The sequence below is a fragment of the Watersipora subatra genome, chromosome 3 (assembly GCF_963576615.1).
Source record: "Watersipora subatra chromosome 3, tzWatSuba1.1, whole genome shotgun sequence".
In the NCBI taxonomy this organism is placed as follows: Eukaryota; Metazoa; Bryozoa; class Gymnolaemata; order Cheilostomatida; family Watersiporidae; genus Watersipora; species Watersipora subatra.
Window position 1 is genome coordinate 51,368,143 of NC_088710.1, and position 59,534 is coordinate 51,427,676.

The window sequence follows — 59,534 nt, forward strand, 5'->3', positions numbered from 1 at the left end:
GTAGCTTTAGGGTAGTAAAGTTATACATTTAGCGTTGTGTGAGGACATGATAATCCTGTCAGTTAACTGGCTGGTTTTGTCAGACGAGCGAGCGCATCCTTTGTCCATCCAATATCATGCATTCTATTCTTTTGAAACAAAACACTTCAAAAATTTTCTCCAAAATGACTCCTCAAAGTCTTTGTAATGAGTAAGAGTTAAGTGCCTGAAGCAGAGCCGTAATCTGATAGGTTGGCTCGCAGTGACATAGACATGAGACGATTCATGCTATGCGGTCCTGAGTATAGTCTATGCTAAGGGGCCTAGGCTGTAGGAAAACCTCTCAACAGGCTGTGAAATGGAACTCTGGCTATAGTCAATGCTAAGAAATTCTAGCCACAGTCTGAGCTAAGGAAGCTGGACGATAAGAAAACCTGTCAACAGGCTGTGAAATGAAATTCTGGCTATAGTCTGCACTTATAAATCCTAGCTATAGGCCATGCTAAAGAAAGCTGGATACTAAATAGCTGGTGCTAAAATACCCTGCCTATAGTTTGTGCCAAGGAACCCTGGCTATAGTCGTGTTAAGGAATGCTGGCTATAGTCTGTGCCAAGATACCCTGCTTATAGTTCGTGCCAAGGAACCCTGGCTATAGACCTGTTAGGAAATGCTGGCTATTAATAGTCTATGGCTAGGCAATTCTGGGTAGCTGTCAGTTTACTCAACTGAGCATTCTCATGTCAGTCTGATATCTTGAAGGGAGTCTCAGCCTTAACCAACCTTCTATGTATCAATTTATGCTTGTTTAGTGAAAGCGGATAACTGCTCAGGCCGTTTGGGCCGCTGATGACTAATTGTGTGAAATTACATGGAATTGTGGGCAATGCGCACATTCTTGGCCAGATATCAATTTCCTCATGCACTACACAAACAACAAATAAACCTGACTCCTCGTGCGGCGTTCCCAGCTCAGGTGTGATGCATTATTCAAAAGGAAAGCCTTGCATATAGCACTTTGCATGGCTAGATGGCAAAATCACTTAGCAACATGCCACGTACATCGAGGCATCCCCGCAATGGGAGTCTCGTGTGCAAAGGTTCTGACCAGACAGGTTTCAGAATATAGCAGGTGTGATATGCTGTCTACCATATGCATAGTCAGTGTATATGTATTTATGCGCTGTAAACTACACAGGCCGTGGCTAAACCGCATCACAAAACTTAATTCAGCAAACTATGCTTTGGAACTGTTTCAAGCATAACTTGGCAGAAGTTTATCATTTATTTCCATATTATTATTTTCTGTTTGCATCTGTCAAGCAGCTGAATATACGTTTAGGTCTATGACCCTGCATCATATATTGTTAAATACTTAAAAATACAGGTCCGTGTCATACATTTGTAAATATTTCTATGTCTATGTCATACATTTTAAAATACAATAGACATTGAGTTTTATGTCACACCTTTCTAAATATTTTGGACATTCCGGTCTATATCATACATTTCTAGATATTTGGAAAATGAGGTCTACATGTATACCATACATTTCTAGATATTTGGACAATGAGGTCTACATGTATACCATACATTTCTAGATATTTGGATAATGAGGTCTACATGTATACCATACATTTCTAGATATTTGGACAATGAAGTCTATACTGTACATTTCTAGATATTTGGGCAATGAGGTCTATACCATACATTTCTAAATACTTAAACATTGAGGTCTATGTTGTATGGTTTTAAAATTTTGAGAGCACTGCATGTGGAATCGAAGGCTAAACATACACTAGAAGCAACGCTTCATTATAGCATGTAATTACTCTATTGATTTCCGGGCAGTCACTGTATTCCCTTAAAGAGCCTCTGATCACTACGTAGCTCTCTGATATCTAGTTACCGGTTTGCTTCTCAACTTTAAACTCATATCATCTCGACAGCTTATTTCCTAACCAATACGCAATTTTAGCCAAAAATATAATCAATATCTTTCACAATGGTTGGCATATATTTGTGATGAGTAGGTTGTTTGTATCCATCTGTCAAATCCTTTATCTGTCTCTATTCATCTAATAATTACTGATGACTTTTTAAGGAGAACATTTGCTAGCTGCTAGGGGTGGTGACAAGCGTGTACCAAACTCGGAACAAGCTGGCATACGGTTTCCCTGGCTAGATGTAAACTGATAATGACTTTTACATTGTTCGCTGCAGCTTCTGGCGCCAGTTAAGTCAAAACCTCCTTAAGATCTCAGGTTAGAATTTATTTACTAGAATGCGCTCGCTGCAGGTGGATGCCTAAAGATGGATCAGCCTTTGAAACTGGTAGTTGCTTTGTGGATGCTCCAATGTGTTTGCGGAACTCTTCCTTTGGATGATGCCAAGGCAACTGTTAATCAGCTGTTCACATACAGTCTGAATCAGAATGACTTTGCTGGTCAAGAACTCACGGTGAGTTGAGCAATAAGAATCATTTTACTAATAAATAGTGATAATAACTTACTATCGTTTTGTACAGCAATTTTGGTTTGTATATAATTTACAAATGATACCACCTTGTTTCGTACCATCTACGTTTATATTTAGAACAGTAGATGCTCTCTTACTGCCAGACATGTTAACTTAACCTACTAACATTTAGATATGTTAACTTAACTTACTAACATTTAGATATGTTACCTCAACTTACTAACATTTAGATATGTTAACTTAACTTACTAACATTTAGATATGTTAACTTAACTTACTAACATTTAGATATGTTAACTTAGCTTACTAACATTGCTGGATTCATAATACTGAATGGTTTAACTTCTTCATACATCACAGATATGCTTTAACTCTCAACTATCAAAGATCTATTATCCGATATATCCAAAACGTGATGATTTTATTTTGCACTTACCAAAAGATGTACTCAAAAGTTGTAGTGCTAATTATTTTAATCTTTTGTCAAAAGAGATACAATATATACTCGCTATGCGTAGAACTTTCAGGATTTTTTTGTATAAATTTTGTTCTTGCGTTTCTGACAGGCATGGCAATAACTATCTATTAATTTTTTTAAAGGCTCCATATGTTTTAATTTTAAACATTGCATTAAAAAGTGCTCACCAAGTTAATAGAGATTGTAAAAAAGTATAATAAAAAGTTTAAATATCTACTTATCTTTTGTTTCTTGTCAGTTTCATGCGTTTGCATTCCTCAGGCTGTTTTACCATAGTCTGGAACATCCTGAGAACTGCAAGCGCATAAAACTGACAGAATCTAGAAACAAAGATATTCTAAGCAGACATTTAAACTTTATTATACCTTCATATATACAGTATATATTAGACAGTTCACATTAAATGGCAACTCTCAAATGCTATGTTAGGTAGGCAACTGTACTTGACGAAGCCCGATAGGAGTGGTAGCATTAATAGCTGGCTGCATAGAAGATGATTTCAGATAACTACATCAATTGTTAACTAATTGAGCGCGGTATGCTAGGCTTACATTGTCATATTATTGACACCTTTGCAGTAAATTATTTCTCTGTTGAGTGCAGCATTGTGTGACAGCTTGCGATCGGAATTAGGTCTCCGACACTTTTCTTAAGTTCATAAAACAAGAAAACTAATATATATAGGCTAATATGAGTGCCTTGATTGCACTGTATATCCATTTCAACCATAAAAAGCCATCATAATATACCTATGCGCAGGTAAACGAGGTGGGAAAATCGGGACTACCGTCGTGGCTGGTGTTTGATAGACACAAAAGCCGACTGCTTGGCGTACCTGGCTCTCAAGACAAGGGCACCTACATCCTGTCGGTTAACAATGAGATGTTTGCTGTCACTGTCACGGAACCAACGAAATATGAACTCGCTCAGCCAGTCAATATAGATGAGCCAACCGTATGCAAGTCCCATGACTCCATCACCGTCGTCTACGTGCGACTAAATGCTGATACTGATTCTATGATGCCTGCTGAAAAGGTGAGATTAATAGAAGACCTGACAGCACATCTCTCCCTCAAAGCAGACCATATCTCTGTGTCAAAGCCATCGGATTTGTTGGACCCTACTCACGCTCTTGTTTCCGGTAACGGAGACATTTCTTCCTCTGGTGATAGCTTAAGTGCCGTTAGTTGGCTGGTAGGATGCGGGGCGGTGAAGACTCATCACATGGATATCCTCGAGAAGCTAGAAAGTACAGCTAAAGATGGCAGCATGGGAAAGGTACTGAAGACTGGAGTGAGTGGATGGCAGGTACAAAGCAACCAGCCAAAGGTTCTCCCGAAAAGACGACTGAAGAGGCAGGTTCTGGTAACAGCAACTCCTACACCATTTATTGGTAAGTCTCTATAATTGGTAAAGCAATGATCACAAGCTAAGCCCACACAGGCGTTAAATGCTGCCTAATGAGTTGTGAGCAAAGAAGGAAGGCAGCTGGACCGAGCTACATGACAATTACGTTACGTTATTTAACAATTTCGCTACACCCAGTTCAAGTTGTTAACATGCCTAATTGTGGATGAGTAATTCATTGAGCACTCGTTTCGACGCAGTCTTGTCTAGCACACTCAGGCCTGACATGTGTCCAACACTTGAAAATGTAACAATACAATAGCAGAACAAAAGTCAATAGCACCATTAATACTTTCTTTCATTTTATGCTTGCGGCAACCATTATACGAACATTGTTATGGCGAGTTGGATAAAAAACTTCTGCTTTATTCAATTGAACTTCAACAAAAGAGATAATAATTATGTCTGCAGAAATACATTCTTTAAAGCTTTCAATCGCCAGACCTTCTCCGAGTTTGACCGAGAAGCATCGTTATTGTTGTTATCGTATGACTTTGTAATTCGATACACTAACGAGGGGGACAAAGCCCTTGCAAGTGTTCATAATCAAACCAAGCTATCTTGTTATTATCCTTAAATCCATCATATATACATGTACATTCATTGTCTTTGTTCCTTAAAATCAAAATATTCCGTAATTCTTTTCAATGATAAAGTTAAAGCTGCGATTATTGCGTGACATTCCTATGCATTGTTTGATAAGTTTGGCTTAGTGCACCGGTCAGCTTTGATTTGCTCACGCTTTCTATACTATCTTGAGAAAAGAATAGAGGTTCCTCACATGTGCACCACCCCTGTTTTAATTTGGGTTGAATTAATTGAAATCAACTCCAAGCTTTGGTAATACGTTTGATTTTGTTGTAGGCCATAAACATGCGAGTGCTTGTATGCCAGCCCTTCTTATGCCATCTCACACATCAGACATCTTTTTGTGTTTGTAGAAGACAGCACAACTACCACAAGGACGACGGCTGAGATGACCACAAAGACAACAACAACAACATCAACACCGTAAGTATAAACGTGTGTGTATAGATGCAACAGTTACACTTAGCATTTGTGTAGAGCATTTTATAGGCATTGGCAATCATCTACACACTAATGTTTTCTGTTACATGTCAAAACATAAATGAGAAGCCAAAAATCCGGAACAATAGAGTGGGTTGAACCAAAGTGTTTTAAAAGTTAGTAATCTAGTAGTATAGCAAAGGAGTCGGCATAGTGAACTGATGTAGTAACAGAAAGTTGATGAATGGAAATATATAATAGTGAATGTAGTATGTTGGTGTCTCGGAATGGAAAATGATGCTTGTCATATCTGTGGGAAGATAAATACCCTTATTCTGGACATAGTTATAATAATGTGCTCGTAATCAAGTATGGATATAAATACAGTAGTTACTACAGACTATTACAGTTCTTAGTTATCCTAAGACTGGTAGCGGCTGCCAGATTACTAGTAATCATTTGCTGTCAACTCTTTTTACTTATAAATGTATATTCATGGGATATGTACACCTGAAAAAACTGACTATGGTTGTGCTCAATGGAAATTGTACCAACAAGAGGTATTGCTGTTTCTTTAGAGGCTACAACCAAATGGTATTTCTCCTGTATTTATTACACGGATGTTTCAACCTTTTGTTAGGTATTTTCAACTTGCGAAAACCTTCGGTCGAGATATATAGCCCGAGTTAATATATAGCCTAAGGAATTACAACAGCAACATTTTAAACCTTTCATAAACCTGTAGAACTCTTCCAGACGGGAGCAAACATGATTCAGGGCCATTTAGTACACATAAACTCAGTCACAATTCTATAAACATGCCAGCAATAAATTCTATTGATCGTTAATAATAACATAGTTGCATATCATGAAACACAGGCTATGCATTTATTAATGAATACAGTAGCTGCTGTATTCTAACCAGTATATTATTAGACAAGGTTTATGTCCAATAATTGTTTAACAAGCTGAAAAGGCCCAAGCGTTATTGTTATTATTTCCACAATGCACTTGTCTGATGACAGGCAAAAGGCCTTGTGATACAAGCTATAATCATACTGCAGTTGCCAATAAAGTCTGCTCCCAGAGGCTCGATAGGCCCTTTCAATGAGAGTCGATAACAGAAATAATATTTGGGCTCGTTCAGGAAATATGGCAAACTAATAGCATCTAACACGCTCCCTGCGGTTCCAACAGTCATAGAAAAGTCACAAAAGTAAAACACTCACATGTGCCATGTGCGACCATGCGCACATACAATACCGGTCTTTTCTTTGTGAATCAATTTTTGTAATGCAATTACAGATGTCTTTGCCTTAATCAACTCAACATGGGCAGAAATTTCACAGTAGAAAATTGAAGATCAGATAGGCTTTGAGGTTCGTTATTGGTGAAATAATTGAATTGGATATTTGAAGTCTTTAGCAGGTCGAGATTCTCCTTCGTGTCGACTCTAATCAGACAGTATTGAATCATCTGTAAACCAGTTTACTGTCTGTAACACGAAAATTTGCGTTCTCCATCATCAGTTTTTAATTACATATCCAATATCTAGGCCATTGATCGTGAAGGGCGTACATGTTAGTTACATTTGATTCAGATGGTGAGCGCTATTCAACGCTGCTTTCTCTAATCTTAACTGATGGTAAACCTTGATCTGTATCGTCAACTGCTCAGCTCAATCTGCATTCCTTCTACCTAATTAAATGTACAATCTGAAAAGATCTCGTTTCTTTTTGAAGGTTTTTTCTCACTCACGGTTTTTACGAACTCACTATGTCTTAAAAGGTCTCTTGTATTTTTGTAGGAGTCCAACTGCTCTACCAAGCCCGGCGACGGTAAGTTGAGTTGGTTAATCTAGATTCTTGAACTCCCCTTTAAATGATGACTCGCAATGTACCTGTAGCCTTTCTATTGGCTCTATTATTTCTGTAGATTCACGAGTATACCTACTAGAATTGTACAGGCAAAGGGTCTTTTGTTGTTGCGAACAAACAACGTCGAGTGGGTAGTATTTGAAATATTGGCTACTTTTGGTGATAAGACACAATAAACTGTGGTGCAGTCAAGAGAAGCTCTCTAGCAATCCTAGATTGTTTGCTATAGTTTTAGAGGTCAATTTGGGTCAAATAATGATGGAGATTACCAACTGCAACTTGAATCTTTACCGTTTTTTGATAGTACTCGAAGTGGCTTGGGAGATGAGCCCGCTAGTGAAAGCCTTTTCTCTCTAACATAATGCAGTTTATTGTAAGCTCACACAAACATTCTGCTCAAATAAACTGTCTTTCAAATCTCACACAAATCTCAGGTAACACAGTCCTTAACTCGTAACGTTTTATAGCGACAATCCATTAGCATACCTCGATGAATAAAGCTGTCACTTTTATAGACTTGTTAAAAGTAAGCATAATATGCATGACTTTTCTGTTTTACAGACAATGACGAAGCCTGAAAATTTACCGCCAGTGTTGAATGAAGAAATCCTGGTCTCAGAGCTGTCAGCGAATGTGGGAGAGCTTGTAAGGTGGCAGCTGCCAGATGGTCTCTTTACTGATCCGGTAAGTAAAACGCTAGGGACAACCCTGTTGAGGTCCTCAGAGTTTAATCCCATTGGTGGTGTCATGAAGAGCAGTTATTCTGTCCCTCACGGTTTGGATATTATTGGAGTTTCTATCAATGTATGAAATTGAGATATCACAACTAAGACAACAGCCAACTAGTTGTTAATTACATCTTCATGAGTTTCAGAAATATTTTCCTTATCTTGTCTTTTTCCTTGACCCATTTAATTCATAAAAACCGAATAACGCCTAAAAAACTAAATAACATCTCATAATAGTATGGTCCTTGATTCGTTACAGGCGGTATCTTTGCTCTTTATTTATTAATTCACTATCCTAACTCCTCTGCAAAACTATTAGATTACCAACTTTCAAAACACATTTGTTCAACTCACTTAATACTTCTTGATATCTGTTCATTTTTTTTTCTTTTTGGCATGTAATCAACAACATTTTTTATGATTACAAATGCCAATAAAATTTATACACTGTACATATATAAATACAAAAGCTTTTGAGTTTTTATGTTAGTGAAATATTGGTCATGTACACTACTGCCAAGATCATGAATTATTTATAACAGAACATAATTCACAATGCATATTTACAAGTTTGGCTCACCTGTTTTAAAAAAATACTTTACTGCAGTATCATTGTCACCGATGCCAAGGAATTTTACAAAATACCTGCAATCTATTCTGATGCAAGTATCTGTGAATATTGAACAGAACGATCACTACTATCTCGCGCCTCACATCTGCCCGCATCTCTTACTGTATGCTAATAACTGTGTTGAGGAGTTGTTCCTACCCGTAGAGTGGTTTCCCATTCGTTATTAACTGTATTATCTGTTAACGAGTCTCAGTGGTAAACAGAATTAGCTGAAAAGACTGCCAAGCAAACAATAGCGATGGGGTTGTCAATAGAATCGCGTGATACTCCTGACAGTTTACACAGCATCATGTACTACTGGTACTACTAGTATAAAAGGCAGCCATCCCTCTCTGGCAACACTCTAATAGAGCTTATAAATTTCAATCTCTAATCGCTTGGCTTATTCTCATTGACACGCTCACCTAAAGTTCCTTCCCATGTTGATCTAAGTGCAATGCATTCTTGTAACATGCACAGCATAGGTCGTCGCCAAATTCTCACGCAAAACTTGGATTCGCGTCCAACTTTGTAAATGCAATGGTAATTGCATACTCTGATTATCTGAGTTTATCAGTTCATCTCTTTGCTTAGTCATAATTCTGGTAAAAATCACCATTATAGTGGGTCACATAATAGAAACAAAATTTCCGAAAGGATCTTGTAGCTTTTGAGCTAGTACCTCCACGACCTTAGATATGTCACCATCAACAAGACACATACAAAGGATTGATACTCAATGGCCTTAATGATACTTAATTCTATGCACTGCTATTATGTAACTAATTTCAAGAAAATAGTCTATTTTCCTTCCTGAAATTAACAAAAAGGAGCCCAAGATTTTTGCTTTCAAATAAGGGCTTGATTTTATACTTACCTCCATTTGAGCATGTGAACATTCTCTTCATATATTGTATAAGACAAAGCCAGGTCGACCTTTATATGAATTTAAATCTAGTTTTTTTCCTTCCATTCACTTGCAGGAAGGAGAACAGCTGACTTACACTGTAGAAAGTAGTGCGGGCGATGGTCAAGAGCGCTGGACATTGATCTACTTATCAAATGAAGAAAGGAGGGAGCTAGTGGGCATTGGTAATGAAGCTCTAGAGAGTACAGGAGAAACATTGCGCCTGACGGCTACTGACCCCTTTGATGCCAGTAACACGGCCACCATCCAAGTTACTTATATGCCATCCAAAAAGAGCCAGCTTACTACGGTAATAATCCTTGTTCCAATGTATTTTGGTGGGCTGGAACTCAGTGAGATCCACCTAAATCTTTTACAATGTTGTTGTACAAAAAACAAAAAAATTATTTCAAACTCTGGGAAATGTATGAATTACAGCTGTGCCAAAATGAGACATGTCTATTTTGAAATTCATGTCTGCTAAGCAGTTTGAGTTACAAGCCATCTCATCTTGTTCCTAGGTTCTGTTCCTAACTTGCCACAATATTATTTGTCATATCTTTGAGTCATATACTCCTATGTCATATTCTGGTGCAACTGGTACTCGGGGTTGTGCGAGCAACTCATAAGGTCATAGACAATTGAAATATTTTACAGCTATGGATCATTTTTAGAAATACACACTGAGCATTAAAGAAGACACAGTGTTGAGCCAACCTGCAGGCCCGATTTATATAGCTCTAACGTTGCAAGAGCAAGGGTCCTTCAAGAGCATCCTAACAGAGGACGTTGACCGCAGTATACGGGGTACAACGAAACTTGTTGTGGGTGACAACATGGGTCGTAAAAACACATGTCCTCTGAGAAAAAATAGGTAAAACTATTAAAACAATGCTAATTTTTCCACCTTATAAGGCTATGTCACAAGGTCGCACAGAGGGTCGAATTTAATCAATACAGTGAACACTCATTTCTAGGCAAACTCTAGAGATGTTGGAAGAAATGAAAGGACAAAATGTGCCTCTTTATGGCAGCGATAGCGGAGCATTGCACATCTCATCGATTGACTTCGTCGAAAGTTTACCTCCCTGCGATGATGCTAAACCAACAGTGAACGAATATAAAATATCTGCTTACAATCCACTACGGGTACAGCTTGGAGAACTTTATAAGTCCACTGTACCTATTGATTTATTCATGGACCAGGTAGGTGGCTTTATCTCTATATAGATAAATTTTTTCTTAAGGGATACAGCTACTGTATAGGAAGCGACAGGTCATATATCACCAGTCGAATAGTTGATCAACTATGGCTGATACAGTATGCCAAGCCATCAGCTCTATTCAAGTGCTGTCACCGTAGCTGAAGCCATGTGCCTCAATTAATTCCCAAAGTTCCGTTTGTAAAAGGCAGGTGAAAATTGGTTTGCAAAGATTTAATCACCATTGTTATCGGGAGATGAGTTCATCACGCATGGCTCTCGAAGACAGACTTTCATTTTCTACATTGATGGGAGGCCGTGCACTCTTTCGCATGTAATTAATTGTTTTTTGCAGCTAATCAGCTATGCTAATCGGTGTTAACTGTTAATTAAATCTTTTGGGGTCTTTACAGCGTCAACCATGTCTATTCAAATTAATAACAAAACACCTAGTCTGTTGCTTGTCATGAATAATATTGTATGTTTGTAGGAAGATGGAGATTTGTCTAAGCTTCAGATGAACCTGTTCGTTGATGGAAAAGCAGGGTCCGCCAATTGGATCTCGTATGATACATCTAGTAGACAACTAAATATCTTGCGGTGGAGTCCATTTGACTACAAACCACAATTAGAGTTTGTCGTTGAGGACTCTGCAGATCACAAAATAACAGCGGAAATTGAGATACAGTTAGAAGACAACGCCAAAGACTCTACCAATCTTATCACTCTCAATATTCAAACTAACTATCAGCAATTTGCCTCAAATCTGGATTCCCAGGTTGAGCTCTATAAGAAGATAGACGACGCATTTCCGAATTCAGTTGTGAGCTTCAGAGGGGCAAAGTCAGGTTCAGTGATCTTAGAGTTCTCTCTCAGAGAATCAAGAAGTGATGGGTCACTCGAATGTGACACAGAAGCGCTACAAACATACATTGATGTATTGTTCAATGACAACCGTATCAGTGATTCATTTGTGGATCTATTGAGTCCTTACCAAATAAAGGAGATTGATTTTCTACCAATGGGATCTTGTCAATCAGCTATTTCACCAAAATCAGCTAAAACGTTGGAAGAAGTAGTAACACAACCAAGCAAGCAAGACAACACAGTGACCATAATTGTTATCGTTGTGTTAGTGATTGTCCTCATAGTAATTATTGTCGTCATTATCATATGTGTGAGAAAAAAACAAGCTCAAAAAACTCCTGGAACTGCGAGACAAAGTAGTAGTGACATTGAGAAGCGAGTGCCTGTAGTGTTAGATGAAGAAATGAGATCTCTTAGCAGGTCAGACAATGAGCCGCTTATGACTGGTGCAGATGAGAACTATAAACCAACTGCGACGCCTCCAGCATACCCTGGCGAAGACGGTTATCAACCCGATACACCACCTGTTAGCGAGCCTGACGATGAACAGAGAATTCTTGATAGATCACCGTAACAATATAATATATATTAGAAAATACAGCTTTTATAGAGATTAACATGACCAGTATTTGACGGTTGATTAAGCCATTCATATAGGCCTACGGAAAGCTTGCTCATCCAAAATCGATAGGCAGAATTTTGACTTTGGTAACAGTTGGCAATGCTGCACAGAGATGAGAGACAAAAGAGGCACCAGAGAATTTTTAGATAGAATGAAAGCAATGATATTCAAGAATTTGTTTGATGAAGCTCTTGTATGTGAATATATTTGTAACGATGATCTTGACTATACCTCTGGCACAAGAAGTCCGAGTTTGCCAAAATATCTCTTTGTCGAGTTTAGTGAGACATGGAATGTACCGTGGATTATCTGTGGTTACTTGAAAAGACAAATCAAAGGCGTTGTTGTTGTAAATTTATGTGATACCTGAGATCTATTAAGTGTTATTATCTATCGTATTACCCAATTTGTACAGCTTTTATTAGTACTCATTGCCAAGGATTTGTCTGACCAGTTTTGTGTCACTCGCTGTTTAAAATATTAGTTTATTTTTTAATAAAACAATATAACAATAAATCTATGGCTATAATGGTTTTCATTTTTATGTTGTTCTTTAGAGCAGTCTCAAAATGTGATAATATATTTGCTACTTACACGCTTGATCGTATGAAATAGGAAGAACATAGGTCATGCACCTAACTTCGATACAACATACTGCAAATGAATAGACAAATTTGAAAATACTACTATGAATAACAGAAATATGAGCATATGCACCAAGTAATATAAGTTCACTCATGGTGTTGTGCAACTGTCATTAGATCTGAACTTCAGTGCAGTCATGAGCTCACAGTAAACATTGATACTATCTTACATATGTTCAAGCTTCTCATTTAAGCTTTCAAAGCTATTTAATTTTTGAATTGAGCTTGCTTCAATTTGAAATTTTTCTTAGCACTTTTTTTCAGTGTGTAAATAAGCCTTAAAAAGTCAACATTAGAAATTACTGTAAGAGTCCTGCCACCCAATGACGATAAATAGCACTGTGAACTTCAATTGTTCCAAGGGATTGATTTGATAGATGTAATCCCTGTTTTTTTCTTGCCGATTGTTTTCCACCTCAGAGATTTGACCAGAACTTTATGAGCAAAGGTAGCACTGTCGATCGGCTGAGGCAGCAAAGACATCGTTTCAACAACGCAAAGTCTTAAGAAACTAGTTTTAAAGCGCATAAATTACATAATTTTTTTATTGTATATTTCAATACATCAGAGTCTTGGCTTTCGAATGAGCTATTGTTTGCCATGGTGAGACAGACATTGGTTGGTGTTTATAGGATTTCCCTAGAGCTCTACCGCGAAAAAGTTTACTGGCATAGTCTCGAAAATTGTGACATCACAATTCTCATATTCGTTGTTGTGTGCTCTTACCGCTAATTTATCAACTGTGAAAGTGATGATAATGACGCTAGTGGCAGGCGAAGGTAGGACAACTCCAGAGAACCAATGAAGATGACAAAGGAATCAGTGTCATTAGTTCTCCATGTACATATTATTACTATGATAAGTACCTCAGACTCCAAGAACCATACTATATTTTCCGGATGACATTATGCACTAGCTCTTTATTTTTAATGTGGTGTAAGGGTGATGACTGAGACTAATTAATTTCAAGCACTGCGTGATCTCGCGAAAGTGTGATTAACATTTAGTCCTAGGGCCACGCAACCGCAGGTCATAATTTAATCGATGTGATTTTATTACCTTTATCAACGACAGTACATTTATTGAAGCATAATTAATTAACCCAGAATATGTGTTTGTATTGGTCGGGAGGGGGGGCGTTAGCACGATCGTGGGCATTGTTGATTATCTAGAATCTTAGTTTATTATTAGCGCTCTCCGGGTTTAACAGCACCGATTGTCACAGAAAAACGCAGCCTCAATGGCAGCGAAAGGGATCGACGACCTAAGGCTAAATGAGAATTATGACGCCACATTTTGAGTACCTGAACCAAGTTTTTTTTTGCAGGACGTACTTTTGACATCCCGTTTTTCATAGTTCTATTATTCTTTGTGTATTGAATATAGGCTCATTCGAAAGCCAAGACTCTGATGTATTGAAATATATAATAAAAAAAAAAGTAATTTATGTGCTTTGAAGACAAACTGGCTATATTCACTTGTTATTTTTGAAAAGCTTTTTGTCAGTGACATATCCGCAAAAGGAAAGAAAATTGGAAATTTTGAGCTGGTTAAGTCTTGTGCGATCTTGAGACATCAAACGCAGTCCGATGTCTCAACGACATCAGACTGAAGCGTTCTGCGATCTTGAGACAATCAAACGATCTTACAACAACTGTTGTGCCATCTAAAAATTACATGAAATTTTATTGCGGTAGCAGTTATTACAAACATTATTTACAATAATATAATGATACGCTCCCCGTTAAATCAGCTTGTACAGTACGTAGATAAACTTGTTTTTAAGGAAATTATTTTCGAGAAATAATCTCACAAGACATGCATTACAAATGCCTAATATCTGGTGGTTTTAGACCGGACTGTTTGCAGAACAAACTCACCACATCTTATTCATTCACACACTGATCCCACGTGTTATTCACCGATTTGTATTTATGTAATTCAATCAATTTAATATTTTTATGGTATTTCCTTCTTCCTATTTTCCTTACATTTTGCCATCAATAGCAAACTATCTCACCTCTTTGCATAGACACTACTTACTGGTGGTCATGCTGCATAAAAGTACATACAGTAAGGTAAAAACTAGAGTGTGCAGTTTGTCTTTACTGCACTTTATTTGCAAATGCCTGCTCTGATCTAAACAGCTAGCTTTGTGAACAAAATATACAAGGTTTTATTAGCGCATGTAACATCACTGTCTTTATCAAAGATGGACTGTATATTATTATTATTCATTTGAACACAAAGATGCGGAGTTGTAACATCTTTAAGGAGGATGCTAATCCACAAACAACTTTTTGCAGCCATTATAACTTAGCAGCCAAGATTTATCAATCGTTCATTTATAAAACGATATACCTACTGAGCAGTTTCATCAGAGACTACTCAAATGCAAAACACCTGATCTTTTCTAACACACATACAAAATGAGTGTTAGCAGCAGCCCTCACAGCATGAAGTGAACCTAGTTCTCTATCTGGTGAGCATGGAATAACATTGAATACCAGCACCTTTATTACGGTTAAACTACAGACTTACAGTATATTCTATGGATACAATGTAACGAAGAAAGTATAGAACCATTCAATAACATGAACATAAAACAACAATAACCGAGTGCAAGCTAGGCTAGCAATGCACCAGACTCAGAATATCTTGTTTGATTCTTGCAGAAAAAAACACTTGAATATTTTACTCGCCGTTGATAAGAAAATTCTGAGCCCCGCAGCGATTCTTTGCTAGATGTGAAGACAATTTACATTGTTAAAGGATAGAGAGACAATAATCAAGTGATATATTTACACAAATGTTAAAAAGGATAATATAATTAGCTGATGATATACTGACAGTGAAACAGAAAGCGTGCTCTGGTGATATTACAATAAGAGCATAATATGACGATGAGAATGATGACAGAGACAAGCAACTACAAGGAAAGGTCAGTCCTAAGCAGGAAGGTCATACTTGATGTAAGGCACTTCAACATCCTCTCCACTAGTGTCATTGCAGCACATTTCCATCACAAGTGATTTAACATGGGCTGGCAGTGATTGCTTCTTTGTGACTTGAAGTACGACCTTGCTCAATCTACCAGAATCAAGATTGCTAGTACAGAGGACTAACGCATTGAAACAATCAAACTAAACAAAAGTAGATGCTGCTCCAAATATTGCAACAACAAATTAATTTTTAACATTTTTTTTATTACATTTGCTTTGGATTGTGCGCAAACACTTGAACCGACATACTACCTTCCAAAGTTCTCAACGCATCAGAATTAGGCAAGTGAAAGTGAAAAGGCCCAAGATGCAAATTAAAATGAAAACGCTCTCAATTATTTGATTGAATTCGACCATTCCATATCTTTCATCTAAGAGAATCACCAATAAGGGATTTCCATCATTTTGCTTTCCTGACTGCTGATTGGCTCAAGAATATTGAGCATTGACTTTGCCTCTTTGATTTTGGCCCCAGCCGTGCTTCATCATTCAGTTTTCAATCATATCTTATGAGTATCAGTATTCTATACACTATGCTGCATGTACAAGGACATGTACTTTTACGCGCATAGCGTGATGACGAAAGTTTAAAAAGCAGTCCTGAAGTGAATTACATCATATACTTTAAAAATCTAGTTTTTATTTAAAGAAATTTCTCATTTCGTGGGTGGATCTGAATAGTAATCTAACAAAGTAGGAGGATTACTGTATCTACTGCATTTGTACTAATAGCCTGAAGCTTGGCCACTGTGTGGCTTCATATTCTAGGTTCCGGGTCGAGTTATTAAATTCTCTGAAAAGACATTCCGTATGAGTGATAAACTTGACCCAATAAACTTAACGTAACAAGCTATCAGCATAGTAATTAATCCTAGTAATCAATAGCGATCATAGTGAAACGATCGCAAAAATCAACTAATATGCTGTTGACAACTGTTACTAACAATGAGTTTAATACCAGAGGAGTTGGAAATCATGTGTAATGCACTTACGGCATAGCGAGTCTTTCTTTTTTTGTAGCTGGGGCCATAAAGAAAGCGAATATCATGGCTACTCCTTGAGACAGCATTGTAATCTCTAGCTTGTGCTCATTCTAAATAAATAAAGGCGTTCAAACTTACCAGACGGCGCTCACAATGAATGCGCTGAAAAACGGTACAACAAACTCATCAGATAAACAAGAATAACATCGAGGATGCGAGCCAGCCTGAAAAGAGGGATCTTCATTTTAACATTTGCACCTGAATATTTAACAAAATTGGTTGCAAGACACGATTAACTCAATAAAAAACTTCAATTGAAGTATCGTCGCAATAACTTGATTTAAATCAATTTTTAAATTTGTGGGAGGCAATCAGAGAGATCAGTTTGCTTATTTACATAATTTACCATGTGTTGTCTAGATACGATTATAGAATTACTCGTCTTCCAATGTAGACCCGCTCATATATTGAAACATTGTTTTAGGTGTACAATGAACATTAGCTACAGAGTAGTTTCCCATTATGATGCCGACTAGCAAGAGATGCCTCGGCATCCTGCTTATAGACAATGACAGTTTCTTAGTTGCTCACAGACAACAAAACTTAAGTTAATCTTCACTCTTCCAACGCTATTCTGAGAAACTTACACCAAAGAAACCATCCTTAAGCTTCATATAACTTCAACTGTATTTCTTACAGACTACAGTACAAATTAGCATTTAATATATGATATTGGCTAGTGACTTATACCATGCTGAACATTTACTTTGGATTTTATCATGCCAAACAAATGCCACGTGTTTTGTGTGATATTGTCAATCAATCCCTGGAAATCATTACTAAATATATATTTAGAATGCTATTGAATTAATTGTTTTTTTTTTCTGAAAAGCCAGCTTAAGAGCAGTGCCATAAAAAAATGGAAGCTTCTAAAAGCTAACATGCGATTACTTATCAAAGGAATGAGAAGGGCGGGCAGTCAGCAAAAGGAGGAGTGGTGGAGAAAGCATTTGCTTTATGCGAATAAGCAGTATTATATCCAATGTGTTTTCATTCAGTGTCCTATGAACCGAACACGACATATGCTACTGAAAAGGAGAAGTTTTCATGTAACATTCACATATACATTCAAGTGTATAATATTAATAAAATCTACATCCAACATATGAAAAGACAAAGAAGCTTCAAGCATCGCTTGAAATTTTCAGCCTTAACTAGACAAGCATAACACTCAATTTGTACACCGTGTAAATCACCTGGAAATAGTCAATTAGTTCCTGTAGAGTCATTTCCCCTGAGGCGCCAGTAGATCCGTCAACCTCGAATCGATCCCAGAGCGAAAACTCATGGTCGTAATACTTATTCTTGACTGGTGCAACTGGATTAGAGAAGCCGAAGAAAGGCAGAGCAAGATTGACAAATCCATTTTTATACAATTCTATGTCAGTATGGCCTTGAACCATCTACAACGACAAAAGGCACTGTCAAAACACCCCAAATTTTAACAGACAAACATTTAATCAACAGCGAGTAATTAATAGATTAAGTGTAAAAATGTAATGAAATTGTATATGTCAAGTATTTTGACAACTAACTCTTAGTTAGGATTTTCAGTCTAAAGAACTAGTAGACAACTTCTAGTTTCAGTGTTGAAATTGTTGATCATCAACTACCAAAAACTGCTTTAGCAAAATAATGCTTTTCAAAATACAGTAAACATTCCTACAGCATAATCCGTTTCAGGAATGATTACAACATAGGGATTTATATTATACGAACAGTAAAATACATGTGAATTGCCTAATCTGTTCCAAAACCTTCTTAAACTCACCCTTATGGTCATTCAAAAAGGAAAAAGACTAGACTCAACTTTTTAATTTAATGATTGTATCGTAACTGTAGTACTATCGGTTTGTATCAACAACTAACCAATATTTTTTTCTTATCATCGTCACTCGGGTCAGGGTCCATGATTGCGATAATTTTACAATGAGTTAAGAAGAACCAATGCCGCCAATGTCAATTTACCTCGAGTATTTTTCAATTCTAGACAAGGAAGAATTTTTGCGAAAGGAAAATAAAAATGTTTTATGTCTATAATAAAGTAAAACAAAAATATAACTTTACTAAAATAAGAGAAGTGTCCATCTGTCCATCTAGCCCGCGACAAGGTTAAAAGTTATGATAAAAGATGGCTTTTGACAATTCTCCAACGCGTGACATTCAGATTGGGAGACTGACACTTTAACACGGACACCAAATAATTGCGCAGCTACTTTACTTATTATCGTATCTGTGCTTTATCGACACATCTGACGATTTCTCATGGCGAAATAAACTGTCAGATTACTAGTACATACGTGTATAATAAAGATAGGTAAAACTTTACATTGTTTTCTCTCTTGTATGTGCAGCAAGAGGGAAAGCGATATTTTTAAGGCTAACTACGAGATGCACATTATTGAAATCATATTTGAGAATTTACCCTGACTTTGCACTTAACGTTATATGAAACCTTTTACGTAGTATGAAGTAAAAACTTGACAAATTCTTTACATTATAAGGAATGGCGCGTCTACTGTAAATAAAAAGAAACCCTAGCAACAATAAACCAAGTAGCTGAAATTTAGGGATGGTACAAACAGAGGAAAATTATTCGAAGTTAGAAACCAAATGTCGAATTGAAAAAATTACACGTGGACATGATTTAAAAAGAACATGAAAAGAATGGACAAAGCTGAGCATGATCTACAAAAATGTCAAAGTATATCATGCCAATGCCAAGAATACCTCCAATGCCAGGAATACGTAAAAAATGCGTACCTTGTACATTTCAATGCAGACCAGTCCGACTACCATCGCAGTGGTGGTGGCTATAGCAGGAATAATCTTGCCGGCAATGAGCTTACTCTTGTGTTTATCAGCAGGAGGAATCGAATAGTTCTCAGCACGAAGATTGCTACAGGATGTGATGAAATCCATATGATAGTTAGTGTCGTCATCCTTCTCAAAGTCCGACTTGCGAACAATTACGTCCTTTAGACTGGACGGGGCTGGCAGTTCAGCTAACACTCTCTCTATGCTCTCCGAATCTGTATATAAATAGGATCAATAGAACAAAACATGTGAACCACACAATGCGATGAGGCTCATTAATGTGATTACGAAAGATATTTCACTTCATATATCAGATGATATAAGCGAGAATACAAGTAGATAAATAAAGCAACTGAGTGCCATGTGTAATTTTAAGCACAAGATTTAGGAAACATGGATAGAAAACACCAACCTGTGATAGCATCATTGTTCGCTGCAGCTTCCGCCTCATTAGCATCTATTCTCACGCCTGCCTTTGGTTCGAATGGAGGAGGCTTCATTCCAGACACTATCTTGGCTATTGCCGTTCGATCGGAGCATTGCTTTATGCCGTACATGTATGCACGAAGATTAGCAGCAGACACTATGAATTCTAAATGAGTGTCTAAGGTTACATCAAGGACTAACGGGTGTGGACATCGCTTTGGTCCAGACCAAAAAAGCGCACCACTAGTAGTCGTAGCGTCAGCAGGGAAATTGAAGAGGAGCTGCCGAATGGAGTCATTATAGTTTTCTTGGAATAAATTTAAGGCCCATTGCACACAGTCCTCAAATGAATTTGCTTTTGCATTAAGAACATTGCGTAGCGAGATGAAGATCTCCATCTGTCAAAAGGAGATATACAATTATATACAGAGCCTTGACAGCAACAGCAAATGGAAAAAATGCAAGTATGCGCAGGCAAGCAATGACCTAGCAAGATACGCTGTAGAATTTAACCAAATACTAGTATTAATATGTAATGTTAGACATACAACCTCCAAGACTCAAAACATTGCAGTTTTGTGAATCCGTAAATATTCCTGCAGTTCTCCTTCACATAGTTTGGTTCTATAGTGTTTTCCAATACATCAACTACTATACAGTTCACTCAAGTATAGAACAAGGAAGTCAGTCAACAATCATAAGAAAACAGTTTAGCAAACGAGAAATAGAATATCTGTGGTTTGGCACAATTTGATGCAAAGTACTCATATCGTAAAGCAAACACATACTGGCTGAGAGCCTGGGAGCTTTTTGGTCCTGCTCACAAAATGAGGATCACGAATATATTGGTCGACATTCTCAGCTGTGTTCGCAAAGAGGCCCTCAAACTGCTCACGAGCCCATTGTAAGGTGTGCTCAATAGCGTTAGGAAAGTTCTTGAGAGTGCACTGTGGAATGGACTTCTCTGGAGGGTCTTGGCTAGATGAATAGCTTTCGGTAAGATGAGGTAGTACAACCTGCACATTTGCCTTAGTTCCAAGGGTACCAGACTCCAACAAGGACTTCTTGTAGTACACACATCGCCTATCCATATAGGTCCCTTAAATAGCAAGTTGAAAAATGGAATTATGGCAAAAGATGTGTCACTACTATTCACCCAAAAGTTGCGTACACGATCTTTAAAGCAATGGTATAATCAAACAACTTCGACATACGAAATCTTGATGATGCAGGTCATGATAGACGGGGTAGAGGTGATGATAGAACTATTAGCATAACATGGATCCTGTGTTTTTTATATTTGTTCATATTTTTCATTTATTATATATTAGTAATATATTATTATATTTCAAGTCCAACCTCCTAACTTTTACTCATTTCATGCTGTTTCGTCACTTTTTAGAGTATTCGCAAGTCAATGTCTGATGATAGTTTCATTACTGATGAAAACATGTCCTATACTCGTTAATGTCTTGTTCATAGCTCTAAGAACAAACTTACTAGCTGTAACATTGTCAAGGGCATTAGTTACACCGTCCAGAGCCTCAAAGAAACTGTCGTCATAGACATGCTCAGTTTCACCTCCAACTCTATTCTGATGAGCGGTGATTTGTACATTTGGATTCATTCTTTTCACAGCATCGGCAGCACACGAGGACTTTAATTTCTACAACACAATTCAGCTTACAAGAAAAGTTGCCGACAACACAAAATTTGATCACACAATTACGGTGTTCTGATCACACCAATTAAGGAAATACGAATGGACTGGCAACTATTTTAGATGGTCTACACTCACAAACCATACCTGCACATCTTGAGACCGGAAAAGGAATTGCCGATTGAGATTTGATTTCTCTATAGTGTCCATGTCTGTAACAAATATCTGTCCACCTTTGCCACAGCCAACACCCATCATGGCCCAATTCTTCAGCATTTCACAACCGATAGCACCCGCTCCAACCTAATAGAATGAAATACATAAATAAAATGGTGACCTTCTCTTGATGTCGAAACAGCATTGAATAGAGATATACTGCCAAACCAAATTAGCTCAATACTATTCTAATGCTATGGAGACTATTTTACAGTTTTGTTCTTTATTTGCAACTACCAACAACATGTAGGCTGACTTTAAATGGAATTACCCAATTAATATCAATATACTCACTAGAAAATATTTCAGCTGCTCGAGCTTTTGCTGGAATTCTTGACCAAAAACAGCAACTTGGCTGCTGTATCGATTATTTGGCTGAAAGATAAATGTACAATTTGCATACGAATCAACGCAAAGATCTGACATAGTATTCTGGCAAGTTAGAAACAGAAGCCCGGTAAAACGAAGACAGAGCAAACTGGGTGCCTAACTTTATATAGATTTGCTCTTAGACAAATACAGCTCCAAGCAAAATTTGATAGAATGAATGTTCAGCCATGCCTTGACATACGAGTGCCCCCAATATTTGAGAAAATTGAGATACAAGACAAATTTGGGATACAAGCATACGAGACGGTTCTTGATAGTCCAATATGCGAGAGGCCATTTTCGAGAACAGCAGCGCTCGGTCTTTTTCATTGGATCAGTTTTAAAAAAACCAGCTAAAAGTGATAGTGAAAGCGAGGCAAAACGCGCCAAGCGAGTAGATAATAAAAAATGAAAACAAAGACAAAATTAGAACTAAGATTAGTGTAAGATTTAAACATATTTTAAAACATGTGTTTTAAAAGCTATCTTCATTTAAGTTAAATTTAAAGTTTTTGTTACGTAATGTCACAGTCACGGTACGTAATGTAGCGTACCGAACATGTTCCAGTGAAGTCTCTCACACCGCAGTTAGTCACTACGTTTGTCTCGAAGTTAAGAACTCCCTTTAGTACTGCACATAATAATGTTCCATTTTATTGCAGATCATCACCAACAGATAAGCATTTGCGAGCGTAAGTAGTAAATTACAACAATTAAAAATACGTTTTTTCATAGAAATATCCTGTTTTTAGGTGTTTTTTTACGGGGATGGGACCTAATTAAGTAATATTAATTAGGATTAATTTGTATTTAGATGCTTTATACAGAAAATATCGCTTTGAGATAGGAGAAAATTGACACAGGAGCTCAGAGGGGACCACATTAAGCTCGTATGTCGAGGTACGACTTGTCCATAACTTAAATTTGATAGCCAATAAACAGAGTAGCAAACAGCGCAATTTATTCTACACAAACAAACATTAAAGAGCACTTACCAACAAGCGAACTGATGAGTTTTAATCATGCCATAGCAAAACGTATTTTAAAATTGTACAATTTTTATATATGAATCAAACAATATAAATTTGTTGCAAAACTGCTAAAGAAATCAGCACCAGAGGCTATGCGATACGCAAAACCTCTTCAACTACCAAGACCAAATATTTAAAACTTTCAAGCGAAATAGTAAAGTTAACAAATTTACAGCTGTGCATATACAGTGAAACTCGACCTTCACGTGATCGACAGAAGGTGTTCGAGTTATCAGAGCGTTCAAGTTATGAGAACACTGTCACAAGTGCATGTATTTATCAGTACATATACAAACTAATTATAAATCAAAAGCATTGATTGCTCGTAGCAAGTTAAGGAGCCTCTCATGTAATGTTTTAACAATTTTTATCAAAAGTATAAATATTTTCCTATTATTTGAGATTTGTTTGTTTGTTTTAGATGATGTGACTGCCAGGACGTTTTCAGATTAAAATAGGCAAAACTTAATCGCGGTTGAAACACTAAGTAAAAAAAGACATTTTTCTTGTGAGCATTTTAACAAAAACCAATTTCGCCGACGTTTCTTTAAGTTTATCTGAAGGTTATCTCGCTTCTCCTTGCTTTCGGAAGGCTATCCCAAGCGGATGTTTGGTAAAATGTTTTTTTTTGCAAACCTTTTCGAAGAGTCGTTAACAAAAAATATTTTGCCGATAGCGGTAATAATGACACCTAAGAACTATTAAAAGTTGATGTTTATCTGTATGGCTTGGAATAAAGTGATATTCTAAAGCGATAACAGTAGCCGTTGAGCAAAAAACTGTTCGAGTTAACAAAGTTAAGGTCGAGTTATCTAAAGCAATTTATCATTGCGTGGGAACGGACCAAACAAGCTATCGGAGGGCTATCCGATTCCGTTCGAGCTATCCGAGGGCGAGTTATCCGAGTTTCACTGTAAATAGATAGCTTAAAGCCTTCCACAGTAGGCAAAGAACTTACACACTTGGCCAATGTTTCATCAATATCGGTGGTGGGAAGGCATTCCAACGCATCAAAATGTAGATGCTGACAAATAGGCATGAACTTGCCACTGCACGCCTTCATCACTTCTTGTGCAGTGATACCTCCAATTACGGCCTGCATGGGGCAAAGGTCACCCCCTGCCACGTAAGATAACTTCTTCATAAGATCACTGTCGATATCAACCTTAGCAGGCGATGCTTCATTCACAGCGTGGACTATCTTCATAAACTGCTCAGCATCAGGCTATAGATATAACAAATTAATAATAAAATTTTTTGCATATTTATTTAGTCGTAAAAAGCGTGCCAATGTAACAGAGGTATCACGGCAATTCCTATGTTAACAATATCTATCATCAACAAAGGTTGTGCTAATGATATGATGCACCTATCTTGTATGTAGCCTTACGCTAGCTTGACAACACAAAAATTAAAAAAATAAACGTAGAGAGAAATATTCCAACCTTGCACCAAGGTTTGGGAAGACTGCCATGTTCCAGCTTATATTTGTGTAAGGCCTGGAATCCGATGTTACACTGCTCTGCCCTGCCAAACTTGGCAAAATCTGTTATTACAAAGTCAGGAGATTTTGTCGACTCTTTCATAGATTTCTGTAACAAGCGGCACAGCTCATCTTACAAGCACAACACACTACAGAATGCACAAGCACCATGCAGAAGGACACTTACAAACTTGATGGTGGCTGGCTGTTTAGACTGGACGGCGATACCTCCTCTCACATAGTTGTTATAGTTGGACGTGTCTCCTATACTAAATGTAAATGGCCCGAGAACCTGCAAGGAACAACTTGCTGCATCACTAAATGTAGCAGTAAAAGGTGTGAAACTGATCGATTCTTGATCTGCCCAATGAGTTAGAAAGATGAAAACTTACGGACTTGGCTATAAAGAAAAACCTACTTTAATTTTCCTAGGTTTCCCATCATTTAGCTCAGTCATTCCTTGCACCTCAGAGAATGTAACAAAGTCACCCGACTCCATTCCGTGTCTCGTGTCATCTAGACACGTTACTACTCCTTGTTTGTCTCGACTAATGGAGGCAACCATGTTACTGATGGGATTCTCTCCAGTCGTGTCATGAATTGTGAATTCTGGGCCAAAGTCACAAAAGATGTGCCTGCAAAACCATGGTAAGGGCATATGAACTTATTGTACTCCACCTATTAATAACAGCATAACCATTGTACATCTAACAATTGTCAAAAGCGATGACTTCTGTTATAAAATAATTCTGGCTATAATTTAACGCCGACATTTAGCTATTTCATATATAACTTCCCGCATATATGTTTGTGGTTGCTTCAAAGCGCATATCGACCAAGCTAAGACAACCATAACTGACTCAACTTGACACAAGTCTAACCTTATATTTTACTACTGTTAGTATCTACAGCCAATGAAGGCACCAAGTGTCTTGAATTCTTTATTAATACAGTCAAAACAAAGAGATGTTTACACGGTTCAAATAGTGTTGGTCTGAAACTGTGAGTAATGTACAGCCCGACACAATCATTTTCAATAACAATTACCAAATCAGATTTGACCTGAAACTGTCTTGGACTCAAGTATTAACTGAAGCTAGTGGGCATGAGCTCATTTCTATGTCAAGTATATTGGTCTACCAGCGCGGGCCCAATACTATGATGATAATTAGACTTAACTGTTCACACTATAGAAATGGTTCAGTTATCTTAGATTTGCGAGGTCTTTGATGCGTTAAAAAACTCATGACAAGCCCTCTCCAGCCAATTTCTAAACAGCTTGTCAGACCAATGTCAAACATTCCAGACATAAAAAAATACATCAGATCTTGTGTCTGGCTATTGGAGCATAGTTAACATAGATAAAACAACTGTATAAATAAAAGTATTCTAGAGTGAACATTCTTTACCAGTTAACTCGAAAATTGACAAAATGCATTAATTTAAAAAAAAACTTACCCAAACAAGCCAAATGTCTCAGCAACAATGAACTTGATAGAGTTTGCATGACAATAGTCACCGAGTTCCAATTGCTGTTCAAAGGAAGAGTTGGTGAGGACTACAACCTACAAGTCAAATAGCCGAACTCTTATACATACAGCTTATACCTACCACACACACTCACGACTACACCTAACAACAGTGTTTCAACAAATCGCTTATAATCACACAAAAATCCAATTGAAAACTGCCTTGGCCTAAGCCCCGAGAGATTTGTCCATTGCTGGAAAACATTTCCTCCGTCAAAACGCCGGGCCGAAAATAGTAAATTGTCATACATAGTATGAAAAATCACAGCTAGGTTTCTAGAATGCATGTGCGAGTTTGTACTTAAGTAAAAGCAAACAATGGAGACAGGTATAGCTACTAACCTGAAATTTGGACAAGTAGTCCGAAGTGAGCTCGCCTGTGTATGCCTCAGTGGGTACATACGAGTTTAACTCTGCCACCCTTGGGGTCACCACTTCAGCACGATTTTGCCCAATGTCATTCTCCGTTAAAAAGAACTACAAATAATATGCACATAAAACGCTACTAATTTGTCGTGTAAACGCAAGGAGTGTATTAATGATGTACTGAGAAACACAACCTCATGAGACTCCAACCAACTCCTTGGAGAAACATCTCAATAGAACAACATGATGTCAATGCAAAGCGAGCGCGCATGTTATTTTATGTAAGACAAACTTACACATTGATTTTTGAAGTAGTGTAAGCTATTGTGCTCTGCTTGAACTATGCTAGTTTAAAAATATAGAGAGTGGACAAGGTTTTCTTACATATATGTACGCGCGTAAAAAAACCTAGAATATCCTATTGACAGTCAGTATCACCTTCACTCCAGGTCAATTCTCCCCAGATCATCTTTTGTTTGGTGATTTGTTGTTTACATATCAAGCATGATCTGTGCAATTGCCTATTTACATGTTTTGTAGAGTAGGATTAAACTACCGATGAGGTCATTATAAAATTAATCTGAATATTATTTTAAATGATATGTTGGACTTGATGTTTACTTTATATATATAGAAATATGAAAGAAAACTTGTTATATAAATATAATTTCTATGTAAGATGTGATAGCAGAAATGCTTACTAAACTACTAATGCAAGATTTAGCATTCATAACGCTGTGGACAATAACTTCAGTGCTGGTTCAACAGCAAAAGGGGCTGATCGCAGTGGTTAATCACGATATCCCCAACACAGAGGCCTAAGCAAATTCAACACTTATTATGGCCACCACAAGATTATCTCAATGGTTAATTACCAAATGAACCTTGATACAAATTTACATACTTAGTAACGTAAATTCTGTAATCAGTGAAAGGAATTTTATTTAACACTTTTAAAATGTATACCATTTGTTGAAATCTGCTAAGTAATACTTAGCAGAATTTAGTTCATCAGTCATCCTTTCTTAAACGGTTATAAGGACAGTTGTATATGTACGGGTTTGGATTAGAATATGGAAGTTGGCCGCCTTTGAAAATTCATTGAAACTCATGATACCAGTTTGAAATTGTCATTAATTTGTTTCGAACATAGCTGTTCATATAATGCAGACCGGATCCAATTTTATTTCCTTCAATTGTATGATCTTGATTGAATCTGGGACGCATATAATGGTACCCTTGGAAAATTCTGTTAATCTTTTGTTGTTTAAATATGAGATATGCAAGTTTTTAATTTGCCTGGAGTGAATTTTTGACCAGTTTTGCTTTGGGTGTTGAAATTAAAATATTTTTCTAGTATCTCACCATGAAAAAAATTGATGCTTGATGCTCTCATTTGCTGTTTATCAGCATGCCAAAAACAGCCAAGTTATCAACAGCAGCAAAAACAAACATTCACAACAAAATGTTGAATAAGACATGAAGTATAGCAAGATGTGAAATTTATTCATATGAGACATAACAAATCTATGTAACTCATCATTCTTGCTAGGTCAGTATCTGGTACAAAAAGTATTTCCTTGATTGGGATTAACAAAGAAAATTGCAGTTAACACCTTTGGCTGCTGCCATGTTTTGGTGTGCCTGTTCAATTCTATACAATGGTCGCTAAATAGGTCTAAAGCAGGTTGAGCTCATTTAGGATCTTTCGGCATTAAAAAGTAATACATTATAAAATAAGTATAATTCTGGTGCAAAACTGATATGTATGCATACAAACAAACCGTAACTAAATACGTTTTATAACATAAAAAGTAAAACCAAGGATTATCTCCTCGTACATTTCTTAATAAACATTGGTCATTTTAAATGACATCTACCTTTACAAATAGCTAGTTTATAAGCTTTTACAATTGACGAATAAGAAATAATTTGTGTATTTGGGTCATTGAAATGAGTAGTCCTCATTGGACAGATTACAATTTCCATTGTAATTCCTTCTATTTGAAATCAGCTTCGTTTGAGATTCTTTTTAGAGGAACTGACAGATTCATCATTAAGAAAAGGTGACTTTTGAATCAATGTTAAATTGTCAAAAATGAAGTGCAAAATGGATGCGGAAGCCTTTTAATTTTGTGTCACAATAGCAACCGTGTTAAATATACTAACTTCTACAAAATCACAAAATTTTATGTATGCAATTAATATGGACGACTAAAATGTAAGCCAATATGGGACTGGCAACCATGACATGACATTCAACTTCCTAAAAAACTGATGCTTTAACCAACTGAGCCAATCAGCCACTTTCCAAGGTCTCAGAATATTTGTGCTCAACTGAGAATAAAGATTGCTTTTTAACAAAAAAAGTGAACAGGTGGATGGACAACAGCCAATAATAATCATATAATAAATTTGTTACAGCAAGCAGTTTAAGAACATTGAGAATGTCTATACATTTTTATTGAAGGCATATTTTATTCGATAAAGCACCATCGGCTCATCGGCTCACCATGCAAAGAGTTGAGGTTGATACACGCGCGCACACCCACCCACATATACATGGCTGTTAAAACGATAAAACATGATTTTTAGCCATCCGTAATATACAAGGTATACGTCGCAAAAAATTGGTAATTGGAACTCGACAGCCAAGTTGAGTGTGTTAGGTGGTCTCTGCAGCCCAAATAGTGACCAAAGCTAAAGTCACACCTTTTCACTCCAGCCTATTCTAGTAAGAAAAATTCATTGAAAATACGCCGCTTCATGCAAATATGCTATTTGTAAAAATCTATACTTAACACAAAATACGGTAAAACCTCTATTTGAGCAACCAACGCTAATTTTTAAAGACTCCCATCCCACTATAGTGGCGCTCAATTAGATGGCGGAGCTTCGTTTTCAGACTAGCTGGTCATCTTTTTGGGAATATAAATTTATCCTTTTGATGAGTGAAGCAACATTTGTTTTGTGATCACTCCCAGGCACAGATCGACAATGTCACCGGCGTCAACATTTTTTGCAAATGGTTTTCCATATGTGTGAAAGTATCAGACCGAGTTGAACAAAAAACTATTTTTAGTAAAACATATTAGGCCGATAACGTTATTACTTATTTTGATCGTGCAACTTTCCAAGTTTAGAAGAAAAAAAAAAACTTCAGAGAGAAACCGGACTTGGACACACTGAAGCAAGAGCCGCTCCTGATGCTAATACATTGCATGCTATTCCTGAAGAGCATTCTAAATGTTCACCTAATCATTTCAAAGTCTTCAAATAAAATCAGAATGTAAACCACCATATGGATAAATCTCAAGCCAATGGGTCAAATTTAGACCATAGTGACTGCGAATCAGAGTGTAGTTCTGATATTCGATCTTCTCAGGCACACTTGCCAGTAAAACCATGAGCAACAACGAAAGAATTAATTGACATTGATGTAATTTAGTCAGCATTAGTACCAATTTGTAGAGAATTTTCTACAGATCACTTTAATATGAGGTCATGAAGATCAAACATATAAGTCGAAGCGGAGAGCGGTGCTCTGTTTTTAAACATTCCCCAACATTGGCATTATATTAGATGAGACGTCACATCATAGGCGGCGTTTATATTGGAGACAGCGATTCTAGTAGAGGCAGCTTTCTATTAAAGGAGGCGTTCTATTAAAGGAGGCGTTCTATTAAAGGAGGCGTTCTATTAAAGGAGGCGTTCTATTAAAGGAGGCGTTCTATTAAAGGAGGCGTTCTATTAAAGGAGGCGTTCTATTAAAGGAGGCGTTCTATTAAAGGAGGCGTTATATTAAAGGAGGCGTTCTATTAAAGGAGACGTTCTATTAGAGGAGACGGTCTATTAGAGGAGGCGTTCTATTAGAGGAGGCGTTCTATTAGAGGAGGCGTTCTATTAGAGGAGACGTTCTATTAGAGGAGACGTTCTATTAGAGATGACACTCAAATAAAGGTTTTGCAGTAATTAGACAAAATTGACCTGGAAATATTAACTTTCAGAACATCATAACAATACGTCTCGTATCTTAAGAAATGATCATTTCTAAAAACGAACCATGAATGCACATTTACAAAATTACCAAAAAGTACACATTTTTTAAGAACAAATTTTCTACTTGCTGCTACCCATAGATCCTTTGTATGAGTTTGTCCAAATATATTACAATCACAGCTTGAGTGATATAATAGTTGAGGCATATTATATTGACTAATCATGGTATATTAAACCATTTGCTGATTTAGACTAATCATAGATACAATTGCAGTGATTCTCAGAAATCAAAAAATTCATTAACAAAATATTGTTGTAATTCAAAGCTAAAGAAACTTATGATCAGACTAAAATTCCAGCAATAGAATGAACAAATGGTAACAAAACTATAGGTCAATGTTTACCTGAGATGACAGATCTGAAAGTTGGACTTGCTCAGTATCATGCAGAATGCACGATTTAACTCCTCCCAAAACAACATTTTTGGCAATCTCAACTCCGAGTCCCTTCATACCAGAGATTAGAATGTTGGACGCATTCATTTTGTGCATGGCTTCGTGACCCAACACGTAACTGGAATAAAGAATTGCCTTATGATGATATGAAAATGATATACTAAGTTATAGGAAAATTTATATAAAATTCATAACCACTAACCAAATGAAAATTTCACCTTCAAATACATCAAAAAAACACTAGCAAATGAGAACATTGCACTGATCTATGATTTGAGAATAGCGAGCATACATCTACATCAGACTGCATTGTCAAGCAATTACTGTTCATTCATGCTATAGCTGACACTCATGTATTCATTTTACCCAGTGACAAACATCTAGGTTAAAAACACAAAACTGATAATAACAGTTAGCCAAAATTGTTTTCACGCGATTTAGAAAATTCCAAAAAGTGACATCTTATGAAAATCAATGTACGTATTTTACAACTCAATATTTCTGTTTGAATTGAATACCTCATACTGGTTATGATGGATTCTCCTCTTGCTTACGAATTGCCCACAATGGTTTGAAAGACCCAACCGTATCACACATTGAGTAAAATACCAACGATTCAGCAATGAATAGAAAACTAATTACACAATTTGCAGACTGATCTCAACAGCCAATCAGGATATAGCACACGAGTGCCAATATGACAAAAGTGAAAAAGTTACGAAAAACATGTAACATATATTAAGAAATTATTAAAACATAATTGACTCACAGTTGCCGTGAATACAACCCCTCATCGATGCTAGAACTAGCCACATCAGATTCTGTTGCCATATTGCTGTTGCCGTTTGTTGTGAGTTTGATCCGTTTAGGTGAAGGTGGCAAGCTGCTGTTGCTATTGTTATCGTCGACAGTTGCAGAGGACATCTAAATACTAACAAATAAAAATGTTGCGATAATACAGTTACATAAAATTGAGAAATCTCTAACTTAGCTAGACTAAAATTTTTTATTAATAATAGTTAAAACAAACAATCAAACCTTAATTATGATCACACAAAGATAATTATGTCCACATACAGTGCATTCCTGGGTTACGATATCCCTGTTTTACGTGTTTTCATCTTACGATGTGCAACGCGAAGTTTTTCTGTCCTCTAAATTGGTGTTTTTTGCCATACAACATCGACAAAAATTATAATTTGCAGTAATAGTGAAAACGAAACTGGAAACAATAAAGAATTAGACGATGACAAAATTAATGTTAAGTTTCGCAAAATACATACCATAACTTAGATTTACATGTGTTTAGCAAGCTAAATTCACCAAGTTAAATTCAAAGTTTATATTATACAGCTGTCTTGAAAGTAAGAGCTTCATATGGTATGTACTGTACATAGTCATGTTACATTCTATTGCAGATCATAACCACTAAGTACACTAAGTTAATGTAGGTAACTATAGTTACCAAGGGTGATATACTGTTTTGTTATGAATAGTACATATATTGTATATGTACAGTGGTGTGAAAAATAAATGGACCACCTTATAAAACTTGATCATTGCTAGCGCTCAGCACTCAAGGTGATTAAATCCCTCATTAAGCTCTTGTTATTGAGTAGAACCTATACATAGTATACATCCATAGATATATAAACCTAGATTGGCCAATAGGGAAAAAGCCTGTCAGACTTAAATAGCACGACGTAACGTCATTGTATTGTACCTCATGCTTGACTGCACTCTATTAACAATGGAGCTCATCAGGAGAAGATGACAAAATCACATTTATTTTCACATTAAAACCTTCTTGGATACAAAATCCAGTAAACTAAAGCGATTCTGTGATAATATCTGATAACCACCATAGATTAAAAGTATAAAAGCTATGAAATGTTGCACACAAATCGTGAGCCATCAGGGCTTTATTTGCCACCCTCTCCTATCCCCATTCTCTCTTTTCCCCTTCCCAAAGAAGAAGTGAGAAGGGGAAAAAAGAGAAGGGAGAAAGGAGAGGGGGGCAAATAGCCCATCCACCCGAAACGCCAGACCCTGGCTAGGTGAATAGACTAATATCATGCTGAACTAAAAATGACTAAATATGATGAGCCTGTTTTAATCTTAATGTTTTAATTTAAAGTTTTAATCTGATCAGAGAAATGGAATCAATGGCTTTCTTAGCTAGAGCTGGAACGAGATCAAGGAATGCAGGGTCAGACCAGACTCAGGGTCAGCAATGAGGGCCAAGATCGGGTCGGACCGGGTCAGCACAGCGCGCGATTTTTTATTCATTTAAGGTTAAGAGATAGTTATATTACAGCCTAATATTGTTACACCAATAAACTAAGATAAAAGAAACCATTATCACACCAATCATTATATTTTGTGGCTTGGTTTATAGATGCAATCTACAATTTACGGTTAGACATTGGCGGATCAATGCTATTTAATAATTAATGGCATGATTTGACTAGTTATTTTTTACAGATTTTATTTTCAACTGCTATTATAATCAACAAGAGATTAGTTAAGAAATACTTTCCAAACATAGAAATAGATAACCCAGCATAGTGGAAAGCAAAAATCCATCACTTCCCTAAAACTTCTGGTATTAGTGAAAGAAACTAAAAATAAAATAAATTTGCTGGATTGCGCGCTTAGGCGCGCTTTTAAGTTCCTCAGGATGCCCTCGTTGTAAATGTCTCAATAGTATTGAGGTAGACCCTTCTTTGTAGCTTAAAGGTTGACTTGCAACAAAATTCACATTACATTTATTTGGTATCAAAAGATTCACCATGTCTTACTCTGTTGTGTTGTAGGTGTCAAATACGTGGAAATGTGATTACAAACTCTTAAAAGCTCAAAAACGAAAAGCCGCCGTAGATTGGAATCTGTTTATTTATCTGACGTAGTCATTACAGTTTGGTTATCGTCTTGTCACGTGATGTTCTCACGTGAATTGAAAAGCCAATAAAAAGCTCAATATGAAACTTATTGTAGCACTAGTTTATGACAAACACTTCGGGTTTCACCGAATACCCCATATCAAATATAGATGTTCGCTACTTTACAGTTTTGTTTTGGCATTATTCAATCGTTAATTCATAATCTGATCACGTGACCCAATACTTCGAAAATAATTTTTGCAGCACTTTTCGATTATCCCAGGTGACCAACAGCCTCGTCATAATTATTAGACAATGATATGTACTCCTTTGAGCTAAGGTTAAAAAGTTTAACGATTTTTTACGGTAAGTTATAAGATATCAGTGCTAAAAGTGACAGCATTATAATGACGATAAAACAGACATATAAGAACAATAGACATGGTTTTATTGAACGAGTGAAGTATATTTGTGAAAATATTTCAACGAATGAGGTTGCATGAAAGTGTAAACAGAAACCATCCTGTAACAACTACAGCCCATTTGAGCCGTTTTGGAAAGCGAATCTAAACTACGGCGGTCTCGTGTGGCTGCGATTAACTGTTCGCTTTTTAGCTTTTAACAGCTTGTAATCACATTCCCATATATTTCACACCTAGAACACAACAGAGTAAGACATGGTGAATCTTATGATACCAAATAACTGTAATGTGAATTTTGTTGCAAGTCAACCTTTAACTTGCTTTTGCATATTGTACAAAGAACTTGGTATTTCCCTTTCGTGATTGGCTTCTTCATGAACTCCCAGACCACCGACATGTTGATTATTTCTTGCCGAAAAATGTTGTGAAACCTATAGTCCAAAGACTATTGTCACAGACGTAAAAATATAGTCTTGACTCACCTTGTTTTATTTCGCCTGGTCCTTCCGCTCTAGGACTATATGCGACTCAATTTCAATCGCACTTAAAAAGCGATATACAACCACTGTTGTTTAGCCATAAACCTACCTGTGTCTTTATATAGGAAGACCCGAGGGTCAGGTGGCCCGACCCGGACACCTCTGACCTGCCCAGAGGTGGGTCAAGACCAGACGAGCTACTCGTGCCAGCTCTATTCTTAGCTTCATAATGCGCCCTAATCAAAATATATCTTTTTGCTATCTCACGAGCTAGGCTACTAGCTTGATGATTACACATAAACATTAGCATGATGTTGAATCTCAGCAACTTTTCCATGGTGGCAATTATTGCTAGCCTTGGAAAGTTTTTCACCAATCCAGCACTACTAAGCAACACTCTCAGTCGCTTTCTCACTGGTTGCAAACCTCAATCACCGCAGGCGAAGACAAAGTCAAGCCACCACGATTCTTAACTGTGATTAGGGAATTCGTTGCTTGGTTTACATCATAGTTAGTAACATCCACGATGGTAGTGAAACAATCATTACACTTCAGCTTTGGTGACCTAGCCAGCTACATAGCCAGCTGTAAAATAATAATTCTGTCTCATTTTTGACTTAAGACATACTTGCATACTCATCATATTTAGTCATGTTTAGTTCAGCAATATTTTAGTCTATTTACCTAGCTAGGGTCTGGCTCTTTGAGTGGGTGGGCTATTTGCCCCGCCTCTCCTTTCCCCCCTTCTCTCTTTTTCCCTTCTCACTTCTTCTTTGGAGAAGGGAAAATAGAGAATGGGGATAAGAGAGGGTGGCAAATAAAGCCCTGATGGCTCACGATTTGTGTGCAACAATTCATAGCTTTTTGATTTTTAATCTATGGTGGTTATCAGATATTATCACATAATTGCTTTAGTTTAATGGATTATGTATCCAAGAAGGTTTTTATGTGAAAATAAATGGGATTTTGTCAACTTCCCCTGATGAGCTCCATTGTTAATAAGAGTGCAGTCAAGCATGAGGTACAATACAATGACGTTACGTGGTGCTATTTAAGTCTGACAAAGCAACCGATGGGAATAGCTATTATTGGCCAATCTAGGTATATATATCTATGTATACATCAAAAGAAAGCTTAGAATGAGTAGAACTTGAAGAAACTAATTTTAGCTTGAAACAACAATGTTAGATAAGTTTTAGAGAGAGTCAAAATTAGCAATTATTTTTGGCATTTTCACTCATTTTGAATAAAATTAAACCTCTATTTTATTTATGTTCAAACTTAAAGCAGTGATGCTACTCAGATCAAAGACGTTGTGTGAAACAATCCTCATGTCGTTACGTTTTGCACAACAGAATAATTTGTCTTCGAAGTTGTTAACTTGCTATAAAAGTGAACTTCTAGCGTTGGTAGATTCATTCAGTCAAATCATTCAGTCATTTTTCTGTCCTCTACCCTTTCTTTCCTGTAAGTCACCTTGCTCACCAAACCGTTTGATGGTGTTACAAACAGTACTTTTAGCAACCTTTACTTCTTTGGCAATCTCCCGCTGTGATTTGCCTTCCTGGTAAAGGTGTACGATGACTGCTCGCTTTGCTTCTGTAAGATGACGAGGCATGATGTCGATGTTTGACTGAATGAATCTACTAACGCTAGAAGTTCACTTTTATAGCAAGTTAGCAACTTCGAAGACAAATTATTCTGTTGTGCAAAACGTAACGACATGAGGATTGTTTCACACAACGTCTTTGATCTGAGTAGCATCACTGCTTTAAGTTTGAACATAAATAAAATAGAGGTTTAATTTTATTCAAAATGAGTGAAAATGCCAAAAATAATTGCTAATTTTGACTCTCTCTAAAACTTATCTAACATTGTTGTTTCAAGCTAAAATTAGTTTCATCAAGTTCTACTCATTCTAAGCTTTCTTTTGATGTATACTATGTATAGGTTCTACTCAATAACAAGAGCTTAATGAGGGATTTAATCACCTTGAGTGCTGAGCGCTAGCAATGATCAAGTTTTATAAAGTAGTCCATTTATTTTTCACACCACTGTAGCTGCACAAGTACAACGCAACCCTGCATTATAATGTCCCAGTTGGATGTTTTTTTTTGGCCTTACGAAGTGGAACACCCATGGTTTTTCGCCTCCGCCATATGAGACTTTCTTCATCATACGATATCATAAAAATTTCTCTTGAAAGTCAAATTCTGCCGTCGGTGTGCTGAATACTTCGGAATAACAAAGATTCCGATATGCTATTCGCCAAATTTTTTCCCACAACGCATGAAAGAGATACGACACTTGATGCTAAATATATTGCGGGAGTAAAACGAAAATTAGTGAAAAGCGAAAGCGAGTTTATTGTGCACTTTCGCGTTTAATAGAATATTTATTATGAACTTTAATTTATTATACGTATATAACTACATATATAACTTCAATTTGTTAGCCATGGCCCCTAAATTTGATATCGACGTTAAAGGAATAAGTATGGAAATGATTAGGGGAGAGTGGGGTAGGTTGAGCCAGAGGACAGGTTGAGCCATAGTGATTTTTTTGAAAACCATTACACATTAAAAGTTGTGTTCTTTTCCAGAAGGTCAACGCTCAATGTCAGCCATTTCAAAACCATTGGCAATTGCATCAGATGCATGGTAAATGAAATATTTCTAAAATAGTGGAAAACACCCTAAAAAGTAATTCTCGTCTACCATAATCAACCGACTGTATTTTTTTCCCATTTTTGTTTACAATCTTCTCATTAACATATATTTAGAAGCAGCATGTTTATGTTAATTTCTTCTTAAATTACCAACGACTTCCAAAGATATTTATTTATTTTGGCATTTGAATTCAACATGAGCATAAGGGGCAGGTTGAGCCAATTGGCTTGGGGGCAGGTTGAGCCAGGCTCAACCTGCCCCCCAAACCAATTGGGATATATATAATCTAGATGAAGTGGGCATTGCAACTGTCCAGGTGCTTGCTGAAGTGATTAGCTCTAAGGGTAAAAACAGGTTGGAGCCGTTGTATCCCATGAGCGTGGCTAACTTTCTACTTTGTGCTGAGCAATAAGTGCAGGTGGAAATTACATACCACCTTTTTTCATATTTCTGAGTGTCTTCATGAGACTCTGCTACTGTTACTAATAATGATATGCTACAAACTACTTCCGCTCAAGAGTACACTCCTATTCAGGCTTCAGCTTCTAAGAGAAAAGTCATACACCAACAAATTATGCCTCTGCCTACCGCAGGACTCGGAAATCGATCTAGATGTAAAAGAAAAAAGACAAGGTCTGCAATACTGACTGACACCCCAGAAAAAAATCAGACTAGAGGAGGGGTTCTGATAAACAGAAAATTAAGAAGAAACAAAATTCTATCGAAGGCGAGATAACAGAACAAAGGCATGAATCCACATCAGAAGAACTAGCAAAAAAGATGTTAGATTCAGACAGTGACAGCATGGATGACGAGCTAGTTCATGATATAGCTACTCAACTGACAAAGGAAACACTAACTATAAACAGTCATGTACTAGTGAAATATGCCACCCGGAGAAAAACTCAAACCTACTATGTCGAGCTATTATCGGTGTAGAAAACAACCTGTACAAAATAAACTTTATGCGTAAAGCTAGTGGTAGTGCGGCCTTTTTTATCTACCCTGAGAAACAGGACATAGATGAGAACATTGGAAAAGAGAATATTGTTATGGACTTGGGTAATCCTATTAGAGTTGGTAGAACCAGTCGATTAGTGAGCAAGGTTATGTTTTCAGTAGATATTAGTGGCTTCAATGTTCAAGAAATGACTGATTGCAAAGTTCCGAACAAACATTTGTTAAGTGATTACATAGCAATATTTTAGTCTAGTTCTAACACAAATTATATTTTAATCCTGTAACAATAGTTTTTTATCAATATTTTAAAAATATTTACCAAAATAATATGTTAGTAGTAAGCAACCTTGTTGTATTGACAGCATAAGGTTCTTCTCTAGGATCATTTAAAGTTTGCGGCTGTTTGGTTACATTTATATGAGTGGCTCGACCTGCCCCATAACAAATTATTGAATGGCTCTACCTGCCCCAAGTGTGGGGCAGGTAGAGCCAGGGGAAGACCTTTACTAAAATCATTGTAAAAACCAAAAACATTATTTTACAGGTTTTTTCTTTGACGCACTGCTGCTAAACATTGTGGGGTACATTAATCTCAAATTTTTGTGAGAATAGTTTCAATAGTTTAAAAATTAACTTAAAAAATAGAAAATGTGGCTCAACCTCCCCCACCTTCCCCTACTATTGCAACAGTTACTAAATTAACTATAAGTTAACTATAGTTAATAAGGTTGATATACTATTTTGTTACTGATTTTTAGTAGGTACAGTATGTGTTTAAAATTTTGATGTTTATTTACCAATGGGTATCTGCATTAGATAATTACTATAGGTTTCTCTATAAGAACCACTCTATAAGAAATTTGGCTCAGTTTAAACCAACAAAAAGGGTTTGTATGGTTTTCCATTATTGGTTAATTCATTATTAGTGAAACACATGATATTTTAAGCTCCTAGTGGTTCCTGCCTAATAAAAATGCAATTCTATGTAATCATCAGCTGTGGAAGTCCATTTAGCACATAGTGGTAAGATGGCGGCAGAGCTCAGGTTGCGGCTACATGAAATTCTAGTGCAACAATGAATTAGTGAATTTCATTTTCAATTGGTTTTGTCAAATGACATAATGATCTCTTTACTGGTGAAATATACTAATCACATCATCGTCTCTAATAATGCATAAAAATTAGCTAAAGTCTGGCCAGCAAAAGGATTGCTTATAATTAGAAATTAAAACAATAGAATCCTTTTGAGCAACGCCTTTAGGTTTACAAACTAATATTTCATTTAGTGGGCGCAAGCCAAAGTAGTTGAATTGTTAGACATCAGTTTATCAAGTTTTTTGTGTTTCGAAAAATCGAATCTAGTGCTAGCGTTGAGTGGATATTCTCAACATTTCGGTTTGTCCATTCAAAAGTGGGACACAGACTGGGTACAGAGTAGCCTGGGAAACTTGTATTTATCGCATGACCAATACCCAAGTACATATTCAGTCACATATTGTATCTACTAATACCCTTACGGATTTACAAATTTTTTGCTTCAATTTTAGCAGTTGTAGAATATTATGCTCCGCTCTTCACTACCACACAATCATTGGGATTAAAATTCTTACTTATACATAGAGCTGTATGTAATACATTCACTTTATGCGATAATATTTCTGTTCTGTATTTCTTGATTCATGTTTGATTAAAGGTTCATTCTAAAATTTCCGTTTCTTTCTTATTTCTCATAACAAATCCAACAGTACCATTTCTAAGAGATGATTCCACATATATGTATGTTCAATATTCAATCATGCAGCCATAGTAAGTTAATTAGACTTCAAGTTGCAAAAACCTTGGCCAAATTATATAAACCATAAAAACCGGTTAAAACTAAAAAAACCTGGTTTATTTAGTTTTTTCATTAAAACCATGGTTTTTTATAACTGTTATGATGTTAACGCCGGAATGAACTGATGTTGTGTGACGGGGGTGCGCTGTATTCCGAAATATCTAAAGGCAGTCGATTGGTGCAGATGTTGTGTCGGTCTACCTACATTACACCTCTATTACATCACGTTTTACTCTGCTGTGTTGCAGGTGCCAAATACAGTCAAACATGGATAACTCAAACTTCACGGGACCGAGCGAAAGTGTTCGAGTTATCAGAGCGTTCAAGTTATCAGAGCACTGTCACAAATCCATGTATTCATTTATTTATTAGTAGATATATGTACATATACAAACTACAATATAAATCAAAAGCATAAATGGCTTGTTTCAAATTAAATGCCTCTAATATAAAGTTAAAAAAATATTCATCAAAAAGTATAGATTTTTCTATCACTTGAGATTGGTTTGTTGTTTGAGGTAATGTTATTGCCGGGACGTTTTTTATATTAAAATCGGCAAAACTTGATCACTGTTGAAATGCTCAGAAGAAAAGACATCTTTTTTCTCTGAGCGTTTTAACCAAGATCAATTTTGCCAATTTTTCTTGAAGTTTATGCGAAGGTTACCTCACTTCTCCTTGCCTCCGAAGGGCGATCGCTAAGCGGATGTTTGGTAAAAATCAAATTTCACCAAGCCTTTAGAAAAGTCGTTGACAAAAATATGTTGCCGATGATGGTACTAACGAAGCCTATAAACTACGAAAAGTTAAAGGTTGACTTGCAATAAAATTCCCATTACAAATATTTGGTATCAAAAGATTCACCATGTCTTACTCTGTTGTGTTGTAGGTGCCAAATACGTGGAAATGTGATTACAAGCCCTTAAAAGCTCAAAAACGAAAAGCCGCTGTAGATTGGAATCTATTTATTCATCTGACGTAGTCATTACAGCTTGGTTATCGTTTTGTCGCTACTTTACAGTTTTGTTTCGGCATTATTCAATCGTCAAGTTGTAATTTGATCACGTGACCCAATACTTCGCAAATAAGTTTTGCAGCACTTTTCGATTATCACAGGTGACCAACAGGCTCGTCATGATTATCAGACAATGATATGTACTCCTTCGAGCTAAGGTTGAAAAGCTTAACGATTTTTTACGGTAAGTTATAAGATATCAGTGCTAAAAGTGACAGCATTAAAATGACGATAAAATAGACACGCAAGAACAATAGACATGGTTTTATTGAATGGGTGAAGTATATTTGTGAAAATATTTCGACGAATGAGGTTGCATGAAAGTGTAAACAGAAACCATTCTGTAACAACTACATCCCATTTGAACTGTTTTGGAAAGCAAATTCAACTACTACGGCGGTCTCGTGTGGCTGCGATTAAATGTTCGTTTTTTAGCTTTCAAGAGCTTGTTATCACATTTCCACATATTTTGCACCTACAACACAGCAGAGTAAGACATAGTGAATCTTTTGATACCAAATAACTGTGATGTGAATTTTGTTGAGAGTAAACCTTTAAATGTTTCTTATTAATGTAAAGTTTAAAAATTTGTTATCAGAGAATAAAGAGATTTTTGTATCACTTGAGATTTGTTTGTTGTTTCAAGTGATGTGACGACCAAGACGTTTTCAAATTAAAATTGACAAAAGTTATAGTTTGAGTTTGACTGTATAGTTTTCCTTTTTAAGCATATGTGCTATTTTTATTTTTTCTTTGCAGCATAGACCTTGCAGTCTAGAAAAAGTGAAAATACTTTCAAATTGACATTGAAGGCGTGTGTTCCCCTTAATGTAAAATAATCTTAATTATGAACTCTAAACCAAATGAAAGCGATATAAAAAAATTGGGGAAAGACGCCAACACAAATGATAATACCATAGTTACTGTATAGCGGTTAAATTAAAAATTGGGGTTTAGTTTTTTCTAAGACCCAAAGGGGTGAGTTTGGAATGATCTTGGAATAGATTAATCAATTTACATGTATTGCACTAATCGTACAACATAAAATCCCTATAATGAGACGTTCTCCAAATGGACTAGTTACATTGTAGTAGCGTCTACTGTACTAATTGCACAACTAGTTGTAACGATAACTCCCTTTTGCTTCTGGCAAGCGTTGCTAAAACACCAATATTGGTAGCAAATGCTCGCTAAAAGCCACTAAAAAAACACCGATTCAAGTATTAGTAAGGCTAATGCTTCCCTTCAAGCCAACTCATATTGTTTGTGCTAGCATTATGAGATGCTAGCATGTGCTATAGAACTACCATGTGCATGTGATATGTAACGAACAATGAGGCTATCAAAAGCAAGTGTGTGGTAACTTCTAAGGTAAAAAGAAATGTCTATCAGTGCAAAATCTTGTTTTGATTAAAAATTTAACTTTAATTTTAGGATCTAGCACAAAAACTACCAACTTCCTGATAAAAACTAAATATGTCGCAAAAATACTTCCCTAAGAACAAGCAAATAATTCTGTAATGAAGTCACATCGAAGATTTGTTTTACCAAAATGGCAAGCTTGACACGCCACATAAGTATAATACGCCACTGAATTATAACGCCGCATAAATTATGACTATTTCACCTACAACATTTGGTAAAGGAAAGCAAACTTGTTAGGTGTAAACAAGGCTACTGGCTCTATACACCGCAAAAATCGTATTTTAAAACACCGCCAATATTAATAAAAAACAATTACTTGTCACACAATAAAACTGATGAAGCGTTGAAGGAGATTTAAATTAAAATATGTGGTGTGAACGAACAACAGTGATTGGTTCGAGAAACAACAAGGCTAGATGATAGCCTAGCTAACGGAAAGGGCGAAAAACGATGAGCGCTCGGACCGAGGTTATTCCTGAAACGTGAAACAGAGTCAAAATAGAAAAATGATGAAATACGAATTACAACCATATCTAGCAAAACTAGTTGAACGCGACATGAATACTCTTTGGGCTTCAATACCATAAGCACGTCTAGATGTACAAATGATATTTTAATGATGTACACACAGCACACATGAATGAAAACCTTATGATACGGTGGTATACCTTTAGTAGAACTAACAACGAAAAAAATCGATTAGTCGACGAAGTAGCAGCTTGCAATGATTGAAGACAGAAAGCACCTTATATGTAGAAGAAAGATGGCGAAAAATGTAATCCGCAGAAATTGTTCCGGATATCGAGAAATTGAGTGAATAAATGAGAGACAACTCCTTCAACATTGATCAATAATTGTAGATACGTACCACATAATTACTCCATGTAGATTTAGCATAACCTAGTAGTAGATTACCAACTTTACAGAAAGCCAACCGAAGTAATAATGATTCTACTGAAACGTTCCATGAATTACTTCAGCTTTTTAAACAATGGTTCGCTAACATAAACCTTGAAGTCCGTTATATAGCTATAAAGCGTCAAATAGCCAAATAGCTGAGTGGTACTTAGTTGAGTTTACACTAACACCTTATTAGTAATACCACTATAATATATAATCACAGAAAGATCAATTCAAGAGGAACAAAATTAACTATCAGACAGAATTTTATATCAATACTTTGATTGCAATAATTTTGAATTCAGAAACAACCACGAGATACACTTTGAGCTGAGTTTTTGTGTAAAAATAATCCACTGTTTTACTAATTACTAAAGCCCGTTTACATACGTACCAAAATCTTCATGAGAATGATCAGAGGGTGAAACCACGAAGTACGCCTCCGTGGACTTTCCTTCCTCTTTGAATGACGAGGATAATTCACCGCTTACGTTAGCAACGTAGCAACATGATTTTTTAGCGCAAAATAGTTTTTTAAAACATGTTATTTATAAAAAACTATAAATATTTTTTCTAAAAACTAAAAGCAGCTTTGATTATAACTAAAAAGAGAAGTATTGTTTCTGCAGAATTTACGTTAACCCGGAAAAGGCATCATTTTAGCGCACATCATTTCTTTTTTTTGTTAGGTCCGCATTAATACCGCATGATACTTTTGCTGCTCTTTAGCGGATTTGGTTAACCTTTCAGCAGATCAGAGTAGGAGGAACCAATCAATTTATTAGTCCATGAAGGTGTGTCATATTTGTCCAATCATTTCGAGGCAAGAAAGAATGCTCTAGTACATTTACAGAAAAGGCAAATAAGCTAAATACTTTCAGAGTATGTACTGGAGAAGGGTACTTCATCGGCACGTCGCATGACGCTGTTAGCTGACGAAATCTGTTCTACAAGTTTGTGCATCGTTTATTAAAGACATCGTACAACATTTCTAAAGCTAAATCTGCCGTCATTAGGGGCACAGAACAACTGTATTTAGTATTGAACTGCGTAATTAAAGTCTAAAAATACAATTAAACCACTTCGAGAGTGCTCTTTGACAGTTGTTCGTTTATTTGTTACATATTTTTACAAGCTAATTTTTTATGGTATCGTGGTTTCATCCAAGGATATTTTCAAAGGTTTTTATTCTAATAGAATGCACTCAGTATTTAGGAATAGCTGTCTAAAATATAGCCGACAACTTCGAATTAACTCTCATCAAAGAAATGAAGAATTCTCAACACAACAACCAAAGAGCTCTGCTACACGAGGACAAAATACTGCAAAGAAGGTATAGTAATAAATTATGCACTGCATAATAGTAATGCCATTTTGGTAGCCTGCGAAGTTTGAGTGAAACATTTAATAGATTCGCTTGCTATTATTCGTCCTTGGTAAGTAATGTGTGAAGTCCATTGTATGATAGACTGCTGCAACTGTTGATTAAAATAGCAGCACTGCTATTTCTCTACTATATCTTTGCGATTCGATGCTTTATACAACATTGTTAAAAGATTAGCCTTGCTCTCTTCTGCTGAGACATTAACATATTTTAGTTGTTTCCTTATGACTGACATTGGTGACTTTTATTACTGCTCAGTCTGGCCTGCTATCTTGTTAGGTGTGATGAGAAAGAATTGACTGATAAAAGTTTTGTTATTTAAATATAAGCATGTCAACCTCAAACAATAGCTGCCCTAATTTCTTCTAGCCAAATGAGCTCATGAAATAATCATTTGATATTACAGTTGCAATGGATGTTCTTGATGCGCTTGATTTTATTTAGTTACTTTTATCTTTTCTCAGCACTCGAATCGATTTGGATTCATGTTCGATATTGATGGTGTCTTTGTGAGAGGCAAGGAGGTTTTCTCTCACTCATCAGAAGCCCTGAAACTCCTTTTAGACAAAAAAGGCAACTTCAAAGTACCAACAGTTTTTGTAACCAACGCTGGAAACACGCTGCGAAGCAAAAAAGCGGAACAATTGTCAGAACGTATTGGAGTCAAGGTATATTTATATAAGCGGTTCTGTGTTGGCCGTAGGGCATGCTTCAATGACAATATTGCCCCGTCACGGCAATGCTGGTAGATGACATTTCATCATCCAATTTGTAATGTATTGCAGATATTGCATCAGCCGCATAGCTTCAGTCACAGTAAATAGGGTCTGTTGATGATAAACTAACAGCCGGATTCGAATAACAACTAATATTCTCAGGAGTCTGGGTTATATCGTATTGCATTTACAATCAATGTGCCATTCAAGCGTCAATATTCTATGTAAATATCAAACATCTCCATAGTACTATTGATTCATGAACAGCTCAGACCTGTAGATCTACAAATGCTTAGTTGCAGCTATTGGAACTTTTTTATGGCGATGCCCAGATAGTTTCACATCTCAGTAGTTATACCATTTGCTTTAAGTATCTCTTGAACTGGTAGGCTGCTGTTCTTGTTCTTGTCTAATCTAAAGTACTTATTTCAACACATTCCGTTGCCCCATTAGCTACGTAAGTCTGTCTTGAGTTTCTAGTACATCCTGTATGGTCATGCCATTTCAAAGAGAAACCGATTGCGGTAATTATTTGGGATTGCAAATGAGAGCAAAGCTGTCAAGTCAACATTTATGACCTTGTGAGCCAAGGCCATAAACCTTTTCTCAGTTTCCGAGTACTCTATACTGTCGACCTGGTGTATTAGTTGGGGTCTGAAGTTTAGTTTAAAGATCCTGGTTTTGACATGTAACTGCCTTAGAAGTCAACCCTCTTCTCTGGCTTACACGGTTCCATCACTAATAGTTCAGTCAGCATCAGAGGCAGGCGATGCGTAGGTGAGGAAATGGCGTTCTAAAACACCATCAACAAAAATGGCCATGTTTTTGTGTCGTTGGCAATACGTACAACAATTAACACATTATACTGAGAGACGACAGTTTTAGTGAAGACCACAAGGCACGAAAAACAATACTTCACTATCGTATCGGCCTGCTTCGCCAGTAGAACAAAACTGCCACCTTTAATAATATGTATGTTTTTATCAAAAAAGCCTTGCCACAAAACAAATTTATGTTAAAAATCGTGATTCATGTACTGTACAAGAAAAAGGATGGAAGGACGATAGTGGATGTGTCGAATGAACTACCGAAGTGTGGGCTTGAGGGTAAATACTCAGAAAAAACGTGTTATCCCAGGAGAGACTCCTAGCGATGGCAATTTTATAAATAAGTCCCTTTATGTTATATCATGTAATTTTGATTCGCGACGGCTTTTTGAAGTTGAATTTTACTAGCATTCGTGTCATGGTCTTTGGTGTCAAATTTTTGACTTCAACACCGTAATTTACAGTATGTGAAAAAGGATAACTCGCTAACAGGATGCTGCCTACCTCCAGTTGAACAACTGTTGATAACCTTTCACTGCAGATTCACCAAGAGCAGATGGTCATGTCTCACTCTCCTCTGAAGATGTTTCAACAGTTTCAGAACAAAACGGTTTTAGTCTCCGGCCAAGGACCAGTGAGGGAGATTGCCCAGAATCTTGGTTTTCAGAAAGTGGTGACAGTTGATAATCTGCGTCGGTGTTATCCCCAGCTGGACATGGTTGACCACCATAATCGAGGGCATGAAGAGGTAAGCCTAACTGCCCTTGGTGTTCACACCAACACTTTTCTAAGGCCAATGACAGCTTAAGAATTATTACACGGTATAAAGACCCTATCGTTGACCAGCATGCATTGACTAGCGAGTTAACCTGCACATAATCTCTGTCCTTTTGAGGTGAGACATCAGTTTGATAAAAATTTCTTGTACTTGGAAATTTTACCTGTTGTATAACTTATGTTGCCTGGTCTCAGATAGAAGGTGGCGCTTGTCATGTAATGCTTGTTACGTGGAGGTCAACGCATTGCTAATGCAATCAATAGCAGCATTATTGGAATGTTCGATTGACTACAGGAACACTGTAATGAAGCTTGATTGCTGAATAGAAGTTCCCAATGAATTACAGCGCTGACCTTAATGTTGGACACTTTCCAAGTTTGTATTCCCTCTCTAAACTGCAGAGGCGTGACATAGCTTGGCATGTATTTTTTGTAAAAAAGGAAGGGATTGACGAAGAATATTTCCCTGAGATAGAAGCTGTTATCCTTTTCGGAGAGCCAGTTCGTTGGGAGACAAATTTGCAGCTAATTGTGGATCTGTTGATGACCGGTGGTAAACCTGATCATGCTCCTAGCACCGTTCCCGAGACTCACATCCCCGTGTTAGCGTGCAACATGGACATGGTCTGGATGGCTGAGGCATGCATGCCCAGGTGGGTCGCTGAATGATGCGTGTAGTCCATATCACGCACGTTTGTTGGCTTGCATGGGACACCGCCGTTTGTTTATATTTAGCTGGTAGCCTAGCAATTGGCCGCTACCGGTGAGAACTGGTTGAAACTAGTTTGCCTATGCCAGAGGCGGTTCAAGTTCAAAAACTATTATTGCATAGCAAGCCGTATGGATGAATACAAATGACAGCTGAACTGACAGAAGTCAATGGTTCTATAGCTCAACTTCTCACTAGATAATCCATTAATGGTTAACTCTTTAGCGATGGCATTTAAAACATGACACAAAATGTCAAGAGATTTATTTGCAAGGGATCCTGATTTCTATAGCTTTGTACCTATTACAGAGAAGCCCATCTTGTCAAGTGTTCCTCTAGCTCTATAACCAGAGGTAATTGAAAGTACCCTTGCATCATGGCATACCTATTTTATAGTTTTTTTTGCCTTACGGTGTGGAACATGAAGTTTTTCTGGCCCCTGTTATGGGCATTTTCCTCGCCATGCAATATCAACGAAAATGTCTCTCGAAATTAAAATTTTGCGGTTAATGTGCTGTCGAATCACGTCGGAATCACACAAATGCCAATATAATATTTATCTGCTATACCATAAATTTGAGCAAATGGTTGTCTTGACATATGAAGTAGTTTTTAACATATAATGTTCAAATTTTCTCAGAACAGCAGTTTAGTGAATGCGTACATATGTACGCAGGTTTCCTTTATGTAGTTTAGTTCTACAGGGCCAAAAAAATATTACACAGTATTTCATACCTTGCTTTAAAACATAATCATTAATCACAGAAAGACTAGCTTGATTGGTGGTAGTTGTGAAAAGGAAAGAAGGTAATGCTATTTTTATGGTTAGAACAGCAAATAAAAAATGTCGAGAAATTTGGATTGATTCTTTTAAAAGTTTCTAAAGGCATCTAGTAATTGTTAAGAGGAAGAGAGTGAAACTCGTGTACAGTATTCAAAGTTGGAATTGAGAAACTGAAGATGCTGACGGTGATAAGCAAGGAAAATTATTTGGCTATCAGAACTTCTTCTAGTGCACTATCCTTCTGTATTCTTAGAAAAATCTGTTCCAAATTGCGGAGACTTTCAAATTCAACATAAAAAGCAAATATCGAAACAGACTAGTTCTGTATATTGAAATACGACCACAGTAATAAGCAGTATAGTTCCCTGATACGAGCTGATGAGCCTCATAGCATTCTGTATTTCTCCTATTCAGTCATGCGTGTGTGAAGAGAAAGGCTCAACTAAGGTGCTTATTCAATGCTTGAGCAGGATGCTCAGTAGCAGGCGTTTTGCTAAGATCAATAAGCTAAAGTTAATTTAAGCTTTTAAAAGCTACAAACTCATTTGAGTCTGTCCTTTTTTCTAGAATACCAGACTGGAATATTTTTCACAATTGTATATGTATTGTTATATTTTGTGTGCTAGCCATATGGTTTTATCTTGAGTTGATTCAAGTCCAAAATCTTGAGTTCGAGTGGTTCGACTCACACTTTATAGCACCCCTTAGAGCTCGACTTGAGCGATCACTATCGAACAGAACTCAACAATGTGTGGGAATTATCGATATCCCTAAAAACAAAACTTTGTTTAATGCAACTTCATAATTCCTCATTTTCCATTGTAGGTTTGGACATGGCTGCTTTCTCTTCTGCTTAGAGCATTTATATAAGGTGAGTTTGGAGTTATTTACTCCATTCCTTAAGATTCCAAATTGTTGCCCCACCCTATCAGAGTAATGCAGATGATGGGAAACCAGTTTTAAATGATTATATCAATAATTATGATAGTTCAAATAAACTAGATGAATAATGGCTGCGGCTATCATTCAGCTTGTTTATAATAAACATTGAAACTTACTGTATAAGTTTATTCCTTGAAACAGCATCAGTAATATACTTGTTTTTAACCAAGCTTATCAGCATGTAAGTTTAATGCCTGTCCAATCAAGTGGCTCTTCTTTAGACAACTCATCAACAGTTCTGTTGTATAGCATGTTTACATTCAGTCTCTGATAGCCAATCAGAATCCTTAAATGTTGACTCGCAACAAAGTTCGCGTTACAGTTATTTGGTATCAAAAAGTTCACCATGTCTTACTCTGCTGTGTTATAGCTGCAAAATATGTGGAAATGTGATTACAAGCTCTTAAAAGCTCAAAAGCGAACAGTTAATTGCAGCCATTACGAAAACGCTGTAGATAGGAATCCCTTTCCAAAACAGCTTCAATGGGACATAGTTGAACACAAAGGCTTCTGTTTACACTTTCATGCAACCTCATTCGTCGAAATATTTTCACAAATATACTTCACGCATTCAATAACACCATGTCAATTGTGCTTACACATCTATACCATCATCATTGTAATGCTGTCACTTTGAGCGCTGATATCTCAAAACCTACTGTAAAAATTCGTTTAATTTTTAAACCTTAGCTCGAAGGAGTGCATATCATCCTTTGATAAACATGACGATCCTGTTGGTCACCTGTGATAGTCGAAAAGGCTGCAGAAATTGTTCGCGCTATTTGGCAGAAAGTATGGGTCACATGATCAGATTACGACTAGATGATTAGACCAAGCCGAAACTGTAAAGTAGTGAGCGTCTATTTTTGATACAGTCTTTCCTATAGAACCCGAAGTGTTTGTCATAAACTATTGTTACGAGACGTTTATATTGAGCCTTTTATTGGCCTTTAGTTTCACGTGACGACGTCACGTGTTAAAACAATAACCACAATGTTTGGGTATGTCGTCATTATAAAAATATTCCAAACTATGGTGTTTTCGTGATGGCTGCGATTAACTGTTCGTTTTTGAGCTTTCAAGAGCCTTTAATCACATTTTCATATATTTTGCACCTACAACACAACAGAGTAAGACATGGTGAACTTTTTGATACCAAATAACTGTAATGTGAATTTTGTTTCAAGTCAACCTTTAAGTTCGACTTGTGAACTCTAGTTGCGAACATTGCACAAAGTATGAATTTTTTACAACTCATAAACTTATAATTATTCAAAACAATGAAATTTTGTAAACTTGTCAAATTGTTTATAACTGCTTATTGTTCTGTTAATAGTGCCACAGCTCATTACATTAAATATTATATAATGTTACTGTTAGCTATGATATACATGTAGTGTTAATAGTGTATACTATTAGCTATCATATACGGTAATATGACTGTTAGCTATCATATAGTCTGACTGTTAGCTATCATACAGTGTGACTATTAGCTATCATATAGTGTGACTATTAGCTATCATATAGTGTGACTGTTAGCTATCATATAGTGTGACTGTTAGTTATCATATAGTGTGACTGTTAGTTATCATATAGTGTGACTGTTAGTTATCATATAGTGTGACTATTGGCTACCATATAGTGTGACTGTTAGCTATCATATAGTGTGACTATTAGCTATCATATAGTGCGACTATTAGCTGTTATATAGTGCGACTGTTAGCTATCATATAGTGTGACTATTAGCTATCATATAGTGTGACTATTAGCTGTTATATAGTGTGACTGTTAGCTGTTATATAGTGTGACCGTTAGCTACCATATAGTGTGACTGTTAGCTATCATATAGTGTGACTGTTAGTTATCATATAGTGTGACTATTAGCTACCATATAGTGTGACTGTTAGCTACCATATAGTGTGACTATTAGTTATATAGTCTGACTGTTAGCTATCATATAGTGTGACTGTTAGCTACCATATAGTGTGACTGTTAATTATCATATAGTGTGACTATTAGCTGTAATATAGTGCGGCTGTTAGCTATCATATAGTGTGACTATTAGCTATCATATAGTGTGACTATTAGCTGTTATATAGTGTGACTGTTAGCTGTTATATAGTGTGACTGTTAGCTACCATATAGTGTGACTGTTAGCTATCATATAGTGTGACTGTTAGTTATCATATAGTGTGACTATTAGCTACCATATAGTGTGACTGTTAGCTACCATATAGTGTGACTATTAGTTATATAGTCTGACTGTTAGCTATCATATAGTGTGACTGTTAGCTACCATATAGTGTGACTGTTAATTATCATATAGTGTCACTATTAGCTGTAATATAGTGCGGCTGTTAGCTATCATATAGTGCGACTGTTAGCTATCATATAGTGTGACTGTTAGCTACCATATAGTGTGACTGTTAGCTATCATATAGTGTGACTGTTAGTTATCATATAGTGTGACTATTAGCTACCATATAGTGTGACTGTTAGCTACCATATAGTGTGACTATTAGTTATATAGTCTGACTGTTAGCTATCATATAGTGTGACTGTTAGCTACCATATAGTGTGACTGTTAATTATCATATAGTGTGACTATTAGCTGTAATATAGTGCGGCTGTTAGCTATCATATAGTGCGACTGTTAGCTATCATATAGTGTGACTGTTAGCTACCATATAGTGTGACTATTAGCTATCATATAGTGTGACTATTAGCTATCATATAGTGTGACTATTAGCTATCATATAGTGTGACTGTTAGCTATCATATAGTGTGACTGTTAGCTATCATATAGTGTGACTGTTAGCTATCATATAGTCTGACTGTTAGCTATCATATAGTGTGACTGTTAATTATCATATAGTGTGACTATTAGCTGTTATGTAGTCTGACTATTAGCTGTTATATAGTCTGACTGTTAGCTATCATATAGTGTGACTGTTAGCTGTCATATAGTGTGACTATTAGCTGTCATATAGTGTGACTATTAGCTATCATATAGTATCATATCTACGGTAATTTTAAACCCTTTGATATATTGCTCTAATTTCTTTCTTCAACAGTTTACACCATTCAAAATCAAATTGAATAAAAAGAGCTGCAGACCTTAACAACAATATATTGTATGTATGATGAAGTATGTCCATTGGCTGTGAAAAAGATAACTTTTGAGCTGAGCTCGAATCAGAAGAGGGTAGAAATAATTTTGATGCATTTTCACGTGAGCAAAACTATTAATGAATATTTTAAAATTCTGATCTGGTTATCAAACGGAAAACTGCAACTTGAATTGTGTCAAAACTGAGTTTCGACTGTCTCAGCCTCAATAACAAACATTGAATTACCATGTATATAGTTAGCTAATGGTGACAAAGCGATGATGAGGTTCACTGGTTAGGGTTGATCAGTGGGTTTGTAACACTTGCTTTATTCACTTGCCGTCTATACTTGACTCGCTGTATATAGCCTCTAGCCATGCACCCTCATTAGTTTAGTTCTAATCATTTGTTGCTTTCTTGGTTATATGATTAAGATTATGAAATACATGTAAACGAAATAAAGTTATATTATTGTTGTTCTCTTGGTGTAACACTGATGTCGAATAGACTTATGATGGATTATTGAACAGACAAACCTATAAGATATTTTATTCTAGAAATTCTTTAGCTTTATTTAACAATGTCATAGTTTTATAACCTTGTTATTTTTATAAAGTTCAAACTATGAATTCGTCATTTAAATTATTCATTCTGCCACAAAGCACAACGCAACATGGTATGTCTACCTTTTTGTTGCGGATGTTAAAAAATTGAGGCTTTTCAGTGCCACATGTAGCCATGAAATCATACAATACAAATACAATACACATACAATACAAATCATACAATACTACTCGTATAGGCTTCCAATGTGCAGCGCGTAGAAATAAATGGGATAAACTTCTAATCCAACTCACATTTGCAAAGGTCATCTGAGAAATGTGTTCACCCGCTGATAATTGGATAAATTTTGCCAGAATTCAGATCACCCAAAAAGTGTGAAACATCTTTGTTAGGTAACTTGTACTTGTACTATCTACTCTAATTATGATTTTGATATATCACAGAAATTGTCTGGAAAAGATCTCAAATACACGGCCCTAATAGGAAAACCTAGTCCCATAACGTACCATCACGCCGAGTATTGTCTCAACGAACACGCCAAGTCTATAGGTCTAAAGAAAACCATATCAAAGCTATACTGTGTGGGGTAAGTTCATGCCTCATTCATTCTTTGTCAAGTAACATTGCTTTTGTATCGGTCTCTAGAATTAATATAAAATTCTCTAAGAGGCTAGTAGTCGACTAGGTCAGCTAAAACTAGTAGTTATACCTTACTACTCCCTCGCATCCTCAATTTACTTGAAAGTCGACTGACTACTTCTGCTAGTTGCTGTGAGAGCATTTACTTTATCTACTTACATGGTTTGTGGAAGGGGTGTTCTATCACCACACTGAGGGACCTTGTTCACAAAAAACTTATCCTCTTAATCCTTTTAAATGTTAAAAAATCATACTTGCCTCTCAACATTGAACTATGCACTGATGGCTTTTAACTTTGTTATATTTAAAAGTTTAAATAAATAATTGGAAAACAGATTTTTAATTTTCAACATTCCTAAAATGGTGGTTAGGTAACAACCAAATTAAAGTTTCTAAAGTTAGCACTACTGAGCAGAAGCAACCAAAATATGTAAGGACTGACTATCCGAGTAAGTCGAACGCGGAAAATCTAAATCATTGACATTTTTCCCTCATATGGTCCGGTATTGTTTTTTGTTACGCCCATCATATGGCTCATATAAAGATGGGCGTAACAAAAAAACTTAGTGAGTGCAATATTTACTGGAAGAAATCAAGTAAATATTGCACTCACTAATAATAAGTTTGCTAATCAAAGGCCAGCTTTGTTTTCACTTTGCTGAACCAAGTTGAAGATGACGGAAACTGTTAAGCTGTAAAGAAGTACGAACTATCCTTGCGCTTCGGTTAATTCGTCTGTTGCAGTGAATGACAGCTTCGATTTAGGAGCTTCATTTCAATTGCCTTCTTTAATAACAATTGTTGCTAATACGCGTCGTCGTCGTATTTTTAGAGACAATCCTGACACAGACATATATGGTGCCAATTTATATTCAAGATACCTAAAGAGCAAGCAGCGACAGGCAGAGGTGACATCTATAGGTAAGAAAACTGAACTTACACACGCAAATACTCTGACAGCCTAATTCTTTACCTAGATGTAAAGTGGGTCAAGACTAGCAAAATATGAATGAAGTGGATTCACTGCACGCTATTTAGTTGATGCTCTACGGCAGCCGTTAGTTCAGCATTGAGAAGTAACAGTTGTCATATGTGTACCTGTTAAATTTTTTGTAAACATTTTTAATTATCTTATTGTAATTGATATGAAGTTCAATTCCAAATTGAGCAAAATATTTTATAAAATGGCATATGCATTGCTGTTTATACGCTTAATCTTGAGTGTGTAATCAATTGATGAAATACTGTCAAGCGCAAGTAAAGAAATTCAGCAGCTATCTAATTAGTTTTATGCTTTCTCTTGGCATCTTTTTGATGATTTGTTGATCAACTCAATGGCAATAATTCTGCTGCATTTGGTAAATATCCGGTAAGAATTGCCAGATGAGCATATAATGATTCAGAGTCGTTGCTCTTGCAGGTAAGAGGAGTAAAATGATGCTCGGAGCCCCGGCACACATAGAAAATGGAACATCTGCTGATGAGATCAATGAAGAAGAACTACTAGATTCAGCAGAAAATTGTAAATCAATCTTGGTGAACACAGGAGTTTACTCATCCGATTCAAGCATGGCCTATGGTACGGGTGTTAGCAGTCACGTTGACTTTGCTATTGAAGATGATCTTAGGAAACCTGACTATATGGTGGCTAATGTATTGGAGGCGGTACAACTAGTGCTAGCAAAGGAGGGCGCTGTAGGTCATTAGTAACAAATATGTGCAATCCATGTTGGAACCTCTGATGGCAGCTATTTCTCTCGAGATAATGATCCCATTTTGTCTTTGTTCAATTCTAGGTAATTGTAATGTTTTAATTAATATAACATTGCTTATATATTTTTTATTTCAGACTATTTTTACTAATCGCCCGTGTCTTTCAGCGGTGCGGTATTGTTTATCAAACAAATCCGAATCTCATATTCGTTCTAAGGTACGGAAGTAGTAGTATTCTATTCTCCTAATCTGTGCAAGTATGACATTTTATAACTTTACAAAAGTTGGCAAGATCTTTAACAAACCATATATATCTTCGCATTCCAATGTCACTGACTTTTGTCCCTGCTTCTACACAGCCAGCAAGAGATCATTCCTTTTATCTGTTACACAGCGTTCTAATCTACTGTCGGCGTTAGACTAATAGTTTGAATAATTCCCAATTGTTAGGATGCAATCCATTGGTGTTTACCTGCTCTACAATAGATTTGGACTTTAAAGGTACAAAAAGTAAAGACAAAATTCATTCATTACCATCACCTCTACCAGATAATTTTAACATGGATGAATTATATGACAGATGTGCAAGTAGTATATATATACTTGTACGTATATACTACGATATATATAAGTATATATATATATGGGTATATATATATATGGGTATATATATACATTATTATTATAAATAAGCCATACCATAATGTTGCTGAGCAGCAGTTGCTGTGATATTTATGGTCTGCTACGGACAGACTAACTTTGAGAAATATACAGTGTATATATATAGATTGTGAATGGAAGGTAAAAAAAGGGGTACCTGCTAGCTAAGAGGCATCCCCGGTTATGTTCTGTAACTGATGTCTCAGAACATAACTACCTACACAAGACAGTACTTATGTCAAAGTTGCAAAAGTGCAGTCTTGTGTATGCTGCTTATAAAAAAACAACTATATTCCAAAAAATAATATTAGTGAAGACCTGTAAAACCATCTGATGTGTCTAACAACGTAGAGCTAATAGCTTTATGAAAGAAGGCTAGTTGTAGGTCAACTTAAAATAGGTCATCAAAGTTCATTAGCTACGTAGCTAAAGCTCCAGTACCATCATTATTACATAAGTTTCTCTTGTTATATCTCTACGACTGCTAATCATGGGTAATTTTCAACGGATACTAAGGTAGGTAGACAAACAATTTCTGCGTACATCCATGACAACATTTGACATATTGCTGTGAATGTGCTATAGAATCTTTGCCGCGCACTCATCTGCTATCACAGATAATTTCATTGTAAATGTCTCGGTACAATTGAAACAATTTCTCAAAAGCCTAAAAAATAAAACAATGAAAACCTTAGTTTCTTCATAGTTTAAAGTTGATCTTAGCACTTATAGCAGAATATGATGTTGTAATTTTTTATCTTTTTTATTCTAGCTGAGATTTTATTAGACATGATTTGCTTCAAGCTTTTGTTGGTTTGTGATCCGATTGACAACGAAAAAAGGGCTTCTGGTTAAAATACACTCTTACAAAGAGAATTGAAAAAGGGATGCGAACGATATTATGAAAAGATACTATTGTACAAAATAATGCTACAAAAATATTTGAAATTCTATAGAACTAAATCGTTTTAAACTAAATCATGAACTAAATCGTTCACGAAATAAACACAAGGTTAGACTGCATATATACAAATTCACCCAAAATTTAGTATGTAGAAGCATTTGATAGTGCTGCTATGATTTAAACTGGATATACCCTGTCGCTATGCGTGCATAACATAATTATGTGAGCTGTGTACATAAACTCAGTGTAGTATTACACATTCACGCCTTCTATTGTTAATTGGTGAATTGATTGTAGAGTTTATATTTATAATAATAGTAACGGATGTGAGCCAGCATATTGCTATTGATACAGTTGTTAATAAGTAGAAATGTTAGACAGGGTTGGTTGGTGCACTCAAAAATATGACACAGCAGTAGCAAGTCTATTCAGACTTGCGTAGTATTAATAATACCATGAAAACAAGTTGTTCTTGACCTAATATTTTACTTGTTTTTTTGGTTTGTGCTCTTTTCTATTACTTACTTCCTAAGTAGAATGATTTTAATTGTATTAAAAGAACCATATGGTGAAGTTCCAAAGAACTTAGATTGAGCTCTCTTACATCTTGACGGCCGCATTTTTGGAAGTGTCTTGGCCAAGATATGAAAAGATGTGATTATTTAGCAACTTGACTCTAAAAATATAACACAGCATTTATTCCACAATCTCACTCTTCATGTCCATGAACCATAAAACTCTATGAAGAACACTTAATATTCTTCCTTAATGTAGGAAAAACTGACATACATACCTGTTTCACCCCCAATGCCAGCATTCGGTGGAGTGAGACTGAGCACGAGAGAAAATTTTTGTGCAATTTAATTAGGTATGTTAAATAAGCCGACTTTATATTTTTCAATTTTGTATATCTAGATTTTAATGTAATGACAACAAATTTAAGGACTTTAATGCTGCATACAACTAGTTCAGGTTCTCCTGTTGGACCCTTTGACATCAGCCAATCATCTGGAGATAGCAGTCCACATAGTACATGAAATAAACCTTTTCACTAGTCTTAACAAAATTAAAGGAGGCAGGAGTTGCCCCTGCAAATCAACACATTTTTTCAGGCTTATTTGATAGACTGTCTAATATAAGACTATATTTTTAAATTTAATACAACTTTTGTATTGTTTATACTGTTCTAGTAGATGAGGGCTTTATTGGTAGACTATAACTAGCTTAGTGTTATGATTAAAGCTGATGTTAGGTTTAAATGAATATGATATAAACAGTGATTTATTTTTGGTCCCCAAATCCAGCCTTCTAACTCTTAGGTTACGATAAATCCGTGAAATGAAGAACAGGTTCAAAAGCCTTATTATAAGCTTGCATTATAGCTATAGCTTATAGCTATAATGCAATATATATAGCTTATATAAGCTATAGGCATTCCCTATAGCTTATTATAAGCTATAGGGAGTCAACTTGAGCACAAACCATGTAAGGTTAAGTCTTCTGATTTAACGAAAATTGATCGAGTTTTTCTTTTCACTTTTTATCAAAGAGATTCTAATTTAGTTAGTTTAGCAATAAGACAAAGTTTAATTGAAAAAATATATATAGTAGCCTTGGCTTTTAACGATTTAAGGATTTAGTAGTTCATAATGCTTTTGTATAGAACAAATCATGTTCTATCATCTGCATATTAAATTTTCTTTACTTAAAACTGTTTGATTGCAATGATTTGAAAATTCTGGAAATTAAAAAATTCTCTCACGAAGCCTTTTGTAGCTCATCCCGCCCGCTACCTTCTGCATCTTTAGACAAACTCAACATATTGTAACAAGCCCAACTGAACAATATTAACAAACTGGAAACTGGTGAAGATTTGCTTTTGAAGATAAAAGTTATAAAGAGATGAAAGGATAGCTTGTAACATTATGACTGTTTATAAATTCTATAATACAAAAGAGACTGGAAAGAACTGATAAAACTATTTGTTTCACTGACGCAAAAATAGAGCTGACATTAGT

General features: G+C 36.2%; 3 protein-coding genes across 5 annotated transcripts in view; 2 read left to right on the plus strand and 1 right to left on the minus strand.

Annotated features, from left to right (window-relative positions):
- Positions 1-12,694, plus strand: part of LOC137390031 (dystroglycan 1-like) — a 17,943-nt gene extending 5,249 nt beyond the window's left edge. For both annotated transcript variants that reach the window (XM_068076256.1, XM_068076258.1), the window contains 9 exons: positions 2,277-2,437; positions 3,693-4,326; positions 5,282-5,351; positions 7,159-7,186; positions 7,787-7,909; positions 9,547-9,780; positions 10,145-10,344; positions 10,448-10,676; positions 11,163-12,694. In XM_068076256.1, the coding sequence (XP_067932357.1) occupies positions 2,291-2,437; positions 3,693-4,326; positions 5,282-5,351; positions 7,159-7,186; positions 7,787-7,909; positions 9,547-9,780; positions 10,145-10,344; positions 10,448-10,676; positions 11,163-12,113 (2,616 nt within the window). In that variant the 5' untranslated portion in view covers positions 2,277-2,290 and the 3' untranslated portion in view covers positions 12,114-12,694. The remainder of the gene's footprint in view (positions 1-2,276; positions 2,438-3,692; positions 4,327-5,281; positions 5,352-7,158; positions 7,187-7,786; positions 7,910-9,546; positions 9,781-10,144; positions 10,345-10,447; positions 10,677-11,162) is intronic.
- A 2,610-nt stretch (positions 12,695-15,304) lies between these two features.
- Positions 15,305-44,329, minus strand: LOC137391312 (ubiquitin-like modifier-activating enzyme 1). Of its 2 annotated transcripts, none has more exons than XM_068077741.1 (18): positions 44,182-44,329; positions 31,971-32,132; positions 31,151-31,319; positions 26,724-26,858; positions 26,311-26,417; positions 25,271-25,487; positions 25,040-25,144; positions 24,815-24,961; positions 24,328-24,594; positions 22,264-22,344; positions 21,901-22,056; positions 21,594-21,759; positions 20,882-21,192; positions 20,080-20,491; positions 19,614-19,882; positions 18,047-18,253; positions 16,800-16,900; positions 15,305-15,895 (listed from the first exon to the last, which is right to left on the minus strand). In XM_068077741.1, exons 2-18 carry the CDS (start codon positions 32,123-32,125, stop codon positions 15,754-15,756), a joined length of 3,147 nt encoding a protein of 1,048 aa, XP_067933842.1. In that variant the 5' UTR covers positions 32,126-32,132; positions 44,182-44,329; the 3' UTR covers positions 15,305-15,753. The 2 variants fall into 2 exon arrangements, with proteins under 2 accessions (XP_067933842.1, XP_067933843.1); XM_068077742.1 differs by lacking the exon at positions 44,182-44,329 and adding an exon at positions 43,556-43,638.
- Positions 44,330-44,649: 320 nt separating this feature from the next.
- On the plus strand, positions 44,650-56,279 carry LOC137392120 (haloacid dehalogenase-like hydrolase domain-containing 5). The gene is made up of 8 exons (XM_068078747.1): positions 44,650-45,120; positions 45,636-45,839; positions 47,256-47,462; positions 47,933-48,144; positions 49,810-49,855; positions 54,044-54,186; positions 55,072-55,160; positions 55,660-56,279. The coding sequence occupies exons 1-8, from the start codon at positions 44,986-44,988 to the stop codon at positions 55,944-55,946; spliced, it is 1,323 nt and encodes a 440-aa protein (XP_067934848.1). The 5' UTR covers positions 44,650-44,985; the 3' UTR covers positions 55,947-56,279.
- Positions 56,280-59,534: the final 3,255 nt, after the last annotated feature.

Coding starts and splice junctions, on each gene's coding strand:
- LOC137391312 (XM_068077741.1), bottom strand. CDS start 32,125: ATGTCCTCTGCAACTGTCGACGATAACAATAGCAACAGCAGCTTGCCA. Junction 25,488..26,310: donor GAGACATTTGGCTTGTTTGG/GTAAGTTTTTTT, acceptor ATGGTTTTGCAG/GCACATCTTTTGTGACTTTG. Junction 20,492..20,881: donor AGCTCCCAGGCTCTCAGCCA/GTATGTGTTTGC, acceptor TCCTTTTGACAG/ATGGAGATCTTCATCTCGCT.
- LOC137392120 (XM_068078747.1), top strand. CDS start 44,986: ATGCACTCAGTATTTAGGAATAGCTGTCTAAAATATAGCCGACAACTT. Junction 47,463..47,932: donor ATAATCGAGGGCATGAAGAG/GTAAGCCTAACT, acceptor TTTGTAAAAAAG/GAAGGGATTGACGAAGAATA. Junction 55,161..55,659: donor GGCAGAGGTGACATCTATAG/GTAAGAAAACTG, acceptor TTGCTCTTGCAG/GTAAGAGGAGTAAAATGATG.